The sequence below is a fragment of the Populus nigra genome, chromosome 19 (assembly GCF_951802175.1).
Source record: "Populus nigra chromosome 19, ddPopNigr1.1, whole genome shotgun sequence".
Lineage (NCBI taxonomy): Eukaryota > Viridiplantae > Streptophyta > Magnoliopsida > Malpighiales > Salicaceae > Populus > Populus nigra.
The window spans coordinates 11726133-11795357 of record NC_084870.1 but is presented as its reverse complement, the minus strand read 5'-3'; the positions used below and the strand labels follow the sequence as shown (position 1 = coordinate 11795357).

The 69225-nt window shown below is 34.4% G+C and overlaps 8 protein-coding genes and 1 long non-coding RNA gene across 15 annotated transcripts in view; 6 read left to right on the top strand and 3 right to left on the bottom strand.

Moving 5' to 3' along the window:
• The window catches only part of LOC133680033 (probable protein phosphatase 2C 64), a 4962-nt gene extending 1451 nt beyond the window's left edge, over nt 1-3511 (bottom strand). For both annotated transcript variants that reach the window (XM_062102819.1, XM_062102820.1), the window contains exons 1-4: nt 3193-3511; nt 2134-2574; nt 1424-1791; nt 1-10 (exon numbers count right to left, since the gene is read on the bottom strand). The exon at nt 1-10 is cut by the window's left edge and continues 227 nt beyond it. In XM_062102819.1, coding sequence (XP_061958803.1) covers nt 1-10; nt 1424-1791; nt 2134-2452 — 697 coding nt within the window. In that variant the 5' untranslated portion in view covers nt 2453-2574; nt 3193-3511. The remainder of the gene's footprint in view (nt 11-1423; nt 1792-2133; nt 2575-3192) is intronic.
• Nucleotides 3512-18971: 15460 nt separating this feature from the next.
• LOC133679445 (uncharacterized) lies at nt 18972-27627 on the top strand. Its single transcript, XM_062102050.1, has 14 exons — nt 18972-19133; nt 19573-20221; nt 23669-23750; nt 23863-23919; nt 24352-24407; nt 24888-25116; nt 25418-25501; nt 25796-25870; nt 25990-26073; nt 26383-26447; nt 26531-26759; nt 26841-26929; nt 27190-27304; nt 27387-27627. Exons 2-14 carry the CDS (start codon nt 19629-19631, stop codon nt 27426-27428), a joined length of 1800 nt encoding a protein of 599 aa, XP_061958034.1. The 5' UTR covers nt 18972-19133; nt 19573-19628; the 3' UTR covers nt 27429-27627.
• A 2014-nt stretch (nt 27628-29641) lies between these two features.
• LOC133680360 (translation initiation factor IF3-1, mitochondrial) lies at nt 29642-34020 on the top strand. The gene is made up of 8 exons (XM_062103259.1): nt 29642-30022; nt 30173-30263; nt 30399-30466; nt 30875-30973; nt 31138-31194; nt 31767-31835; nt 32728-32874; nt 32988-34020. The coding sequence occupies exons 1-8, from the start codon at nt 29813-29815 to the stop codon at nt 33846-33848; spliced, it is 1602 nt and encodes a 533-aa protein (XP_061959243.1). The 5' UTR covers nt 29642-29812; the 3' UTR covers nt 33849-34020.
• Nucleotides 34021-34709: 689 nt separating this feature from the next.
• On the top strand, nt 34710-38303 carry LOC133680308 (probable 26S proteasome non-ATPase regulatory subunit 3). The gene is made up of 8 exons (XM_062103169.1): nt 34710-35012; nt 35102-35292; nt 35940-36077; nt 36170-36306; nt 36535-36589; nt 36669-36779; nt 37151-37390; nt 37576-38303. Exons 1-8 carry the CDS (start codon nt 34937-34939, stop codon nt 38086-38088), a joined length of 1461 nt encoding a protein of 486 aa, XP_061959153.1. The 5' UTR covers nt 34710-34936; the 3' UTR covers nt 38089-38303.
• Nucleotides 38304-39764: 1461 nt separating this feature from the next.
• Nucleotides 39765-42104, bottom strand: LOC133679525 (uncharacterized). The gene is made up of 5 exons (XM_062102141.1): nt 41956-42104; nt 41779-41875; nt 41388-41466; nt 41198-41279; nt 39765-40250 (listed from the first exon to the last, which is right to left on the bottom strand). The coding sequence occupies exons 1-5, from the start codon at nt 41986-41988 to the stop codon at nt 40110-40112; spliced, it is 432 nt and encodes a 143-aa protein (XP_061958125.1). The 5' UTR covers nt 41989-42104; the 3' UTR covers nt 39765-40109.
• Nucleotides 42105-43369: 1265 nt separating this feature from the next.
• LOC133680063 (uncharacterized) lies at nt 43370-47303 on the top strand. Of its 2 annotated transcripts, XM_062102868.1 has the most exons (13): nt 43370-43572; nt 43865-44002; nt 44092-44173; nt 44263-44339; nt 44886-44986; nt 45441-45570; nt 45649-45765; nt 45845-45930; nt 46244-46310; nt 46503-46581; nt 46664-46755; nt 46836-46979; nt 47079-47303. In XM_062102868.1, the coding sequence occupies exons 1-13, from the start codon at nt 43462-43464 to the stop codon at nt 47112-47114; spliced, it is 1260 nt and encodes a 419-aa protein (XP_061958852.1). In that variant the 5' UTR covers nt 43370-43461; the 3' UTR covers nt 47115-47303. The 2 variants fall into 2 exon arrangements, 1 of the variants encoding a protein (XP_061958852.1); XR_009836268.1 differs by lacking the exon at nt 47079-47303 and having other exon boundaries at nt 45845-46132; nt 46836-46976.
• An 8466-nt stretch (nt 47304-55769) lies between these two features.
• On the top strand, nt 55770-57433 carry LOC133680064 (probable aquaporin PIP2-8). Its single transcript, XM_062102869.1, has 4 exons — nt 55770-56191; nt 56482-56777; nt 56903-57043; nt 57168-57433. Exons 1-4 carry the CDS (start codon nt 55909-55911, stop codon nt 57285-57287), a joined length of 840 nt encoding a protein of 279 aa, XP_061958853.1. The 5' UTR covers nt 55770-55908; the 3' UTR covers nt 57288-57433.
• A 5860-nt stretch (nt 57434-63293) lies between these two features.
• Nucleotides 63294-64378, top strand: LOC133680297 (uncharacterized). Its single transcript, XR_009836289.1, has 2 exons — nt 63294-63437; nt 63523-64378. It is a non-coding gene; the product is annotated as an uncharacterized LOC133680297 (long non-coding RNA).
• Nucleotides 64379-65076: 698 nt separating this feature from the next.
• On the bottom strand, nt 65077-68817 carry LOC133680296 (uncharacterized). 5 transcript variants are annotated; one of them, XM_062103151.1, is made up of 5 exons: nt 68553-68815; nt 67739-67889; nt 66731-67111; nt 66165-66478; nt 65077-66080 (listed from the first exon to the last, which is right to left on the bottom strand). In XM_062103151.1, the coding sequence occupies exons 2-5, from the start codon at nt 67860-67862 to the stop codon at nt 65274-65276; spliced, it is 1626 nt and encodes a 541-aa protein (XP_061959135.1). In that variant the 5' UTR covers nt 67863-67889; nt 68553-68815; the 3' UTR covers nt 65077-65273. The 5 variants fall into 5 exon arrangements, with proteins under 5 accessions (XP_061959135.1, XP_061959134.1, XP_061959136.1 ...); XM_062103150.1 differs by having other exon boundaries at nt 67739-67874; XM_062103152.1 differs by lacking the exon at nt 68553-68815 and adding an exon at nt 68396-68544 and having other exon boundaries at nt 67739-67874.
• Nucleotides 68818-69225: the final 408 nt, after the last annotated feature.

Genomic DNA, 69225 nt, shown 5'->3' with positions numbered 1-69225 from the left:
ATCTGGAAACCTGAGAGGTCGGACGATTGTGATCATCAGTGAAAAAATTCAAAAGTGAGGTTGTATCAGGTCAAAATCCACAACATATTACCAAATAAATATTTTTTGAACTTCAAGAAAAAATTTAATGGAAATTTTTAACGCCATGACATACTAACCCTATTTGGCATAGCATGTCGAATTTTCTGATTCAAACCAGGGAACATATTCATATTTGCCTAGGACCAGCCAAGTAACTGTAGGTGTATTACATGCTGCTAGCTATCTATGAATTTTCCACTGTTTCTCTTATCTATAGCATTTGAGAATTATTCCCCGTCAATTAATGATGAATTTGATTCCGTTAGAAGCAACACCCCTGATCCTCCAATCCCATTTAAAAATCAACTATCAACTGAACCAGCCTTTAGACCCAGGTCTGACTAAAGCATCAATTTCATGGTGTACCAAAGTTGCAAAATCTGAGAAATGTGCCAAATGTCCAAAAGAGACTCATGCAAGGTGCACGGACTAAACAAACCCTAAAACTATGGGATGCCATTTTGTAGCTTCATCTAAAAAACAAAACCTCATATTGTCTGCAGAGGTCAGATATAAATGAAGAACAAAATGCCATAATGAAGTTGACGGTGAATTATTAACCAAATCTAGAGCCACCAACCTAAAGCTTCATAACATTCTGTACTTCGCATTTATGGCAATCCATTTACCATTGAGCCAGTATATTCCTATCAAATTACTTGACAGAAACTTGTAAACCAGAACAGACTTTTAGCATATCACTTTACGCCCCTTGAACCATCTACAACATAGCCCTCCCAGCAATCCATTTTGTAGTTCTCCATATGATAACTGCACGTTCATTTTATAAAAGCTAATGCAAGAACCTAAAAGGTAATGCGGTCATATGATTAAAACACAACATTTACGAGCACCTAATAGAGCAATGACTGCAAAGCCACTAAAAATAATATCATGTCAGGTGATATCAACCCTAGCTCTTCAAACATTGAGGACCACTTATAAAAAGTCACACCAGCCTACCAGGTTTAAACAAAACCAAGCTAGACAGGGAAAAAATGACTGGCACTGACACTGATACAGAATTTTAAATAGACAGCAAGCTCCATCTGACTCCACCCATTTCCACCATTTGCTGCAAAGTGGAAATCACCAATACTGACACAGAGTGAGGCCCTCTGTTCATGCCAAAGATGACTGGCACTGACATTGATACAGAGTTTTAACATTACCATGTTCATATAACGTGCTTTCAAACTCTAAACACATTTAGACTAAAATAATAGTGTCTAGAACGCAACAAGGCTACAAGGACAGGCAACTGTGACAAGATCCACACCTATTCTTTGTCAAATAAGAAAAAAGAGCATAATAAACAGCTCCTGGATGGTGAACAGCTTACTTGTATAAGACCTTTTACACGCCATACATTGTGTTTTAATACTACAATATGGGGGTCATCAGGATGCAAAGCCTGCAGCTCCTGTCTCACAGACTCTATGCAAGCATTGTGCTCAGCAGATAGCTGAATAGACAGAACTTCCCCCGTTGCCTTCACAACTCTACCCAAAACAGCACGTGAATCACCAAGGCTGGCAATGTAAAGGGTTCCGTTACAGATAACACCGGCCAGGCAGCAGGAACCAACTGCTGCAATTTGTGGTTTCACAGGCCACTGTTTGGTAACGAGAGAGAGAAAACCCTCTTCTGTTGCTTGAAATGCCTTCCTTATCACTTCCACCGACATCGATTGTTGCTCCAAAGTAAACCCTACAGATAAGCATCAAACCTGAAAAATTTAGTGCATAGAACAGGCTTAATATTTAAAAGCCCACCATGAAGATAAATTTATGACAAAATATTAATTATCAAGTTAAACTTATTGGGAAAAAGAAGACAAAAGAAGGAAGACGCGTTCATAACAAGAGACCTCCACATTTTTAAATTATTGATAGGCCTGAGACAGCAGTGGCTGTAAACTCTACTTTAAGTATGTCTACTATTTGGTTAATTGACATAAATTTTTTATTTTTAGAAACAAGGATAGGCAAAACCAGGAAACACAAAGTCACAAATCCATGCCAAAGAGTTCATTAGTTTGAAGTAACTTACTCTTGAGATGCTGGAAGAGGTGATCATTGACATAGCGAGATGTCTCAGGCCCCCCATGTCCATCGTAAACACCAACAAAAGTACCATATGGGCCAGAGTCGTTTAAGCTCAAGCTTCCTGACTCAAGCTGACTCTGATCCTCAAGTAAATTGTTGGCCTGCACCACTGCCATAGAAAATTCACCATTTACGTGCTGCCCGTGATCTTTATACCACAATAGCCCGTCTTGGCGACCACCAGTATCTGAATTTGTGTGAACATATCGATCAGGCCTCGGCCGGAAGCAGGCCCTCAAAAAGTTCATCAACCCAGATAACATCCCTCATCTCATCTAAAAACCCTCCAAATAGTCCACATTTAATAGGTGCCCAAAAGAACTCTGACCCAGGAACTTCAGAATGATTTGCGTCCTCCTCTACTTTACAACACAGTAAGTATGCTCTGCAACAAGATCAGCAGCAAAACAAAATGAACAATCTTACACCTAAGACTTGAAACAATTCAGATACAAAACCCGGCCACTAGACACTCGATGCTCAACAAAACAAGTAGTGACTCAAAAAAACCAATTTTGACCTTGCCATGCTCCGCTTATCAGCAAATTAGTTTTGGACAACAAAAAAAAAAACAAGGAAATCAAAAGTCGCACAGCTGAAGATTAACAGATCAATACAATAATTTAAAAAAGCAGTCGCCTTTTCTGTTAGTTTCTGTCCATGAATTGCAGAATAACATATGAAATCGATGCCTATAGTAACAAAACCGTTATGTTCTCTCTAAACAAAAACCCCAACACCCTAATAATGAAAATATCGGAAAGAAACTTTGAAAAGAAAAGGAATGGTCAAAGCCCACTTTTTTTTCTCACAGTTTGGTCAGCCATTGAAAAAATCCAGGTCTAGCATTTAACAAGGAAGAAATCCAAGACTTGCATTTAACATTGAATCATTAAAACCCGTGATTATACAAATCATCAATGACTCATTAACCAACATAATTCAACTAATCAATATAAAACAAAAAGAATCAAACTTTTTTTTCTTCCTTTTCAAGCTTTACCTTGTTGTAATTTGACTTGTTCTTCCAAGCTACTAACTTTAACAGCCAAACAAAGAAATATTTCTTGTGGGTTTATCAAAGTGTTAGATCTATGGATCCAACAAAATGAAGAAAGCTAAAATACAGATGGGTTTTAGCTGTTTTTGTGTTGGTGTTTTTGTAGATGGTGAAATTGTTTAGTGGAGAAGAATAAGAGAAATGGAGTTGTGAAAAGAGAAGTCTTTGTTAAAAGGTTGAACCCAGCTTCTCTCTCTCTCTAAGTTTGTCTCTCTCTCTAATTTTTTTTTCCCTCTCTTCTCTCTCTATTGTCTTAGCAGACAAGCCCCATAAAAAACCAACAATGGAGAGCTTGAAGCCAGCAAAGCAGGGGTCCAGTTTTGGGCTCCACACACACATGGTAATAGAGGGAGAGAGTCAATGGTGTTTATACTTGTGATTTACTATTTTACATGTCATTTCGGGTCTGAATTTATTGCAAGCTTATGGCAAATAAATAAATAATAATAATAATAGTTTTATAATTAATAAAAAATGAAAATAAGTTTGTTATCTTACCTCTCACGAAACATAGATTGTCTAATCTCCCATAAAATGTTTATTTGTTTAATATAGACACCCGTATCACTTGTGTTTAAAACTAATATAATTAAATAAATTCAATGCTAAATCTAACTTTTATAAAATTATAACTATTAAATAAAATTATATATCTGCTAGTAAGTTATATGGCATGCATGTTGCATTGATCATTTTGGTACTTTACAATTAAATAAATTAAATCAAAGTGTATTTTGACTGTCCAAATTCAACTCGATAAAATATGGATTTATCAAAAGAAGATGCTGATCAACTTAATATAATAAACAAGGGCATTTAAATAAATAGAAATTGAATGTCTTCTCGTATCGAGTTCCCTATCATTTAATAATATAATTATATTTAGAATTTACGAATAATATAATGTCTTGTAACATTTAAGATTTTTAAAAATTGGATATGTATTATCATACCAGGCATTATAAAATATTAAATCCTAAATTTCTTCTCTTAAAGAATTTTAAATGTCAATATTTATATGGATATTTTTATACAGTTTGTATATCAATTACATTTGAATTATTTTTCAATCAAATTTAAATAAGTTAGAGAGTATTTTTTTTATTATTATTATTAATGTGGATATCTGAATTAACTTACATATATTTAAATTAATTTTTTTAATTTTAAAATTAATAATTATATAAATTTTCAATAAATATTATATTAACCATTACAAAACTTCAACCTACCTCCTAGTCTCGTACTTTTATCTTGGGACCGAGTAATTTTATTTTACCTATACCGGACTCATGCGCTGAAAGCCTGAAACTGCTATGAGAACAGGCATCATTCAAACGAAGAAAATTGGATAATGATATCATGTACAGCAATATTTAGGGTGCTGCATGAAATGGGGTTTACGTGAATCCACGTGGAACGTGACATCACACCAAACTATAAATGCAAGCTGTTGTCTTGTTTTGATCTGGTTAACTGATGTTTTGGTTGGATTTATTATGTCACGTGTCAGCAGATGAGAGGGGTGGCACACAATTGGTGGGTAGTCTTGGGTACTAGTTACAAATCATGTTACCAGGAGGGACATAGTCACGCCTTTTAGGCTGGTCAACAAAAGCTATGGACCCACAAACCATATTATAACCACACGTACAAAGTATTTTCCAAAGTTATTAAGACCCAGTCTATTCCATTACACGTTGCAGGGTTCTTGTTGAATTCAAGATTTTTAAAAATAATTATAATGAAATTATTTTTAAAAAATAAAAAAATATAACCAGTTTAATCATGTCAAAACTTAATTGATAAAGTTATTTAAGATTAACTAAATCAATTCTTATTTGATTTTTAAAAAAATATATTTAAGACTAAATCTTGAACAGACTCGTTAAGACATATCAATTTTAATAATTTTAAATTCTTAGATCAATTTTTATATATTAAAAACTTTTAATTTAAGTTTTGATTGAATTATTTATTTTTGAAACGATATAATTATATAAAAAAATTATATTTTCTGTTTTCTAATTCGATTCTAACAGTCATGCATGCTAAAGGTATTTTTTTCATCGAGGTTTTTTTCATTTCAAATAGGGTGAAAAGGGAGATTATTAGTTGGTGAATTATTAAAGTAGATAAGATGTCAAGTGTATTAATGGGTCAGAGCCTAATAATACGAAGAAAATGGTCAGCATTCCTATATAACGACAGCTCATGAGAAAGACTTTTCCGGTGACTGGAGATTTGCGAGACAGCCGACTCTTGATTACCTCTTCAAAATGTCATCTGCTATTGTCCAAACAACACCACACTGTTTTTCGATTTTGCCCATCTCGGACGGTGTTATTCTTTTTTCACTCCTTTCCATTTACGCTGTAGAATAATGAACCAGGAAACAGTCAATACATGCATGCGTGCAAGTAATTAAACCATCTCTGTTAGGTTTGACAAGTAAAAGAAGAAGAAAATAGAGAGAGGATAGACGAGAACGAGCTGTAATCTTTTTTTACTTGCCATTAACGCTACTGTCATTACATCATTTCTACAATGCGGTTGAGGCTGTTGTCGCTAACTCATTCTCCCTCTCGTTAACTACCTTTCAACCAACTAGTAATTACCCTTAACTAACATAGCAGCTCATGATTCACATGTTTAATCTATACCAGCTGCTGCTCTTATAATTATGTACGTTCGTTTCTATTTATTTCATGTGCAGCAGAATGTAACGGTACTCCCATCTTTCAAATGATTCTTTACCTCAAGAATCTAAACAAAACTCTGGAAATTGTTGTTAGATCTTCTCTAATTCTTCATATGCTGTATCCTCAGGAAGAGAATTAGACCATTGGATCAGTCCTCCGACCGCAACTTCATTGTCTTTTTCATGAGCTTCTTGTCCAAAATTGCTACCGGACAAATCCTTATCCTACCACTTTCATCCATTACTAGCAGTGTAGATGAAACCACACCTTCTTCACCAATCTTATTTTTTAAAAGCGAAACACATGAAAGGCAAGGTGTATTGAGCCTCCTTCTGGTAATTTTAGTTTGTAAGCTACAATGCCAACTTTCTCATTGATTTGGTAATTTAAAGAATATCTTTAAATTAATATTCTAATTATTTTTCTAATCAACTTTTAATCAAATTATAATGTATGACAGACTACTCGTGATCTTTAGATCGTGAAATTTGAATTAGACAATAATATGGAAATATATCAATTTATATATCACCTTAATATATATTTAGCATCTATTTGAATCAATATCTCAATATATTTGTTCAGACAATTTAAATTGATGCATGCTAAACAATAAGAAATATACTTTGGAAGATACAATTCAATCAGGTGTCCAGCAACACATCATCTAGATGAAAGATTTATTTTCATGTGATTATAAATTCTTATATTATATTTTGTGTATGTGCCTCACTCGAATAAGAATAATGGGCTTAATTCTTTGTATCTTCTTCATCTCAAGAAAAGAACATCAAAACAACTTACATTACACCAAAACCAAATCAAGGTATTTTCCAATGTAAAATAGCGTTTGATTATTATATTGGAATTAAGAAAAAAAAGCAGGGATTGAAATAGCAAGTTCTAATTTCTTTTTTTATTTTAAAATTATAAAAATTCACTTCAAAATGATTTCAAATACACATTTATTTTTATATCATAATCTTCATTGTTTTCATTAGTTTTACATCTATTTTTTTTAATTCTTGAATATTAACCAAACACAACTTAATTAATTCAAAGAAAAAGGCTAGTACGGCGAATTAAACAGGCCTTCAATCGCATGCAAACTACAAGGTTCAGGGAGGAATTCCACGGGGTTTGGGTTGAAGATGAGGAGAGTAGAAAATATATCTTCTTATTTATAAAAGATATACAGAAGTTCCTTTCACGGGAATAAATGCCCTCGTGTGTGTCAAGATTGTATCTTTCATAATATTTGGACGTGCTTCTTGAGCTTATGCTATCAAAAAGACCTATCGATAATTTGGCATAAAACGAGTGGCTTTGAACAATTCATCCCGGAATCCTACTATATGCTGAAATTATTTTGATTTCATCATTCATTTACCTTCGCCTCCATTTCTACTTCACAAGGGTGAGGTGAGGGGTCCTTCACCCCCTCCTTTGCCAAAACTAACACTCCAACTTGCAACCTTATCCCCACGCGCTACATTGAGCAAAATAACAAGTCAGCTTCTCCATTGAATTAGCTAGCTTGTCAACATAGGCACCTATGCTCAAATCGATCTGATGAGGACCCCTCCCACCAAAATTGGTATAGCTAAAAATAGTGCTGTGATATTACTTTTGACTAGTGTTGAAGGAAAGAATAGATAAAAATATGTTTGATTTGATTTGAGAAATAAAAAAAGAAAAATCATTTTAGAACGAATTTTTATTCTTTTAAAATAAAAGGTAAAAGACAGATATGTCTGTTTATCTCTATTATTTATTTATTTGTGTCTCGAAACAGCAGGCAAATGGTAATTAATATACTGAAATCATGTGAGAAAATGAAGAAAGCTAGAGAAAAATAAAGGGTTATGCAAGATTTGGGCTCTCTTATCTTGTTGACACCCCCAACAAAAGTACGATATTTTTTGTTCGTAACCTACAGTCCATAAATGGTGTCAAAATAGAGAGAGGAGGAGTGGACAGGATGGCACCAGTTCAATAATATTAATGTAATGCTTGGATATAGTGCTTGCTAACATGCGCAAGTGGCCCTGTATATATATATAGTCAATTATAATCGTTTTCAGAGAATTTGATAAGATGACATGATTCATCAACTGTGGATTGTTTGGTATCCAATAGTGGGAATTGTTTGGTCATTATCAAAGGTCGCCCTCCTTCTCAATGGAGAAGAACACGATAATGGGAGCCAACTACAAGAACTAGGAGATGGGCATCTCTATTTTCCTTTAGAATTCACAAATACCATACTCTACATGGTCATTTCCCTTAATCATCAAGCTAACTCCCATTTAAACTTGCTCATGTGGCTAAACCAGGTAATTTAGCTGCCATGGTAATGATGGCTAGCAAGTATACTGCGTCAAGAGTGGTGTTTTTAGGTGACCAGGCAGAAATTATATTGGCTGCTCGTAATGGATTGCTGCAAAACCTAACTCACGCTAGACGATTAAAAACATGTGTCGAGTCATTATAGCAACGACGTTACACCAGTTGGAAATACATTGTAAGTAGATCATATCCAGGCCAAAGAGCCTAGAAAAAATTAAAAAAAGGACCACATTACCAAGAAAAGATTATGCCTTTTCTTCTGCAGAATCATAATCGGTCCTTAATAAGTGGTAGCAGAAGCACATATTTGGCTTCTAAATGTTAATGTGCCTCTATATACCATGTACAGAGATGAATGTTACAGTTAAGTTGAAAGCAACATATTCATTGCATTCGGTGAATTGAATACTTGCCTGAGTGGGGACACATCAGAGTGTCCTATGGCCCTGCTCGGACAAATTGAATTGCCTTTATCATGCTCAGATTTCACCACATTGTTCTCATTGTTCTTGAATCTCGAGTAGCCTGCCATGGATATCTGAGAAGGAGAAGAATCACTGAAAAGGGTGAAATTACTGTGAAGAATGGCCAGTGACATGACATCTTTCTCACCATTTTATGGATCAAGTTGTTGAAATAGGGATCACCTTGTAGTACTACACACTGTTAAATTATGCTATTCCTTTAAAAAGTATATAGGCTAATATATAGGACTGCCAGTTTGCCATTGAACTTGGTCATCAGGTTTCATTGACATGAAGCTCGGGACCACTTTTACATCAAGAGAGCAAGCTTGTCTTTTGCTTTGTTTCTTTTTTCATTGCATTTCGACTTCTTATATAACCTAAAATGGACAATGAATTGACTTAGGACGGTAAGTTGGCCAAAGTAACTATTCTTTTTTCCTCTTCCCATTTTATGGTTTCCACATGACATGCCTTTCCAGTTAAAGCTCGTGGGTCTTGTTTCCTCACCTTGTAGCTAGATGATGCTGGCCTTTTTTTCATAGAAAGAATTAATCTTTTTACTATAGAGACGATAATAATATGGGATACAAACCAAATTATTGGATGATTTGAACATGAAACGGTCGATCTGATGTAACTCTTTTTATAAATAAAAAAATGGGGGGCTCGTGTATTTTGGGATGTGGACTAACAGCACCAAGACGAAGGGAAACATCTTGCCCTGAATGAGTCTTCATTTTCAGTATTAAATCACTGGTTTATTTTGGATGCGATAATATCTGTATGATTGGTATGGAAGATCTGTGTAGATGGAGAAGAGAAGGCAGAAACAGATTTGCCCTTTTACCTAACATCTAAAGTAAATGTGGCGCAACAAGGGACAGTCCAATCTTTTGATTTCATATTATCATTTGTTCAAACTTCGAAGGCTATATCAGGGTTTCCAACTGGGAATTGAGCTCAGATCATAGGAGCATGGAACTGGCTATGCTACCTTCACATTATTGACATCTTGAAGTCTAAAGATTGCCACGTTAGTACGTAGTATAAGAAATCTCTACCATTTGATCGACCACAAATGTAGATAAGATAGCTCTCAATAATGTGAAAAAAAAAAAAACAACAATGATAGAAGGCAAACAGCTTAGAAATAATTAAAGATTCGGCTCAATTGGGCCCAGACTAAGATTTCTTTTCCACAAGACAACAGAGTGCAGTGATCAGGTAAATCTTAACCGTTCTTGGGATAATGAGGAGTTCAATATTATCCTAACTATAGCACCACAGAATCCTGGCTTGAACAGGATAAAAGACAATGCATAGAGGTTTTTTTTCAAAATTGAGGGAGATTTAGGACATGTTTTATTATAAAACATGCTACTTTTATCACGATTTTCAATCTTAATATAGTTAAATCTCTATAGATTAATATCTTTTATATAACCATCAAAATTAATCAATATAATTTAAACTTTAGATTTAAATCAGAGATGAACAAAAATGTTGTTTAACCGAGGCCATTAATTTATCAATTTAATTATTGACGTTATAATTAATTTACATACATCGATACGTGACCACATTATTTTATTAATTGATAGAGGTCTACACTAAGCTTGTTTATTTACATTAATGGATAGTACTGATCTAGGCAGTTCCAAGCTTCCATTAGAATTGCTTCGTGATGGTGATAATTTCGGAAAAGTAAGAATTGTTTGCTATCATTTGTTTCCGTTATTTGTTTCTCAACGTGAATGCAAAATTGATTTGTTTTGAATTTTTTTTCTCAAAAGAAAAGAAAAAAAAAAGAAACCAAATTATCTTTAAAATGTTCTAAAACACTATCCTAGAAGATTAACTCGGAAAATTCAAGATTTTAAGTCTGATTTAGACAAGTCTTTAGTTAAATTAAACAAAAACATCGACTCAACTAATTTTTTAATGTACAAATTAATTAATCTGTTCAAATTCGATCAAACATGTCGGGCCAGTATCAAGAAGAAAAAAACTCTACTTGGCTTATAGTCTTTTACATTTTTTAAAACAAAAACTTTGTTTCTGTTTCCAAAAGTAGAAAACAAAAAACGAGTTCGAACAAAATCTAAATTGTCGATAACCACAATTCTGGAGTAGTCTTTGTGGTGGGTTGGTTGTCATAAATCACTCAATACATGCTGCAAAGGAATGGCAGGGGCTTGAACATTAATAATCATGTATTAGGCTTTATTATTTATTTTAATTTATTTTTTTATGATGTCCTAATCTCATGATTTAAGTTATAAATTTTATAAGTTAGTTTAGGTAAACTTATGTCGTTTTATTATGTTTTTTTTAGAATGAATTTTTTTTAATTTTATCCATTAACAATAGGTTAATCGAAAATCAAGTTTTATAATTTGTTTTAATTTATTTTTTATAAGATTATCTTATTTTTGTAACCCATGTTGTGGATTTAGGGAGGTTAATATGTGTTGACTCAAGTTTTTTTTGTGTCTTTTTCTTGATTGATTTCTGTTCGATTTTATCACTTAATATTGAGTTGAATGAGAACTAAATTTCATGATTTATTTTGATTTACTTTACATGGGGTATCTTGATTTCATGACTCAAGTTGTAGGTTTGATAGGTAGATTGGAGTAGGTTTTTTTTTTATCTTTTTTATAATTTAATTTTTTGATTTTATCCTTCAATATTCAGTTGATTGAGAATTGAATTTCATAATTTGTTTTGACTTGCTTTATATGATGTTATTATGGTCTCATGATTCAGGATATAAATTTGACAAGTTAATCTGGATTGATTCTTGTCAATCTAATATAATATCATTTCAATATTAAAAAAAATATATTATCTTAATTTTTTTAATCAAAAAATATTTTTACCTCTTATTCGAGTTGTCTTTAAATTATAAATCAACCAGGTTACATTGAGTTAAATCCCTTATAATTCAATTTTTTTCACTATAAAAAATATTAGTATTAATAAAAATAAAAATAATTCAATCTATAACATAGTGCTCCTATTGCGCTATCTTTACCACTGCATACCGATCATTCGGGTAATATCGTTCAGATAAAATCTACAGAGAAGTCATGGCCCAAAGAAAACAATATCGTGCTTGGCATAGTCTATGTTCAACTCAATATTTATTATTGTTTAAACTGTTGAGTTTCACATGCATTAATCCAACAAGGGTCAATGAATTATTAAATAATTAATAGTAAAACTTAATACTAATCAGGGTTTAACAATGAGCACAGCTTGGTTAAGGCCTCCCTTGGAACAACGTCCATGAGCTTTTATTAATTTTTACTGGTAATCTTGTGACATTTCCATTGAAAATAATTCTTATTTCATTTATCTTGCTAAGAATAACGAAAAGGACTCCTGAATGGGTCAATGTCCTCACATTAATTACTCGTTCAATAAATTTAGTTTATGCCGGGGTTTTCGCTTCACATCACTTTGACCACTGACTTGGAACGTATATATGGACTCCTCCCAACTCCTTATCACGAGTGTATTTATTTTGACGACTAAAAATTGTTTTTAATTTTTAATTATTTTTTAATGATTTTAAATAATTATGATGCGGTGGTGTTGAAAATAAATTTTAAAAAATAAAAAATATATTATTTTAATATATATATTCAAACAAAAAAATATTTTTAAAAGTGATTACTGCCAAAGTACAAAATACTATTTAATCCTAGTTGAAAGCTACGTTTCCAGCACTTTACATGTGAAAAACCTGAAAATTTCTGGCTGTTTTTCTAGTTTGTGGATGATACTTGTTGCAATCACTACTTCACATGTATGGGAATTTACTCGGGAGAATTATCAACTAAAAATTCTAATTAAGAAATGGTCAATTTGCTTTAATTTAAGCATGGCAACGAATCTCAGCCTGGAAAAAGACCAGGGGACGTAATAAATCCCATAGTTATAGTCCAAATTCAAGGTAATGACTTCGTTTTTTGGAATTCGACATCTCTTTCAATGTCAAGATCAAGATCAAGATCGAGATCAAGGAATTTGTATATTGCACCATTAATTTGGAAAATTAGTAAAGTTGATGCTAGGGGGTGATTAACATTCTATCATTATTGTTAGCTATGTATAGTTTTTTCCTAGCATTTTTTCCGAGCTTCGCAGATTGATGGGTGCCGGATGTCAAAGCTTGCGGTTGGAAGAATGGACTGTCAGTGCAAAAAGGTTGCAGACGTACCCATCCTCTTCCTGCACGTTTCTGTACTGTTTTTATAGAATTAATTAAATTCCCGTTTATTCGATGAGAGAGGATGGCAACTAGGGGAGTATATTGAAAATGACTTGGAAAACAAACATACACAAGCATATAACAGCAAAAATATATAGAATTGCTTGGAAAGTTGAAGTATTGTCCAAGTATATCAAGGTTTTGCATGTATACTGGGGCAGGGTGAGCCTGTTCATGCCTGTTAAAAAAAAAAATTCTCAGGAGAAAGTGTAAAAAAATAGCAGGTGGTTTAATCCGTCCACGTCTTCATGATCAAGATTTGAATGGTTTGTGGTTTTCTGATTATCTCCATTACTAGTTTGTTAATGATAAACAGTTCAGCTTTTTATTTCTTTAATCATGTTCGAGTCAAGGTTAGGTTTAATTAAAGACAAAGATAGAGATTATTCCGACGTAAAAGACAAGGCTCTTGTCCTTCTTGTTTTAAAAAAGAAAAACTCATTTTAAAATTATCTTAAAAATATATTTATATTTATGTGTTATTTCTTTTTTCCAGCTGGTACTTGTTTCTTCAGTCACAATGATTTTTCAAAAATATGTTATAATACATATTAAAAAATAATATAAATTATATTTTAAAATTTTATCTAATAACTTAAATTATTGGATTGAGATGATTCTTTGATATAATATTAAAGTTTTGATGACCAAGCGGTCACGAATTCAAACCTCATCATCCTAAATCATATCTTGAAATCTCATATAACAGTTTAAACTTTTGAGTTAAGATGATTTTTTAAAAATACTCGGTTCAAACTTTACGGGATATTGATGTTACTATTCTCTTCTCAAATGTTATGCACAATGGTTTCGATTTCAAGGATGATATTCTCTTTTTATGATTATTCTTGCGACTATCTTGTTCCTCGCTTGTTCCGGGCACAGGAAATCGCATCGTGATCAGATGCATCGATATTGTTCTAAGGACAAGGTTTATTAGAGCGTGGAAAATATAATACTGAATTATTCGAAACTAGAGGATTTTGACAGAATTAAAAAAAAAAAAGAATTAAAAACTGATCAACTTGCAGAAAAAGGCAAGAGGACAAGTTCTTTTTTGAGCTTATTTGGATTAACTCTTGAAATCATGATTCCTTTGAATTGATATTGGTCTCTGGGGTCAATTAATGCCTTTTCGATTAACTGAGCGGGGGTTAAGGAGGAGGCAGATTAAGGTTGGTGTTTGCATGGTGAGAAGTCATTTTCCAACGAGAAAGATTTAGCAAGATGCTCCCACGAATTAGTCATCGGTTCTTGTGGGCATCATTTTGGACAAGATGTTTCATCCTTCAATTTATTGTCATGATTTCAATAATTAATGGACCAAATTTCAGCTGAAGTCTTGAGAAATTTAGGCCAATTTCACATCACATTAACGTGAAAGAACCTTAATATCTCTACTATATGGAGACTTTTATTCTGCCCCCAAATACATTCAAAACTAGAATATCTTTGACATTACAAGAGTGATTATTTTTTGAATAAAAATATATTAGAATAATATTTTTATATATTTTTAAAATTTTATTTTTAATATTAACATATTAAAATAATTTAAAAATATATAAAAAAAATTAAAAAAAAACAATTTCCATCACAAAAACAAATAGGCTCAAAGCAAGTCTAAAAAATCCACGATTCTTGTTTAGGGCTTAATTCAACCTTGCTTGTTCACTTTCATTTGAGTTAGGTTAAAACTATGCTCGAAGATTTATCAATAATGATAACATATATATTTTATGTTTGAGTAATTTTTTTATATTAAAGATTGATATTTTAAATTTGAAATGGATACGTATACTATATGAAAGTGTTTTTTTAATAAGTATTTAGATTTGAAAAAACTGATAAAAACCTTAAAACAATAATTTTATTTGGCCAGATAAGAGAAAACTTCTTCTCTTTGATTTGTATCATGTTATTTACGTAGTGTGTATAGCAAGGATTAAAAAAAAAAAGGTTATTAAACCTTGAAGGTGCAATCATAACACCACAGATGAATATAAAAAATCCCTGATATTTTATAAAAAAATTGAATAATAATAATAATAAATACTACGAATGTTTATATATAAGTCTTGAGAACAGACCTAGCTAAATAATCGAAAGCCATGTAGGAAAAACAATTAAAATAAAAAATTAACCACTAAAATAACTAAAAATAGGAAAGCAACAACTTAGAGACCTAATGCTGAGGTATCCAACGTCTGATAATCGACAAAGTGATATTCTTTAAGAATTTGATCTATGAAATGATCTGCCTAAATCAAGCCAAAACCACTGGTCGATTCTTCCATATTTTTGTTTTTGTTGGACTTCATATATATGTAGTGCGACAAAACTTATTCTCGTAATTGTTTTTTAGGCCTGACATTGTCCATCAAGTTTATAATAAACGTGTTTGCAGTAAGTTATTATTTGCAAGCAGCAATATATGATTGCGTTTTTCAGCAGGTACTAATCTTTTCCATTGCAAGTTTTTCTTTTTCCAGAACGGTTTAGGATTATAATTGTAGTTATTTTTTAAAATAATTTTTATTTTTAAAAAATTATTTTTGATATTAGCATATTAAAATAATCTAAAAACAACTAAAAAATAATTATTTAAAGCAAAGAAAAAAATAAAATATTTTAATTTTTTTTAAAATACAAAAACAAATATGATTTTAATTTGAATTTTCTTTTGTTTTTTCGTTTATAAACATTTTTTTAACATCTCTCGCTAGTCAAATGACATCATTCAAAAAAATTAGATTTCTTTTAGATCGGGCAGAGGGGATCATCGTCTGAATGGACGAACAATCAAAAAGTATTTCGCATAATTATGACACTAAGAATTAAAAATCGGTTACTATATAAACATTACAACCTTGATGGCGATGGATAACTAATTTACCTATCATATCATTGTTTGTCTAATGACCTGATCAATGCATGTAGGTAACCCTCCCTCTCATCATGGAGGCCGTCCTCTGCTAATTATTTTTTAAAATATTTTTTATTTAGAAACATATTAAATTAATATATTTTTTTTAAAAAATTACTTATACTATTGAAATAATTTAAAAATATTAAAAAAATATTAATTTAATATTAAAAAATAAACTAAAAATTAATTATTTCAAAAATACTTTTAAAATATATAAAAAAGTAAACCTCGGACGAGATCAACATGGTCATAGATTACTTGCAAGAAAGCTGGGAAGCTCCACTTTCTTTATGAGAATACGGCGATCTTGTATTGTGGTAAGTAACCACTACATTATTTTATTTTATTTTAGGATTAATGCCTCGTTGTGGAATTCTTTCCTCCTGTATGTCTTTTTGGTGTTGGGTTGGGGCATAATGGGAGAGAATTAGATTAATTAATTTCGTTTTAGGTGAGTGATTTGCTGGATTATGACCCACGTGGCAAATTTCCCACAAAAAGTAAAAGGATCCAAGGTATGATTCGAATCTTTGCATCTTTTTTTTTTTAATGCATTATATGATGCAATGCGTAGATTCTTTTGGATAAAAAAATAATTTAATTAGTGCACAATTCTTGGACTAGCCTTTTTAATAATGGAGTGGCAGTGATTTTAAAAATAATAATCCCAGACATGATTCATCCGGATACTATCAAGCTTTGAAAAAAAAAAAAAATCCGATAGTCTTTAAACGCTTTTATGCCTCGCGATGAAATCGGTTATGCATATAATCAAAGTATATTTTCCTGGGTTCTGCTGTTATTGAATTTTTTTTTTAAAAAAGAGGTATTATTAAATTTAATTAAACAATTTGATTTTAAAACCTGTCAACTCAGTTCCTTATCCAACTTAAATTTTGAATTAAATCGCGTGAGATCTAACTTAAAATGAATTATTTAATTTAACAGGTTTAAAAGATAATTTGAATTATCAGTAAAAAATTAATATAATTTTTTAAAAAATTTTAAGATGATAATTGTTTTTTAATATTGAGACGATACCGGATTTTATCGACCTCGGTCATCCTGTAACCTGGATCATGAACTTCAATGAGTTTGATAACTTTGTTGTTTTTAAAAATTATTTTTATGATAAAACTAGATGATTAAAAATCAATGACTAATTTTAAAAAAGATGTTTATTTGAGATCATAATGATCCTATAAAAAATAATAAATAAATAAATCATGATTTTTATTTTTCACCTAATTGAACATTGAATAAAAAATAAAAAAATTTAAATAACTAAGAATTAAAAAGACAGAACATATCATGTTTAATGGGTAAACCGTCTAAATCCACGAATCGGACAACCCGATTCAACACGATGAACTCGCATATCAGATAATAAATTTCATTAAAATTAATAACTTGTTTTTTTTTAAATTAATTTTTTATTTAACCATATAATAATAAAAATATAACTCAATTTTGTAAGTTGATTTGGAAAATAACTGACTTATAAACTGGCTCAGAAACAGATTTTAATTTTAACTAATTTTTACCGATCCATTCAGACCCAAATGAGTAGTAATTTCATCTATAACTCGGTTAAATCAATCAAACATACTCCATGTCCGATCAAGGAATTCTTTTACAAAAGAACAAGACAAATCGTTGGCAAATTCACCATTTTACCACGAACACGTGCAATCCCATCTCCAACTGAAACCACGCAACCAATCTTGTCCGTCTTCAAACTGGTAGAAAAGGGAACCACTTCACTTTGTAATAAAGTTGTTAGTTCTTTTGCTTTTTTTTAAGAGAATTCCATGATCGAATTAAAAAAAAAATAGACAAGAATTTTTTTTCTTTTCATTGTAGGAGACCCAGATTGATCTAGCAAAATATGAATTAACCCAAAAACCTAAATTTTTAACCAAGTTAAACCCAGATGGAGTTTAATTATTGTTGCCGTGGTGGTTATATTATAAAAAAGTTTTAATAAATCCAAAACTACTAACTTTTTTCTTCATAACACTTTATTAAATGTTTTTGTAACTCTTAGATCTTTTTGATACTGCGCTAAAATTATATTTTTGAGTTTTTTTTTGTTTTAGTTTTAAATAATTATCTCGAGTATTTTTGGGTATCAAAAATAAATTTTTTAAAAATAAAATAATATTATTTTAATATATATTAAAAAAAACACCTCAAAAATCAACTTATAACACATTCCATTACAGACCCTTACAATACCATTACAGTTGCAGTGGGTTTTTAGCCACAACAATAACAAACGGCAGATAGAATCAAAACAAGGTAGTCTCGATTATTTCAATGAAACCTTTTTTTTAATTTTTTTCAAAAGTAAACTACTGTTTTTTTGTTTTTGTTTTTAAAAGAACCTTGTTTCATGATTGGTTTTTAGAATAGCCCATTTAACCAATGACAACCCAATCCTATTTTGACTAATATATCTCCCTTAGCCCATGCAAACACCATTACATGGGCTAAGTTTTTCAATTCAATAAACAGACCTTCTAGGCCTATACTCTACATTTAAAGCCCGGCCCAATAAAAAATAATACGGTGCCCGGATGGCCGAATTCAAGTGTGATTATATTGTAACCCCATTAGATTCCACAATGTCCATTTCAATATCTGTAATTAAGAATCTCCTAATATCACCCTCAAAGTTTCAATGCGAGTTTGCGGCCAAGTAAAAAATAATATAGGTGGCAAAGTTGAGCATCTCTCTCTCTCTCTCTCTCTCTCTATATATATATATATATATATATATATATATATATATATAGGGTAAGAGTTTTTTTGGATTGGTTATAGAATGAGTATTCATCAAGCTGGGCTTAATCGGCTTAGATACTTTCGGGAAATTATAGGATCCGTATTGGGAAAGATTAAATATAGGTGGCAAAGTTGAGCATCTCTAAATATACAGGGACTGAAGTATAAATATACTCAAAATCACTCTCTCTTGCGCAATAACCCTACCGCGAGAGAGCGAGACAGAAATCCAAAAAATTCTGCGTTTCAAACACACACAGACGCTGAAACGCACTTCACTTCAAGCTCTCAATAAAAATAAAGATAAATCGTCAAGTCTTTTCTTTACTTCACCTCTCTCGCTCCACTTCTTCCCGGCTGCTAATTTGCAGGTAACAGATATTCCTCATTTTTTTAATAATTTCTTTTCCGTCTCTTTTAGAAAACCTAACGGCCTGTTTGGTTTCTGAGAAAAAATGAAGGAAAATTTAGAATAAAACGGCTTTTATGGTATCTGAATGCTAGTAATTGCTTTGCTGTGGCTTCTCTGTAGCCAAGCAGAGCGTTTTTAAGTTAACGTGGGAGTGGAAATTGCGTTGTGTACTGTTACTGTGCTCATTTAGGGTTACGGAGATTTAGATTAGGTTTAATTTGCTTAGTTAATGCAAAGCCTAATATTCTTACGGGAACTAATCTTGTTATTGAAATTTTATTTGTTATTGGAAATTGTGTGATTTTTTTTTTAAATTATCGGCGAGTTGTGCAAATAACGGAAGTTTTTTTTTTAATGAAATGTAATTAATTTAAATTATTGTTTGTTTTCGGTTGCAGTTGTAATAAGGTGTTTTCTGTGAGGTTGTTTGTTTTTTGTTTGGACGATAGTGAAAATGGAGTTTGATGAATATGACTACTTAGAGAAAACAGTTGAGAATCCGGAACAACCAAAGGTGAGGGAAACTGCTAATGGTGAGGGTGATATTGTGAAATCCAGGGAAAAGGATCGACTGCGGAGTTCAAAGCGTAGGAGTGATGATAAGGATGATGGTGATGATGAACGAAGACGTTCGAAGCAATCTAGATCTGGAGATGAGAATAAGGACCATGAACAGAGTAAAGAAAGGGGTTTGTCCCATCATCGGTCACAATCTAGAGATGGAGAGAGGGATCGCCACAGGAGTAGCAGGGAACATAGGGATAGGGACAGAGGTAAGGATAGAGACAGGGAAGAGAGAAATGGGAAAGAAAGGGATCGTGATCGAGATAGGAGGGAACATGACCGCGATGGTGAAAGGGAGAGGGAGAGAGAGAAGGAGAAGGAAAGAGAGCGATCGCGTCGAAGCAGGAGTAGATCAGAAAGGCATAGAAGTGATCAGGATGAAAAGGATAGAGAGAAGAGCCGGGAGAGGGAGCTTAGAGAAAAGGAAAGAGAAAAGGAAAGAGAAAAGGAGAGGGAGTCAAGGGAACGGGACAGAGAAAGCAGGTACGTTGCATTTTTATATTCATCAATCATGTTTTTATCTAGTGCTCTTCCTCGTGTCTTTATATTCATGGCTGATATAACTATGAGTCGGTGGAAACTTTTCTGATGGTTTCTGTGAATCAGTTTAGATTATAACATCTTTTCCAGTGTAATTCTGCCTTGAGTGGCTGTGTTTATTTACTGGTTTTTGAAATGGTTTTCAATGGTTGATATTAAGCACAATAAGGGTGTAGTAGTAGGTGCAAACTGCCTAGTGTAGTTGATAGTCACTCGGCACCATTCCAAGAGACTTGGGATGAAATCTCACTCACTTCTGTGATTAAGATAGACATAAAGTTAACCTGTATTCAACTATTGGACCAAAAAGTTTGATAACTGTGTTTTATCATTTAGAGTTTGGTGGAAAACTAATGTTATTTTCTATTAAAAGTTTATGCGATTTATATAACATGAACTCCTAACGGGGTGGCTTTCACCATAATATAACAATCCATTGCTCCAGAGTTCTGCTCAATTAATCAAAATCTTTATCCTCCTGTATTTTCGAAGTTTGTTTTCTTTTATTGGATCTTATTTTCATCATCTTGTACTTGGTTCCCTCCTTTTCTTTCTCTCTCATTTTTTAAGGATTTCATTCTACCATGTATTTGGATTTCATTCGTGCTGTCTCAACTTGATTTTGGAATGTAAGTGAGGCTCACAACTATTTCCCAATGCTTATCACATTAGGACTGGGTGTAATCGCTGCACCTGTGATGAAGTGTTGTTTATACCATCCATTGGACAATCAATTAGAAGTTTGAAAGGAGAATAAAGACCCACAGTGACAAATAATCTCCAGTAATTTGAAACCCCTATGATGTGATAGCTTTCTGATGGTCTCAAAATTAGAAAATAAATTATATTCTAGACCAATTATAGTTTCTGTCTTTTTTGCAAAATGTAATGTTTTTCTCGATTTTGGAATTTCAGAGCATTCAGTTCGCAGAGTTCTCCATATGTTGAGGTCTCTCTTTCCACGTTGTTTTGGGGCTAATTGTATATTCTTCTTCCAGTTTTCCCTGGAATGCTTGAAATCTGTGGTTCATTTTTACTAAGTTCCCTGTGACGTGTTGGAAAATTCGAGTTTCTAGAGTGACAACTGACAAGCCTTCCCCTTCCCTTTTTTAATTTTTGTGTGGGGGAGGAATCTGTTGTGTGGTGGCTTTTACTTTTTTGAATGTTAGTTTCGACCATGTTTGATGACAGTACAGTAAGGCGGAACAGCAGTTATCTCTCTATCGGGATTTGCTCTGCACTGTTAAGATACCTCTTTCATTGTCTTGAATCTAGATCTATGTGGTGAATAAAGTATTCATGATAGTGCAGTTATTATTTAAATATACTTAACCTTATTCTTGGGGTCCAATGATGCTCACCGATGGCCTTCTTGAATGTTGAGTGATCAACCTCTGTGTGGCTTTATCTGTTGTTGCTTGACTTTTCTGTCCAGATGTCATATTATAAAGATATGCAAGAAAAGCTGGAGATTGGAGACTGTTGCCATTTGATGTCTACAGTTGTCATACGATGGTGACAATTTCATGCTTTTAGACTTGTGGATGGATTCAATATTCACTTAGTGGTTTTAAGAGAAGTGACTTGTCAATCAGAATGTCATGAGAGCTGTGCTGCAAATATTTGCTCTCACACATTCTCTCCTGTTTTTATAAATTCCTCTGCACACCCTCCTTAGTCCCAAGATTGTATTATGCTACATCTCTTTTTTTATGTGTCGAGTCCATGTCCAGCTGTGCTTGATGCAGTCCTCTCTAGGTTGTGCAAATGCAAATGCCATTGGCTTCTTCTTGGTCTGATTTCTTCTTGACAATATTCTTAGCTCTTAATGGGTATTTTATTCCATTGTTTTAATGAGTTCTCTTACTAGTAACTCGTAAGTTTCATGTAGTTACTTGTGCTTTTAACTATCTTGAAAATTCTGAATATTGAACATTAGATTCTGGGACTCGCAGATATGCTAGAGCATTCAGATGGTCTTTCTGGCAATTGGGCCAGGCACAGGAACTCAGGTCATGGGTCTTAAATGTTTCTTCATAGGCTGTCTGGAATCATTTAAAAGCTTGCATTGCAAGATTGGGGGTTTCAGTGTTGGAGGTTTTGACCAGGGTGGTGATGTCATGTTGTGATTTTTGTTATCCTCCGGATTTGAACTTAGTCGCTTAATTATATTTATTCTGTTGCAGAAATGCTGGTGAGGGAGTGATGAGCTTTGCTTAAGAGAAGCACTCCATCTTCTGATGCTTGTGGAAAACTCAGTGTTCCGTGGGCTGCAAGCATTTGTTTTGTTTTATTTTTGCAGGATAGATTATAACTCGAAAAAAGTACCCAATTGCCTATCTTGAAATTCTAGGTTTAAGATGACCAACAGTGCTCTCCCATACTCTTTTGTAAGAGGATTAGATTACTTATTGGCAAATATCTTTGTCATTGTGCTCAAAATTGTTTTGGATGTCACATGCATGCAACTCCTGCACAATTTTGTTAGCCAAAAAAAGTTCTCACTACCTTAACTAAATTTGTTTGCAAGCTTGACATAAATAATTTCTGCACCTTGGAAGCATGGAGATGATTCACAGTTGAATTGTTTCTCAATTTCCCAGTTTTCATTATAGCCAAGCCCCTTTTGTTTTAGTCCTGAGTATCATCTCGTGGGTGGCATTTGTGTGAATTGCTGCTGTTCATATTGTTCGATTTAGCAGAAAAAAAATAAAAAATCTACTTCGATAATCTTAATTTTCTGAGTTTTCAGTTTCCATCTACATTTATTTCTCTGTAATCCATGGGACTGGTAGTAAAACTGTGGTGAATGACATTAACTTCTGAGTGCTTCTTTCCTGCCTTCTGCTGATGGTTTCTTTTTTGGGATATATGAACTTAACTCGATTATTAAAGTTGTTAACTGGTTTCACATTAATGCATATAGGTCCTTTGGTATTGCCAAACTTGATGATGGTGTTTCCATTTAAGATTATGTTTATATCGAAGGTGCAAATTTATTAATCCATCACTTGAAGTTGGATTTCTAGTTCACTTCTCTTAGTTGCAACTTGCAACGTTGTTCCCCAGGTTGGTTCTTGTTAATTTGAAGATGAAGATCACTTAATTTCAACGTGTACATTCACAAGTCCTCTCATGTTAACTTTGTCCAGTTGCTTGCAGGACCGTGTTTTGTGGGTTTGGCGTTTTAACTTGTATTGGAGACATTTTCAATATTGTTTTGGATTATTTTCTACCTCTTTAATGATAAAGCAAACAAAAGAAAAACCTTCTTTCTTTTGAAAGACAAATCATCATTGTGTCTGTATTTGCTTTTTGAATGTTTTCCTCATCAATTTGCTACTGGTTAGAGAATTGAGATCGTTAATGTTGATTTCCACTGTCTTGCAGAAGATATAAAGAAAGGAAGGAAGAAGCGACAGAGCCTGAGGCTGATCCTGAAAGAGACCAGAGGACAGTATTTGCCTATCAGGTTCGATATAGACATGCTTGATATAAATTACGTTGTGTTCCCATGGCTTTAGTTGTAATGTACTCCATTTCACATGGTTTCCATCTTTGATTCTGGTGAAAATGTTTAACAGATATGTTTGAAGGCGGATGAAAGAGATGTCTATGAATTTTTCTCAAGGGCTGGCAAGGTTATTTCTGTAGCAATTACTTACACAACTGTTTTATTTGGAGCTAATACCTTTTGTTCTCTAGTTTTGCTCTTGAAAATCATGCATAATCTATAGAGTGCTTCTATTTTATAGTGTGTGAAGGAGTTGTTGCTGAATGATAAAAGATACATGGTATCTTATATTTGGGAAGGGACTCACCATATAAGCTTTAGTGGGGCTAATTCCTTCTTATTTGGAGGAAAAATATGAATCAAGTTCACATTGTAATATTTTATATATTAGAGCAATTGCTTGTCAATTAACTTTTATGTGCTGTGTACATGACAAACAAACAAAAATTCATTGCAACAAACACAAATTCATTGTTACTTGGATAGGGGATTGCTGTTTGGTCGCTTAGTTAGCATATTTTCTTCCTTTTGTTTCTGATACGCTCTGCACAACTTTCAGGTGCGAGATGTACGACTCATCATGGATCGCAATTCAAGACGATCAAAAGGAGTTGGGTAAGTTATATTTAAAATGCTCCCTTAATCTTACAGATTGACTTATTTTTGGTTTCATGAAGGTTCCAACTATTAGGCTGTGTTGTGCATTCTCATCTCTGACTTTTGTAAAGTGTTTCTCTTGCTTTATCTTTATTTGGCTAGCTAGTAGCCATGCTTCTCTTTTGGCTTTTTAATCACCAAGGTCCATCAATTTGAAAGGAATTGAAAACTTGGAGTTTTTGGTGTTTATTATTGTTAAGTAAATAAAAAATTACAATTTACCAGTGATTATACTAGTTGTTTGAGGTCTCACTTGAGTGAACAGTGGTCACAAAAACAATTGTGGTTTTGAAGTTATTTGTGAACAGCCTAGAGTTAGTATGGTGATGCTAGTCTCCTTTGTTGCATTTGTTTTACTTAAGTGCAATATTACTCCTGTTTTTAGGTATATTTAGCTCTATGAGGTGATTTGCAATATTGCTCATTTCTTTTTTCTAGCTATATCGAGTTCTATGATGCGATGTCCGTGCCCATGGCGATAGCACTCTCTGGACAGCCCCTTCTTAGTCAACCAGTGATGGTGAAACCTTCTGAAGCTGAAAAGAATCTTGTTCAGTCAACTACAGCTGTGGCATCGGGTGGGCTTATAGGCCCCTACACAGGAGGGGCTAGAAGGTTGTATATCGGCAACCTGCACTTCAACATAACCGAAGATCAACTTCGTCAGGTAAACACTTTTTATGTTACTGTTTATTTTGGCACTGATCTATCTAGAACGTGTTCACCACATCAAATTCTCAGTTTTTTTGTTTCTAGATCGGCTCAATATATAAAATTATCAAGGGAATTGTATGTTAACATAGAGAAACTTTTTGTCTGCATTCCAGTTTTCATGAATTTGTGTTTATGATAGCTGACTATCATTATCATGTGATTTTTTCCCTTCCTGTTAGGATTGTACTTTTGTTCTTGCTTGGTGACATCGGTATTCAGATATGTTTCACTGGACTTATTTTCTTGCTGCACAGGTGTTTGAGCCGTTTGGTGCTGTGGAATTGGTGCAATTGCCTCACGATGAAAGTGGGCATTGCAAAGGTTTTGGTTTTGTCCAGGTGAGTTTTGTCAGCAATAAAAATGAATTCGAAAAAAATAATTAATGAAATTTTGCAAGTTGAGTTCCAAATGCATGTCTATATTAAGAAGGAAACCGTGACCAAGGCCTTAAAATTGATGTAACAATTGTTGATGAAGCTCCTTTAGTCCTTTATATTTCAACGGTATCTTAAACAATTCCCGAATACTCTTTTCGTGGCTGCACCAAGCTCTTCCTTCCAATTGGCCTTGAAATAGGCTTAACTAGAATCCTCTTGGAAATTGGAGATTAATTGCTTTAACTTTTGCTTCAGTTTGCACGTCTAGAAGATGCTAGAAATGCACTAAACTTGAATGGACAAGTGGAGATTGCAGGAAGGCCAATCAAGGTAATCTCATGCTTCTTCTAAATTGCACTTTTCCCTTCTTGTGCTCTCTGCATTGATGGTGGATCTCATACGGTCATTTAAGTGCATTAGATATTTATACGTTCTTGCTTACTGTTCAGGTGTCAGCTGTTACTGATCAAGCTGGAGCACAAGATGGTGGGACAAATGTTGGTGATTTTGATGATGATGAAGGTGGTGGCTTGGTTAGTAATTGTACTCGTCTCTCTTGATAAGTGGTGAAGATATTTTTTTTTGGCTGACGAAGAGAGGGCTTTATTGGATCAAGAATGCACTCTTGATATTGGCCTGCTTCTCTGAATGGACCAGCAAGTGCTTAGTTTCTTGATGTGACAAATAGAAGATGGAAAAGAAACAGTTATTGCAAATGGAAAATGAAACCAAAAAAATTGTTACTGTTTACAGTCCATTTTATGTTGCTAACTATTTATATTTCTAGTACATAGTTACCAACAATTATGTTGAAGCATACTTAATCTTGCTTCAAATTTCAGGCGCTGAATGCACGTTCTCGGGCAATTTTGATGCAGAAGTTAGATCGCACTGGCACTGCCTCAAGGTTAGCCTCTGTCAAACCTTTTGCTTTTGGATTGGATTGTCTGATGATTTGATTGATTTGACAACAACTTCCTTTATTTGCAGTATTACTGGTTCACTAGGCACCCCTACTCTACCAACAGCACCTATCCTTGGGGCTGCACCTGCGGTGTCTCCTGCTGTTGCTCCTCTTTTATCAGGTTCTGTTCTGGCTATACCTGGACTTCCAGTTGCAGGTCTTCAACTTCCTGCTACTACAATTCCAACCGTGGAGACAATTGGAGTCCCAAGTGATTGCATACTCTTGAAAAACATGTTTGATCCAAAAACAGAGGTTTGTGGACTCTCATATTTTAGACTTCATGATTTTTCAGCGTTTGTTTTGTTTTGCTTAGGCTATGTCTTGTTTTGGCAGACTGAACCAGATTTTGATTTGGATATTAAAGAAGATGTTCAAGAGGAATGCTCAAGGTTTGGAAATGTGAAGCATATACATGTCGACAAGTAAGTACTGTTTAGGTGTGCTGTGTGATTTCTTCTCTTTGACTGGTCAGGACTTGAGTATGTCCTCTTCGAACAGTCAGTTATTTTAAAGTATGTCCATTCTTCTGTTATATCAAAGAATCTTCCTCTCGATGAGGTCGTTGTGACTCAACATGTTATTTCTTGCTGTTTGTGATAACTCATTCAAGCTGATAAATCCTGTCGATTTTGTTTCCATCATGTTTCTTTCTCACAACTGCCTTTTTTTCTTGGAGAAACAGGAACAGTGCCGGTTTTGTTTACATGCGTTTTGAGAACATGCAAGGTGCTGTAAATGCACAGCGAGCTCTCCATGGAAGATGGTTTGCTGGGAAGATGATCACTGCAACATTCATGGTAATCATTCAATTTCTTACAATAGTAGTTATTTCATTTGTCGATGCAACTAATGCTGCAAACAAATTCTACTGACTTGCAGGTTCCCCAGACCTACGAGGCCAAGTTTCCTGACAGCACATAGGATTAGGAGTGTCTGATTTTGGGTGATCAAATTCACCATCTCGTCTGTTAATCCTGGCTTTGTCCTGTTGCACTGTTGTTTAGATTAGACGAGATAGATGTTGGAAGAAATATGTACATGATATTGTTATGAAGTTTCATATTTGAAAAATTCAGACCTGTTTGTATTTTGTACGTATTGTATGCCTCTTTGAAGACCAGGTAAGATCTTTCGAGTCCTTTTTTTTCTTTCCCTATGCCCTGCCTAGAAACAAATTTATAAATCTATGGGAGCCAATCCAATTCAGCCCACAACGAGCTTGCAGCCCTGTAGGAGGATGCGAGAAAACTGTCACCCCCATTGTGCAGTGATCCAAATGGTCGCGGATGAACCCTCTGCAAGAGCCTCGTACGGATGCTCTCGGCTGGTGCAGCATCACGGTGTAGACTGTTGAGTATGGAGGCGGAGGGGCAAACCAGCTCGATGGTCTGGATTCCATCACTGTTTAGCTTCACCCAATCCTTCAAAAGTCATTAAAAAACACAATTTATGTTTTCTTCTTATGGAATATTGAATATTAAGGAATTTAACAATTTTAGAAATCACATTCCTTCAAAACTGGACAACGTGATTCATTTATAAAATAAAGGAATCTATCATTTCCCAATGGTTGAAGATGTTATTTTTTTTTTAATTCCCCCTGATCTCATTTTAAGTAGACTTCATGCTCTTACTTATTTGTTAATAATAGCATAACTTTTTAATAACTTATTGTAGGCTTATAACTCTTTTATAAGAACTGCAGGCTTATAAATCTAGTATGTATTTTAATGACTTTATTATGCTACCAAATTTATTATTTTTCTTGGCAGTTTTAACTTTATAAGATTAAATTTAATATTATTTTCGACAATCATATTCCAATAGACTATCTAGAAATCTGTACACTAAACACTTGTTTCAACTCACTGCATCACATCTTCCTCCCTCAACCACACTGCTTTGATTTTGATGTTTTCCGATCAATCCTTTCTTGTACCTCTTTATGCCTAGCATTAGTGTAATTCCTTGTGTCTAGCATACTTTAACCCTAGACATTAAAATTGTCAGAGCAAAATAATGGTACTGCTTTGGATAATATATCCGAAGAGGAAGAGGGCAACGGCATAATTTATTTAGGTAGCATCATATCAGCTCCTTCAAGGTTTAGGCATCCATGGGAGGTTCTATGGCGAAATACAAGCAAAGGCAATGCTTGTGTAGCTGGCGATGCTCTCCATCCCATGACACCAGATATTGGCCAAGGTTGGTGTTTAGATGACCTCTCTTTATCAAGTTTAGGAGTCTCAATCAAGTCCAACTATGAGTTAACCTCTCTAAGATATTTGGCTGAAGAGCATAAACCCACCACTAACACCACTCGTGACAGAATAGTAGCTGATCAGCGCTAGAAGGAGAGAGGCACAGAGCACTTTCTTGTTATTGCATATAACAATGGCATAATGTGGGAAATATACTTGGTATATATGAAGGGTTCACCCATTCTTGAATCTGAAGATCCTCAATAAGTTGCAAATGAAAAAACACAAAGATCTCCTGACTTCAAAATCTTTATGAAAAAGCGATGATATGGATTTGATGTGACGAAACCAGCATAAAGAGTGTCTTCTAAAACCAAAAGATTTGATGCTATAGTCTTAGGATCTTTAGGCCACCATTTGATTCGGTAATTTCCATACATGTCAGAGTATTAAGAATATGTATGTTTTTTATTTTAAAAATAAATTAATCTTTTTAAAAAATTAATATATTTTTTGATATATTTAGATCATTTTAATATGCATGATAAGATAAAAAATATTTTTTTATAAAAATATTATTTTAATATATTTTTAAATAAAAAATACTTTTAAAAATAATTATTACCAACCTTTCAAACAGGCTCTAACTCTATTATTAAATCAGCTTTACGACATTTTCTTTACGAAGAACAAAATTGAAAAAGTATTAAACTTTTTTTTGTATCTTTTTTATTTTTATTAAGGGTCTTGAACTGATGGGTCTTCTATGACATAATATTATTCAACAAATTTTGTATTTTTGGTTAGATATGGTTGCATTATTTCCCAAAACTTTTCCTGTGTCCAATAAAATTGGGTCTCAAATTGGGCCATAAATATTTGTAAAATCAGCCCAAGCTGTAATTTCAGACCATACATAAATTCATTACTATTTACTGCATAACCCTAGTTTCTGATAGACCACAAAAAAATCCGATTTGAATCAGCCCTGGGCTCATAAATTCGTTACTAGTATTTCTTTTGTTGCAATTTTTAGTGTTAATTCACGACACAAAGTCTCCATCACTCCAAAAAGTTGCAAACTTGCAACTCTTTTGAAGAAAAATGGCTTTCTGGATTAGAACTAATCAGTCAAAGCTCATTTTTTTGTCAAAACAGTTGAAGATATACTACCTTCAAATCCCATATGATTCTTCACTTAAATACACTGCTACTAGCTCAAGATCACGTGTTTTAGAGAATCCAGTTTGGGATTTTATTAAAAAGCACTCTGAATTTTGCAACAATGTCAGGTTTTTTGCTGCCCCAGTTCAGGTAATTTCTGGGTTCTTAAGGTTCTTGCTTTTTCTTTCTGGTTTCTCTGTAATTGAACAGTTCTAATCTTTATGTTTGGACAGCTTGGCTTCAGTTTTCAGTGCTTACACGCGTGTTGTTAGTAGACTCTGATATGTTGTTGAATTGCAGGCCAAAGTGAACAAGGAAGAGAAGACTTTGAGTGGGCCAAGATTAAATGAGAAAATCACTGCGCCGGTTGTTAGGCTTGTGGGTGATGAAGGTATAATTTGTTCACTTGATATATGAATGTTTTGGACATGTTATGAATGATTTTGCTTTGATGGTATGATCAAGTTTTCCAAAGTTTAAAGAAATCTTGGATATAGAAATCAGTTAAAGTTATGGATGTTTGCAGGGCATAGTGTTCTCTCATTGCGTGAAGCACTAGAACGAGCAAAAAGACTTGAACTTGATTTAGTTGAGGTAAGCTTTTGCAATTTATCACCATTCTATTCATTCTGAATATCGGTTGATGCTTGAAGACATTGTTAAGCGAAAACCAGAAAAAAAATGGATCACTACAAGTAGATCCTTGTTTTAATGGAAAGTTTTTTTTTTTTGTGTGTGAAATAGCTTCAATTTTTCATGCTTGCCTTATGATGTGCTTGAGCTTTCGTTGGGTTATATATACAACTGTATCAGTTTTCATTTTGTTTAATGTTGACTTTTGTGAAGAGATATAGATGGTGATATCTGTTCTCAATTAGGAAAGTAAGAAGTACCCAACAGAAGTCCCATTCAACAAAAATTAGCAAAAATCTCTTTTGATTTCTTCCATTGTGCCTTCTACGAGGCTCATCTCCTTGTTTTCCCTTTTTGAATTTTATATAGGTTCAAAGAAATGCCAATCCACCTGTCTGTAAACTCTTGAACTTTAACCGAGAGAAGTACAAAAAAGAACTGAAGGAAAAGGAACGTTCTAAAAGCAAGGTATGGTGTATTTTTAAATTATTTCTTCATTTTCAGTCTTGTTGGAATGAGGTCATTGGAAATGCTCTTACTTTGAGGATAGCTCTGCTATGTTTGTGCCATCCAATTTCTGCTTGAGTGTTCACTGAATAGCTATAGCTTTGTGCCATTCAATTACTTTGCAGGCAGGGGAAACTCTGCGCAAAGGAGATCACAAGGAAGTTCGATTTGCTGCAAAAACTGTAAGTTTGTTGCTTCATGGACAAATCATTTGTTAACACACAAACCAACCTTGAGACAGTTCTCAGCAAGTTCCGAACTAGGGTCATTGCCTAGTTATCTTTCATTCGAGGCAGTGGCCTATTTGGAAAATTTTTACATTTTCCAACCATTCAACATTTTTTTAATGACTGAGTGCTGCTTAAAAGATTCAAACCTGCATCCCTGTAGTTTCAACCCTAAGATGTTCATCATTGCACCGAGTGATCCTAATATATACAAATGGATATTTAGTAATTTATATTAATGGTTTGAATTTTGGCCTGATCGATTTTAGATTATATTATGTTTTATGTTGTTAGCTCTGTATGTTTACCTGTTATCTGAAAGATACAGGATGTTTGGTCAAGACAAATTTCTACTTGTCATACTGCAACTTTTGGATACCAAGAAGTTTCAGGTGCATGTGCTAATGATTTCTAAGAGTTGGCAAGGCCATATTACAAACTGAATAAATGGACAAACTCTTGCAATGCAATGTAGCGGATAAAGCAAAAATTGTATTTCACCTTTGAGCTTATACTGCTCTTTTCAGGAACAAAGAGACTTGGAAATGAAAGCTGATATGGCCAAACGACTGATGGAACGTGGCTATAGGGTGAAGGTATTTTCCCCCTGTTCCGATTAAATTGTCTGTTTTTTATTAATTTCTTGTCATACTAAACTTTTTAGGCAATTTGGTGCATTCAGTGTTGCTTGATGATAATTTTGTTTTCTTCCATATATCAAAGAAGAAGAAAAGAACAAAACTGAACAGGCATTTCAAACCCTTACACCATGTTTTGTTTTTATCCTTGCCTTTTTTTTTCTTAAGTATAGTTTGTGAAGAATGTCTTCTTTGTATATTTTTGTAAAATACTAGGTTTCTACCTAGACTGCAAGAGGATATGCTGCCATGTTCCACTTTGAGTCGGTCACCAGCATCAGGTGAAGAGGGTAAAGCTTTGTAAATCTTGCACAACTGTTGTCATTAGATAACATTGTCCTCTCACCACATGTTTTAGAGAAATTTTGTGCTTTCAATTTAGAAGTTTACTTGTCGCCATAAAGTTTGTAGATAAATCTTCAATGGTAGTTTTAAAGGTTGCTTAAAAAGAAATTTTAATGGAAAGAATCAGTTGCCCTGAAGTTTGGAAGAATTATGTTCCAGCTTTATGCTTCATTTGGCTGCTTGGCTGGGAAACTCTTTTTTAACATGAACCGAATTCTGCAAATATTTTCAACAGTGATCCAGTATTAGATTTGGTAAGAGAGAGCTCCAAAGAGCTGTTGTCTCATGCAGCAATGTACACATAAATGTTCAATTATTTACCCAATGCCCACGGATCTTGGATGCATGAATGGATAAATACCTACATGAACAACCAGAGGCTTCTCAAATTTATAGAATTGCAAAAATGCTTGTTTCACCAAATGGCATATGTTCTGCCCTATGTGTCTTGGATTTTTAAGATTTGTTTTCATAATAATTGTCTTCTTTTATGATTTTGAAACAGTGTTTGGTAATTGGTAGTCGAAAAAAGCGTTCAATGCCAAAAGTTCCTAGAGATGAGGATCCAGAGACGGACTTTGATTATGAAGAGTTTGAGAGAAAGAAAGAAGAGGAGGAGTTGCTAGCACTGTTGTCCCGCTTCATTTCATTGGTATGCCTGCATATCTTTCATCTTTCTCTAGTTTTTGCTATCCAGGCTACTCCTGTTAGTTATGCAATGCATTTGATGTGCTCCTTTGTCTTTCTCTTTAAAAAACCCTGTAGATTGAAGATGTGTCTATTGTGGATAGTGGACCAAAGGCAGGAAGAAAAATGGCATATGCGATAGTTAGGCATGTCAAGTTCGGCTCATCGAAGAAAGGTGGTGGTAAAAAGGACGAGTTAGCCAATGCGCGGCCAACAGACAGTCGATCTGCTCCTCCCAAGAGCCCTGCGATGTCTAAGGAAGAGCCTGCAGAATTTTACATGGAAACTGAAGATGAGTCAGTCGATGATTTTGACAATGTGTTTGATTTCAGCAATGATGCAAAGAGTCCTAGTATAAATCATTCAGAGGGAAGTAATTCTGTTACAGAACCAGCTACCTCCAATGTAGAGTTTAATGTTCCGAAGTTCTCTCATCCAAGATCAGCACATGATGTAAGGAATGCAAGACTTCCTTCGGCCCTACCAGAGCCTTCCCCGGGGAAGGAAAATAGGTATAGAAGAAGTGAACCGGGGAATCAGTTCCTACAAACATCAATGGATAATAAAGGCCCAGGTAAGCAGGACTCATTCAAGTTTGAACCACAGCTGTTGAACCAAAGAAGGCAACCACAACCACAGATGAATGCCACTCCATCAATGGGAGAAAGGAAGCAGGTTAGCCCTGATTTTTCTGCTTCTAGAAACTCAAAGCCTCCTCATGAAACACCCAAGCAAGTTGCTTCTTCTCCAGAGACTGCAAAACCTGCATCTAGCTATGGAATATTTAGCTCTGCAAAAGCTGTTATTCCCGGGAAACAAGGCTCTGTAGCAGACGATTCAGCTGGAAATTCTAGCCTCCCAGGTTCAAAATCAGATGGTGGCGTTGATCAGGGTGGACAGAAGGGATTTGGGATTTTCAGTCGAGGCAGGCCAAATTGAATATCTAAGCCAAACTAGGCTGCAGAAATGACCGCATGCTACCAACCATTTTTGTGAAAACATCAACCCATTTGCCTTGAGGACTGCAAAATTTTTCATGTATTTTCGGAACTGTTACATAAACCTTACCAGAGAGAATAATGCAAGGCGACATTGATTTTTCTTTCCCGAATACGATGTTAAGTTTCCCATCCCCTTCTCTGTTTCAATCTAAATTTATCCGATAAGGATGATTAGCATTCAGACATAACTTGTCTCCTTGAATTTATTAACATCGAAACCACTGTTGTAAAACCTGGATTGGGTGGTCATAAGACATGGCTTGCCTAGGTCTTGGACGATCATGTTTAAAAAAATATAGAAAAAAAATGTCTAACCAAAGGTTAACTTTTTCATCTAGTAGACTTGTTGACCTATTAATTTTTTTCAAAAAAATAAGTTATATTATTTTAAATAAATAAAAGATCAGCTCAAGTTAATTTATGTAATCTAAATACTAGATAAATTATTGGTTCATGTTTTACACAATAATAAAAATAGTAGGTGCACTTTGATACGTATTTTGTATCAATCTAAATTTAACCATTAAATGGTTTGTTTTCTAAAGGTCACCAGTTAGAGTTTTACAAATCTCAAAGCTACTGGAAGTTTATATAATCGTTAACTTTAAAATTTATAAAATTAGTCGAGATACATACAAATTAACTCATACTTGTGTTAACCTAAAAAATAATTATACACTAAGGTAAGATATTATGTAATATTAGTTGATGCTAAATTTGTTATTACCGGGTGGGTTGAGGAATGGGCTGGAAAGTATCTAATCAGTTTCCGGGTCAAAGTCGGGTTTCTGTCTCAGCCCTTTTTCCAAAGCAGCACCGTCTCAGCGAATGATATCCTCCTCTTCCTCTCTCTTCACTCCACTTTGTTAGAGACTTGTAGTGAAAGAAAAGGTCTAAATAACCTCCACCTCCACCTGCATCTCCATCTCCATCCCAGTTTCTCCCAAGTCAAATTGTGCTCTTTCAGAAACCCTAATTTCACCCCAAAAAAGTACCTCATTTCTCTCTCTGTCTCTCTCTTCAATCATGACTCAAGATGTTGAGATGAAAGAGCAGCATCAACCTTCCAATTCCACCACCTCCTCTCCATCCACACTCCACCGTACGTATTTTTATACGTATATGTATAAACATGCTCGGATTTTTGGTTATTTAGTTATAAAGTTTTAATATTTTTGAGATTTTTTTTAGATTTGAAGGAGATTGCGTCGTTAATTGAGACTGGAGCGTATGCGAAGGAAACGAGGAGGATTCAGAGAGCCGTGAGACTGACTAATACTTTAAGGAGAAAGTTGAAAGCTTCTGTGCTTTATGCTTTTCTTAATTTTGCTCTTTCGGCGGGATCCGAGTCGTTTAATCGTTTAATCTCTTATCTTCCTAAGGTAATTTGGTGAAATTTGTGTATAGATCGTGTACTTCTAGTGTTTCGACTGTTGATTTAATTGGTTTTGGTCGATGGGAATGTGAGAGTAGTGGTGGGTTTTGATTGTTGAGTAGTTTGGAGGGGAAAGATAGGATTTTTATGTCCTAGCATTGGCGGGTTATACGTGTTTATACGTGTTTGGTCTGTTTTGAGTTCGTTTTTTCGCGGTCGAGTTGGAATGACTAGCGGGCATTTAGGTTGTGAAGAAAAGTCAGTACTTGGATAGTGCTGTGAGGAGGATTTGCTTTTCTTGATGCCAGGGGAGGCTGAGTTGAGACTACAGTGGTTAATCTTATGAATGAACTAAATGGAGGGTTTGGTTATTGGATGGACAGTTAATCACTCAATTGGAAAAGTTTTTCTGTTCGGGGCAGGTCAAAGATGGACTTTTATCTCTTAGCATTGATGGGCAGTAGCGTGTTTTGTCTGTTTTCAGTTCTCCTTGTTATGTTTATGCTGTGAGTAATAGTGTTTTGGTAGTGGTTGTGTGTGTGTGTGTATTTGGTGCTTAGGTAGTGAAGTAAAGTTTGATGCTTGGATAATGGATAATGTTGTGGGGAGTTTGCAATTTTTGGAAGTTTGGTTGTTTAATATTTGTTGTGACAGGAAGATGAGTATGAAATGGAGGTTGATACTGCGACATCTGTGACTCAAGCACCTGCAAAACATCCCTTGCCAGAGCTGGAGATATATTGCTACTTGTTGGTGCTGATTTTTCTGATTGATCAGAAGAAACACAATGAGGTAAAGCAGCATATGATTACAGAAGGGTTGTACCTTTTTCTTTTCTTTTCTTCCAGTGAAATAACAATATCAAGTTATCAACTGGATTGCAGGCTAAAGCTTGCTCATCGGCAAGCATTGCTCGCCTGAAGAATCTGAATAGGAGGACTGTTGATGTTCTGGCATCAAGGCTGTATTCCTACTACTCACTTAGCTATGAACTCACTGGTGATCTTGCTGAAATCAGAGGGTAAATTGTCTATTCTATTCAATGCATAACCTTTCTTTCTTAAAACATGAGTTTGGGTGCATGACTGTCTACATGGGTCTGTTTGCTAATCTATTTGATGTCTTGGTGTTTCTTATGCATTAGTTGATGCATTCACAAAAAACTATAACAAGTCTTGATGCTGTTAATCTTACTCACACATAAGAATACTATTTGTTAACTAAGTTGAGTTTTTTTTCCCACTAACAGTAGCCTCCTTGCTCTTCATCGGATTGCAACACTGCGCCATGACGAGCTGGGCCAGGTAATTTTTTTTCATTGATACGGAACATTTTGTGGGTACATTGCTGGGTCCTTATACTTCTAATGATGTTGCGATGCAGGAAACACTTCTCAACCTGCTACTCCGCAATTACCTCCATTACAATTTATATGATCAGGCAGAGAAGCTGAGGTCGAAGGCCCCTCGATTTGAGGCTCACTCAAATCAGCAGGTAACACTCACTAGACTTGATGACATTTATCCTGATATGCTGAATAGTTAAAGCCTACAATATAGTTGATTTTGATTGAAGAATTTAGTCTCACATCAGCTTTTTAAGCAATTCCATTGTTGGTCTTGATTTTAGGATTTTAATTATAGGCAAGTCATGTAACACATGGTATCTTTCTTGCTTGTATTAGATGCCAAATTGGTGAAATATTGTATCTCATGGGATTAGGTGTAATTGAACTTCATTAATGTGAACTAGACATGTTTTAAAAAATATCTAATATTGAAAAGAAAGTGATTTTATGGTTGTCATTTAAAAAAAATGATTGGTTGTAAACTCACTTTTTGGCACTATACTGTTTTATCTTGCAGTTCTGTCGGTATCTCTTTTACTTGGGAAAGATTAGGACAATTCAGTTGGAGTATACTGATGCAAAAGAATCTCTCCTTCAAGCTGCACGAAAAGCCCCTGCTGCAGCCCTTGCTTTTCGAATTCAATGCAACAAGTGGGCAGTTATTGTCAGATTGCTGCTAGGAGAAATCCCTGAGAGGACTGTTTTTATGCAAAAAGGCATGGAGAGTGCTTTGAGGCCATACTTTGAGCTCACAAATGTAAGTCTAGGACTATGGAACTCGAGTCTTCTTGATTTTCTATCTAAATCTGGACATCCATCTAGTTTTTACAAGTATAAAGTTTGATTACTTCTACCCAAGATGCCTATGGTGTGTCAAGCCACCGTCCAGATGCTTGAGGTTTATTTGCTGGATTTAATGGGGACAGTGTTTGTTGTTTTCAGGCTGTGCGAATAGGGGACTTGGAGCTCTTTAAGTCCGTTGCTGAGAAGTTCTCATCTACTTTCAGCACAGATAGGACCCACAACTTAATTGTTAGACTGCGGCACAATGTCATAAGGACTGGACTTCGCAACATCAGTATCTCTTATTCTCGTATTTCACTGGCTGATGTAGCCAAGAAGCTGAGGTTGGACTCTGCAAACCCTGTTGCTGATGCTGAGAGTATTGTGGCTAAGGCAATACGAGATGGTGCTATTGATGCTACTTTAGATCGCGCAAATGGGTGGATGGTATCCAAGGAAACAGGGGACATATACTCCACAAATGAGCCTCAGCTGGCATTTAACTCTAGGATTGCCTTCTGCCTTAACATGCATAATGAGGCAGTACGTGCCCTTAGGTTTCCACCTAATTCCCACAAGGAGAAAGAAAGTGCTGAGAAAAGGAGGGAGAGACAACAGCAGGAGCAAGAGCTTGCAAAGCACATAGCTGAGGAGGATGATGATGAGTTTTGATCTAGTGTCTGCAAAGATACTTGTCTGTTTTCCTGATGGAATTCTCTCCAGCTCCGTGATTCTCTATATGAACTCCCCAGCAGAAATGAGGACCTTTATGTTGTGATTTAGGATTCTGTCTTGTAATCGAGCTACCTCCGTTCAACTATTTTGATTTGAATTGTTGGGTTGCTCCTTTCTTCCCCTTGAACTTATCTTATTTCCCTTTTCTATCATTTGATTTTGCTGCATTATTATCAAATTGATGAATCTGTGATGAGTGTGCCTATTGATTTCATTTCATAACAGATGGATATATTAGTGATAATAAAGTAAATATCCATTATTAAATTGCAAGATATTTCAGCTATAGAAGGTGCTTCGTTGCTGTGCAGGCCATTAGTTTTGCTGTTTTTCTTTGTCACTGAGTATGCAACTATAAGATTTTTATTTTGGCATCAGATGCACTTCTACCACCATATGATATCTCATTTTCTTGACTGCAATGTGAAAATTTAAAGGGGCTCCTCGGAATCTAGGGAATGCAGTGGTAACATGTTAATCACAGGTTTATTGTAATATTGTATAGCATCAACAGATTGGAAAATTAGAATAATTTTAATCACAATGCTTTCCAGGTAACCCAAAAAAAAAAAAACATTAGCAGCTTGTATTTTGACGGGTATTGCATTAAAAGCAAGGGGCAAAATATTTTGGAATTGTGTTTCAAATGTTTTTTTGATTTAAAATTATTTTATTTGTATTTTTAAATTATTTTAATGTATTGATATTAAAAATAATTTTTAAAAATAAAAAAAAAATTATTTTAATATATTTCTAAAAAAGAATACTTTAAAAATTAACTCAGATTCTTAAATATCCCCTCAAAATCATAGCTATAATGAGACAGCGGGATTTGGATATTGTATAATATGAAGAACACACTGGGAACTAAAAATATAAGATTTTACAAGGCAATCTTTGCAACCAAGTGATTTCATGAGGCTGAAAAGGTGATGGAAAATCAATGAGCATTAAGAAAGCAAGCAAGCTATGGTCTTATTCTGTTTGCCCTTCTCCCCAGTAGGTGGGCAGGTTTTGGCCTTCCCATACGAGGTTCTCCACCTCTCTACACTCCCTCATGGTTTACAAACCATCGAGGTTAGGGGTTCTGTTTAATGAATTATGAAACTTGTGATATTAGTTTTCTTGTCAATTCAAGAAAATGTTTAAATCTTGATTCGGTTAGGTTCTTTCAGCCCAAGTACCTACGTCAGGATACCCAAGACATGGAGACAGGAACGAGATATAAAAGCAAGCACGCAAATTGATGTGTCCTGCCTAGTGATATCATTTCCTAGCTCCCGTTGTGATCTCGGAGGTCGGGTTAGTGCCCAATTTTGTGTGGTTCCTTCCCAATTCAGTTTGTCTAGTGAACTTTCAGTTTGTCAAAAAAGGAATATTCATTTTGGGTTTCGATGAACCTCATCAAGCTCTCAAGCCATTCCCTTTTTCAGGGACGAATAAATTTTCTTTAGCTGAGTGCTTCCGGATTCTGAATGAAATGCTTATCAATGAAGCTACGACTTGAAACATAATAAGCCAAAAAGAAGATAGACTGAGGAATGCTTCCCTATTGTCCAGCACGGCTGCGACTGTATTGTCTGATTGGCAAATATATAGATGCAAGAGTTGGATGGGAGCCAGTCAACTAATCGTTTAACATAATTGCAAATAATGTCATAGTAAATATAGCATACATCAAAATATAGAACGAAAAGATAACACATGAAGATACATTTGTGATTTTTGTCAAGTTTTTTCAAGAATAATACGCACAAAAATAAAAATGAACCATCTCTAACTAAGAGGTAAAATCACTTGTTTTTTCTTAGCTGCAACTCAGATTCCAATTTAGTACAATATATTTGTTCACTTACTAGCCGAAGCAGAGAGCATGAAAAGGGTATTGAAAAGAAAATGGCAATATCCAATGGTTGCATGAAGGAATCCAGCAGGTTTAGAAGTGGAAGTGGCTAAATTTAGCCTGCTGAGCTCAAACCAAATGACTTGACGATGTTGCTTACTCTCTCTGCAAAAGTTCTGGACGTGATCTTTTTACCCGGGACGTGAAAAGGGTTTGAAACTGCATCCACATATGCAGCATGGAATCTCCGAAAAAACTACAAAAGCACCAAGAAAATATTGAAACAGAAACAATCAGGCACGACTCATACCAAGCAAGTAGTTATGCACTTATGCTATCATTTTGATGATTAATTGGCAGATAAGTGACAGCCACATTGACACAAAAATCAGTGGGATATCTCAGGGTCTCCATAGACTGGTTTGAGTCTTTTGGTAACAGAGAAACCTTGTTTCATAGAACGACCCATCACATGCACTTTCTATTAGTATCTAGTTCACACAATATAAACACTTCTACTTTTCCACTATGATGCTCCTATTGCATACAATGGCTGGAATGGTCAAATAAATGACTTCAAAATTAATTCAAAGCCCGGAAGAGAGGCCAAACAATCAGCAAAACAAACAAAAATTTCCATGCAAAGTACAGCAGAATTATTGATGGAAACTTGGTGGACAACCCCCACCACCTCCAACTGCTTCAAGAGAGAACAGATAATTTAAGGAGCTTGCAGCCCTTGTAGGCAGATTATTAGAATCTGTCCCCCATCACCATACCTCCAATATTTGAGATATACTATGTGCAATGTTGTTCCAGTTATGACACGTGAAGAAAAAAACAAGTTGTAAGATCTCCAGAAAGACTCTCTTAAGTAGATAAGCTGTGAGATCTCAAAATTACCACAAGACCCAACAACCATTGCCACGCCAGACATGGATAGAAAAGTTAACTGGATTTTAGCTGTCTAAGCAAATTTGAAATAACATCTACTTTTGTGCAAAGAACCCTGCACTGCTATTAAGAAAATCACATCTACAATATCCAGTGGAGCTTGATGCACAATGTGTTGGCACACCTTAGCAATGCCACATCTAAGCTTCTAACAAATAGAGCATAGTCATGGGATAGAATTGTGATAGAAAGTGAATTCTAATCTGGATCCTACAAGTAAATTAAGACTACACGCAGAGAAATGATTACATTTCTGACGTCTGCATCTCTGACATCTAAATCAGTTGTGACCAAGATGAATTTCACCTTCGTGTTGGTCAAATAACCATACCTGAAGACAACAGCAACAACAACAAATTATATCAGGACACCAACCTCGCCATAAACTACACTATGCTGAAGCAATTTCAACCATCGAACAACCAAAAAAACTTCTTACACTTTATAATTCTCGGTTGGATAAAGCAATCCAAGAAATGTCTCATTCAATGTCAGCCCAGATTTCTTTGGATTATTCACTACACAAATTCAGTCACAATCAGTTACCAAACAAACCAAAAAGTATATTAAAATGCATCTGACAATTATGAACCCTGAAGCTCAAATCTCCAAATTTGTTAACAACTTGCAATAATGTCATAAACCAACTAGAAAAAATATGAACCCAGAAGCTCAAATCTTGAAAAAAATCTCAAACAAGCCAAACCCAGTTCACGGAAACAATAAATCTTACAATTTGTTTTTATTAAGCCACATCCCAGTTCATAAAAATAATAAATCTACACACATATGGGTCAATTAGAACCAAATTAAGCATAAATAAGGCCAACCTCGCTCATCAACAACGTCAAGGGAGCAGTGAACTATGTGGTGGAGCTTGAGTGCATCATCTGCTTCAGTAAAACTCTGTATGTACAGTGGATTGTTCTGTTCGACAGACAGTCATCGGATTTCATCAAAAGATTAGATAATCACAGAATGAATGTGGGAGATGGGAGGCGGTGTACCTGATGACCGACGACCGCGACACACACGATCATCTTCTCCGGTCACTGCTTCTTTCAGGGTACTGAATCTCTCAGACTTCAGGCTTTGGAATGATTTTTCTCCTACTCCTTTCCTTCTTTGAAAAATACAGGAAAGCTTACATTGATAAGACCATGCCAAAGGCTTGATTACAAGATATGGGCTCAAGGCCTGCTCTTGGCATCGGTATTAAAGGAGGCCCAACAATGAAAAAATTATCTCAACGGTTAAAAATAATATATATTATGGTGTTTGATAAGGATAATTTATATCTTGATAATTTTGTTTGTTTAAAAATAGGTTTTCATGTGATTACGTTGAAATATTTAATAGATATTGTTAAAATACGATCAATTCATCCATTCATATAGATATATAAAAATTGTTTTTAATTATTTAGGAGATATTTAAGAGAATAGTAACAATTACTTTTCAAAATGTTTTTTTATTTAAACATATGTTAAAATAATATATTTTTATTTTTTAAAATTTATTTTTTATATCAGCACAAAAAAATCAAACAAAAAAATAAATAAATTTTAGCAAATCTCTATTTAAGCCATAATACCAAACAAGGCCGAGTATCACATTGTTATTATAATTTTTAAAATAGTGCATTACAAATGGGTTTGATTTTGGTTTGATTTTATATTTACTCAATTTATCATTTGAATGCCGACATGATCCTGAATACATCTATATAGTATGATAAGTATAATTTTTATAAAGTTTTCTCATGGATGATATTATATATATATATATATATATATATATATATAATAAGAAAGAAAGAAAATGTCAATTGAACATGTTAGTAGGGAATGATGGAGCCCGTGGATCCTTTCTAGTGGTTGAAGGGCCGTCGCTTAGGCCCAAAATCTCTATAAATGAGCTCAAGATAGGTCCTGAATTCTTTTTCCAATGTATTTATAAATTTTATATTGATTGAGAACATGGTGCATAATTAAGAGAGAATTGAACCGAGAAGAAGAAAATTGCGAGTCTGTAATTAGTAGAGTTTTGTTACTGTTTTGATATAAAAATAAATAAATACAATGATCATAGAGTAACATATCTTCTGATATTATGTTTTAAAAACACGTAAATTTATTTTAAAATATATTTATTTTTTATTTTTTAATCAAATATTATCTTGTTTTTTTTAATCTTAAAACAATAAATAAACGGTATCTAATTAATTTAGTTTTTTTTCTAGTTCAATTCTTCTTCTTTTTCCTTTTTTTTAGTCCTAATTTATAATATGAAAAAACAATCCGAAGAGATATAAACATCTGTGGACTTGTAATAATAAATCTATATTTTTTTTAAACCAAAATAACGACTTCTATTAATGTCGCCTATGGCATTCTTATGTAACCAATCACCCTATGCCACGTCAGGTTTTGTCCTCCCCTAGGCCACCTTCCTCTTCACTTTACTTGTCTGCTCTGTAAATTAACATGGTCTTTTGATCTTCACTGAAAATAATGGCAGACTTATTACACAAGCCATTGCTAGACATTGAAGAACAACTACATACCAGTAAGAAACCCCCACGTGCTGCCTCTCTCGATGTATTTCGTGGTCTCTGCGTCTTTGTAAGCTCTTAGCTCCCTGTCTTCTTCTTTTATATATATATATATAAATCAATCTTGGTTTAGTTTAAAAGCTCTGAACTGTGTTTTATTTTCCTGAACTGGCTTGACTTTCTGGGGTCGCTCTGTTTGTTTTCTGAGAAAAATTTGGCAAAGTCTACTCTCTTGAAATCAAGAATTGAAAAGCTTGCCTTAACCTGAACTTTTCGTTAATTTGGTTCATAAGTCGAAGCATGCAAGCTTCATGAATAACTAAGCTTGATTGTGATTTGCATTGGATATTGGTTGCTTTCAGCTAATGATGCTAGTTGATTATGGTGGGGCGATTATTCCCATTATTGCTCATTCTCCTTGGAATGGACTTCACTTGGCAGATTCTGTGATGCCCTTCTTTCTTTTTATTGCTGGAGTTTCTCTTGCACTTGTTTACAAGGTAATATCACTCACTCTTAATTTAAGAAAAGACATTTGTGCTTCCTGGTTCGCTTGAATCGAAAGCTTTCTGTCTATATACGTTTTCAGAAAGTACCAAACAGAATCGAAGCCACATGGAAGGCAGTGCTAAAGGCAATAAAACTATTTTTGCTAGGTGTGGTTATTCAAGGTAATCTTATCAATAATTTCCATGCACTCGGGTAGTGAATCTTACAATGAGTTCTGTATGTAATATGGCACACACCCTTTTGAATTCAGGTGGCTACTTTCATGGAATAAATTCCTTGACGTATGGTGTTGACATGAAAAGAATACGCTGGCTTGGAATTTTGCAGGTGCATTGATTTTTCAATCGATGACACTGAACTACTGGAGAGTTTTCCAGTGAGAAATAATCTGTTCATGGTTCTTTGCTTTTGGGATTTTTTTCCTTCATTAGCATATATTTCGTTTTGACACACACATATATTGCTAGTACTGATTTTAATTTGACTCCTCACATGGACAAGTATAGAGAGTAGTATAGAGGAGTGTCAATTTTATGAGGAAATACTGGGAAACTTCACTCTGCCTTGAGATGTTGCTAAAGAAGTGATTGCATACAAGCAGCCACATCAGTTTCCTGATCAACTGAAGTGGATGGGCAGGGTAATTAGCCACGCTGATATGTATCTACTACATTACAAACATACTGTTCTACTTTTTGTCGTTGTCATTCTGGTCAGGTGCAAGGACATACACCTTAGCAGTACCCGCATGATACTCAAAGCACTGCACATGACTATTATGGCTTTTGTTTGATTCCTTTAACGAGTTGCATGTTTCATTCTGTAGATAATGCTCGCAATTTCTTAACTTGTGTTAGTTGTCTTTCAAGCCAGAAAATATCTGTTGGATACATGGTTGCTGCTTTATGTGAGATTTGGCTTTCATGTCGAACACGGAGAGAAGTAAGCTTTCTCAAGAGTTATTACTGGCATTGGTGAGCTTAACATTTGAAATTGAGTTTCGCTCTAAAACTTCAAATATAAACAGTATGTAATAACAGCATCTTTTCACTTTGATAATCTCATTCTAATGTTGATGCTAAGTATCAGACCTTGTTACCTTTCGCTCTCTTACTTTCATGAGCTTGTAAGTGGGATTTATTTGAATTGAATAACTCATGTTCAAGAAAACCATGTACATGGAAGAAAGACCATGCCACTGGCATGCGGATTCGTGTTTCATAATATGAGGAGCACTGAGTGGAAGATGGACAGATATGAGTAGATCAAGAGACTCGATGGATTATTTCCTTTACAACCTAGATCATTTTTTGATATGATGATTGCTGATTCTTTGTTTCCTTTAATTTAGTAGGCAGAATGAACTACTATAGCCAACAACTTGCATTCCTTTCCTGTTTCATTGACTAAAAGATTTCTGTTTTCTAGGTGTGTGGCATTTTCACTATCTGCAATATACCTGGGGTTATTGTATGGTTTATATGTTCCAGATTGGCAATTTGAAATGTCCAATGCAACTTCTTCTGTGTTTCTGACAAATCACAGCTACGTTTACATGGTGAGGACCCTAAAATTTTATCACTTGATGTCCAGTTCATGAGATTGCATGCGTCCCTACTTACCCAAACTGACACAGGTAAAATGTTCTCTAAGAGGCGATCTTGGACCTGCTTGTAATTCAGCTGGAATGATTGATCGCTATATACTTGGCATTGATCACCTATATAAAAAACCTGTTTACAGAAACCTGAAGGTATCCTAAGCTGTTCACTTTATATGGTGTCTATTCGTTCACGTAATCCATTGACTATAATGAAATTTCACTTTATAAGGAGTGCAATATGTCCACCGATGGCCAAGTTCCTGACAATTCAGCTTCCTGGTGTCATGCTCCTTTTGATCCTGAGGGTGTTTTAAGGTGGGCAATCAAATTCTTTTATGCTTTTCTTCCTCGAACTCAGTTCTTCTGCATTTTATTGTACTCACCTGAATATTCGTGCTTAAACTACCCCCTATCAGTTTGGTGCCTGTTTAGTAGGGCTACGTCCTGGGTCTTAGTGGCAGTTTTGTCTCATGGCATCCTGACAGCTTACACAGTTCAAGGGTTTCTATCTTTCCTTGTAATTCTCTTCATACACATAAGAAGGATATCTTCTTGGTGCAAATAACCCTTTGATATGGAAGTGTGACTCAAATTCTCTTTGACCTTCTAACAACGATTGTATCCACAGCTCCTTAACAGCTGCAGTGACCTGCATAATTGGACTTCAATATGGACATCTTCTTGCTCACTTACAGGTGGAATGTAGTTGTCTTCTTCATTCTCTTTTTAGTTCTTATAATAATTGTTCTTAATCATTTAATGGGAGTTACAAGATTTAAATAGAAACATAAGTACCAAAACCGTTTTATTTGCATATGTTGCTTCTTTGAGTACCTTGAACAGTACTATTAACAGATTACATATGATGTTGCACAAATGCCTTTCAGGACCACAACGGACGCATGGAGAACTGGACCCTATTATCATTTTCACTTCTTGTAGTTGGGTTGCTCCTTGCTGTTATAGGTATGAACTTTAACGACTCATAATCGAAACCATTTTGCACCATAGGATTGAATCTTCGACTCTGTTCCTCTTTTCTTTTCAGGCGATCCTGTGAACAAATCTTTATACACTTTTAGTTATATGCTGATCACTTCTGCTTCAGCAGGAATCACATATTCTGCTTTATACTTGTTGGTAAGTTCTCAAAAACAAGTGTATCATTTCTATTTTCGAAACATGGACAATGATGAAAACATTGGTTTTGCTCTTTACAGGTAGATGTATATGATTACAGATGCTTGACATTTGTATTGGAGTGGATGGGAAAGCATTCTTTGAGTATTTTCGTTCTCGTATCTTCTAACTTAGCTGTTATTACAATACAAGGATTCTGCTGGGCAGCTCCTGAAAATAACATGGTAAGCATCTCGGATCAGTAAGCAAGTTTTTCGCTTGTTACTTCATAGGAAGTTCATAGATGGTTAAACATTTTGTTGTTATGCTCATTTGATCAACAGATTCACTGGATTGTTAGTCGGTTCGTGCGCAGATGATTGAAGTGGTTGGGATCTTAGTTGGGATTTTTGCCATGCTTTTTTCTCCTTTCCATGTATGTTTTTCAGTTTTTGTGATGTTCATGCTGATAGTTTCATGGCCGCGCGAAGTACAATACAGATTATCATATCAGAATATTTGTGGATGATTGAAATTGTGAATTACTATATTAGCTGTTTCCAGGGCCATCGATGAGAGAGAATTTTTTAGTGAATGTGCCCAAGGACATAGTTATTAAACTTGGTGCGCCCCAATGGATCGATCCAATGACCTGACCACCTGGAGCTTCACCTGGGCATTTTTTTAACATTGTCCTGCCGAACAAGAATGATCCAATAAGTAAACTCCGTCAAATTTGAGCGAGACCCACCAGACAACATCAACTTCAAGAAATTAAAAAGAAATGAAATGATCATGTTTCGAACAAAATAATTGACCCGGTGATGGGCGGGCTAACCCATAGGTTAAACCAACAGCCGATCTCAAGCCGGATCTGACAAATCTACTCAATACGGGCGCATATTCTTCTTCCAATGTGCTCAAATTAGAGAATCCGAGTCATAAAGAGGAAAATTCCAAGAAGAAAAGAGATCCTTCTCGGGAGGAAATCTGTAGTCAAACGATCATGATTTCAATACCTGAACTTTGCAAGACTTTTTATTTCGAGTTTTTTAACATTGCTTTTAGAGAAAAAGTAATTTGAAATTCAATACCGATCGCACACTAAGACTGGGAATGTAGGAAATGAAAACCTTTTGTTATCTTTTACAAATAAATCGTTGATTGTTGCAGAAGATAAGGAAAGGAGGCAGCCATTTTCAGTCTCCCGCGAAAAGATATCAGCATTATTCTGGCTTGTTCTTATCCTTCACGAACAGCGACACTATATTATTAGAAGATGAAAACAGCCAAGCCAACCAGGGAACCGCTGTGGTCACCTTCACCAATCCCACTTTTAAGATTCAGGTTCCGTTTATCATTGTCGTGCTTATAAATTATGTAATTTTTTAAACTTTTAAAAGTATAATTTATCAGAAAAAAAAATGTTTTTATAAAAGTATATATATGTCTTCTTATAAAAATAAATAAAAACTGATTATTATATAATGCTTTTCAATTTCAATTATAATCAACTTAGGGGTGTTTGAAGAGTGATCTTGGTTAATTTTTAAAGTATTTTTTGTTTGGAAATGTATTAAAATAATATTTTTTTATTTTTAAAATTTAATTTTAAAATTAATTCATCAGAATAATCTAAAAACACTAAAAAATTGATTTGAAGTAAAGAAAATAATAATAAAATTTTATTTTTTCAAAAATATTTTTGAAACATGAAAATAAATGGGCTTAAAAAAATACAATGAAAACCATAAAAACATCTAGAATATTTACATGTGATTATTTTTAAAATTAACTCGGCAAGAGTCAAACTCTGAACCGGTGGGCTCCCAAATCAATACAACAAGTAAGCCGGGCCGAGTTTAATATCGAATGAATTATTCCATGGGTTATCTTGATCCACAGTTTAAGACAGTAATGTTGCCTTCGAGCTGAAGCATTTTTCTAGCCACCCCGTGACAGCTATTTTCCACTCGTTCTGCTTCTGAGTCATCATTGATTAAGTGGCCCCACCTTCATTGATTTTCCTCGGCCAACATAAACGCGGATAAGGTTGGGGCCGTTAATAAAAATTGTCTCAAATAAAATAAAATAAAATATGTTTAATTTCTGATTTAAAAAACTCTCACGTAAACAGGAGGGTGTCGTTTAATGAATCTTTAAATAATTCAAAATAGAGTTGTTCAACCGGACATGTCGTTTTTTAATTGAAAAAATCACTATCAAAAATATGATTTGAGTTGAATTTTAAAGTGAAATAAAAAAATATATTAATTTGATAAGAACTAATTTATTAATTAATTGATTAACATATTTTAACTTGATCAAATCAATATAAATTAACAACATTAATTTAATAAAATAATTAATTTATATTGATTTAATTACCGTTCTAAGTAATCCTTTGCTTCAAAATTTAGAAGAAAATTCTTACACAGGAACTTGTGTACATTAGTGTTTGGCATGGTAGCATTGCGGTTAGAAAGTGTTTTTGAAAAAAATATAAAAATATTTTATTTTATATTTTGTTTTAGATTAATATATTTTTGATATTTTTAGATTATTTTGATATGTTAATATTAAAAATAATTTTTTAAAAATAAAAAAATATTATTAAAAATAACGGCTACCAAATTTCCATGTGCCTTTATTATTTTCCCTGTGAACATGTATTTTTGCCTCGCTAGCAACAAGTATAAGGTCCAAAACCCACTATTTTAAACCCGCCCTTTATAATTTTCAGCGGATGACTAGTTTGAGGGACCGTGTAAATCACCTTCAGAATACTCTTGATTGAGATTTGATTGACGCCACTGCATTTACAAGTCCACAGATTATGATAAAACTCCCAGAATTCCATCAAATCTTCAAGGGGCGTGAGTGGCTTGTCAGTGTTTCAACTGTAGGACCCGTCTATGATATGCCAAGAAAAAAAATGAAATAAATGACAAAATATAGAAAATCAAAAGGATCCATCCAATATTCTTTGTGTGACTTTAATAAGGTGGATGATGAGATGAGTCTGCTTGAGATTGCTGTGGAGATTATTTTTTATTTCAAAATAATATTTTTTATTTTTTATATTGATAAATAAAAAAATATTACCTTAAATATTTTCAATAAAATAAATTTAAAATTTTGAAAAAACACGGTCAACCGCATTTTCAAGCGTGCTCAGAAGACTTTCTGTGTTTTGTGAGAGGGCAGAATTATTTATACTTTTGTTTTTATAAAAAAAACGTTGCATAGGCAATCATCCTCGTATATGACGTTGGCTTGTTGGATTTATGTATGGACTAAAAACTGCCGCAAGTGCAATCAATATACTGTTGATGTGTATAACTCCATTCAGAAAATAACCAGCTTCATGGAGAATTATTGTTTGCATGACCCAAAAAAATTGACAATATTTCTCTAGATATTACTTCTTTCATGTCACAGCCCTGTTTATTTCTATATTTTAAAAAAAAATTAAAAATTTTATTTTTTTTACTTCAAATCTATATATTTTTAGTGTTTTAAATTATTTTGATGCGCTGATATTAAAAATAATTTTTTAAAAAATAAAAAAATATATTACTTTAATATATTTATAAATAAACAATACTTTAAAAAAACAATCAAAACCATATTTTGAAACAGAATATCGGAGCTGCATTGTGCTACCCTTGTCTCATTAATGACATTTATCCAAGAAATTCTTTATCAGACTTAATTTTTTTTTTCTTCTTTGGAAAAAAAGAGAGCCGTGATTTGAAGCGTGTTCCGGATTAAATAAGTAGCATTTCACCTTTAAAAAGATATAAATAATACGTTCTAGATTATTGTGAGGACTTATTTCGTGTAAATGCATTACTGTGATAACGTAGAAGCTCGGACTCAAAAACTCTTAGAGCCGTAAAATGTGAATTCTAATTGAGCTGCAAGCTAATTTACATATCATTTACACTATTGTTTTTATTATATAATGAAAAACGCGCACATTGAAGGGCATCGAATTTAAAAGAAATGAGAAGGTGGTAGGGTATCCAGCTATTGCTAACATGCAATATTTAGTAAATCGTTTCTGGTTCAGATTGTTGTGTCCAAACCCATAGGAAGTTCTAACGAATCAAACTTTTGTGTGATTGATGTATATAAATAAAATGTACCCGAAAAACTTTTTAAAATAAACCAAAATAATTCTTTTAAAATAGATCTAACCTCTTAGGCTCAAGCTTAATATCCCGACCCCAAAGAACAACAAGGGTCCAAGCCGAACTCCCTGAATAGCATGGACTCGAGCAAGAAGCCCAAGTCCATGTTGGGCGCCTAGCACCCACGTGCGCATCTAGATCCATTTCTCATCTCTAATAGATCTGGGCTCAACACTCATTAAAGATTTTTTCAATACCTCACACTGGTTCTTTAGTATTTTATATTAATTTAAAAAGGTGTTATTTTAAGTAAAATATAACTTAATATATCACAAAGTTAAAATTACACTTCAACCTCTCCTCTTCACAAAAAGATAAGACTCATGAGCTATAAATATATCACAAGACCTTCATAACAAAACTTCACAATCTCTTCATTCTTCACTGCGTATATATTTTCAAAGCATCTCTTTTTATAAACTATTGCACTCTTTTTCTCTTAAAGTTACTGATTTTATTACTATAGAGTCCTTATCTCTACCAAAATAGAAATTTTACAAGTACCAACCACAAACAATCTTGGCCCCTTCAACATCAAGTATAAGTTGTCAGCTATCTTGACTAGTGAGAATGAATGAAACTACCAGGATTAATCAATTAACTGATTATCCATCTCGAGAACCCTATTTTCAGACTATTTAGATTTTTTAAAACATCATCAATAATAAAAATAAATATAATTTTTAATTGAATTATTAGATCAAACTTAGATTTTCTCAGCATATTCTATATGCCTAAATTTTAACGGGGTCTTGCTAACATCATGCCATACCAGACCATGTCCAAATTGGGTCTAAAAATTGTTATTTTGATATTTTTTTGTAGTTGTCTTTTTTTTTTCCTCATTAAATTTAAGATTTTTATTTGGTTTGGGTTCTCATTAGTCAGGTCTATTTTAGTTACTATTTAAACATTTTTTATGTTATTTTTTTAATATAAAGGTTAAGAACAATTAGCATTCAAAGTTTATTGAACTAGGATTGTCTCTAAGCTGTAATTTTAGGATTTTTGAAACCCATTTTTTTTATACAACATGTAATTGTAAATTATTAACCTATAATAAAAGAAAAATTTAAAAAAAATAACTATTTACTCCATCTCATAACATGTATAAATTACACATGACAAACATATATATCTGTGTCTGGTATTGTGATATATATTTGCTTTTACTTTGAAAAATATACTTGTTTTAAATATTTTAACACATTAAAATTATCAAAAAATATTAAAAAATTAATTTAATATTTTTTACGGTAAACATACTTCTAAAATATATTCCAACGCATTTGTGAACGCAATACCAAAAAGCAAATAATAGACGCCCAAAACTCCTGTTTTCCTTCTCAAAAGTAACAACCAAACAAACTAGAATCACTTACGTATAATCTAAAAACAGAATCAAATAATATCCCACAAATGAACAAAGTGAAGCAGCGGATGGTCGCCCGGTATGCAAAAGGTCACTTTCCTCGCCTATAAAAATCAATATCTTGTTTCCTCCGCTGCAAAAACCACCATTGCACGAAAGCAACCACATCTATGATCATGACACAATCAAGCTAATCACAACCACCCCTCCCTTCCTCGTTGCTTTTCATTGGCCACGTGGCCCACCAGCTTACGGGTGCCCGGGGGCTGAAAAGGCCACGAAAATTCAGAAAAATAACATATATATATATATATATATATATATATATATATATATATATATCAACAACAAGAAGAGGTGACCGTTGGGGGCATCGAGTTCTTAAGAAAAGTAGACTAGTCTTTCTCTTTCACATTCTCCTTGTAGAAATAAAATAGTGTAGTTTAATGGATGAGTTTTTATATTTATTTTTTAAAATTTATTAATTTGAGTTTTATAAAATTTAGTGCTACTAGATATTTATATAGTTATTAATTTTAAAATTTATAAAATTAATTAAAATATACATGAGCTGATATGAATAATCACACTAATAAAAAAATAAAAAATAAGAAGGCACTGGAACAATCTAGCGGTTTAAGGAAACAGGACACGTGTCATGGTCAAAGAGGTCACTTGAATCGAGTAGTACAATTAATTTGGCCCCCCCTCGTTTGCCATCCGTTTATTTGGTCTTCTGAGGGATATTACATTAGCATCTTGTTTTCGTAGGTAAATGTTTGGGACAGTCAATGTAATTTTTTTATGGTCAAGGTAATTCTACTAAAGTCAACAAGTAAGTGGAAGTTAGTCCAATAATATCTTATGAAAAAATATTTAACCTGAAATCCATTTCAAAATCCAAATTATTAATTGATCATCAATTAAATATAGAATTTTTGAGTGCTCGTGGAGTCACTTGAAAAGAAAGTAATATTTAACTTGAAATCCATTTTAAAATCCAAAATGCTAATTGATCATCGATTAAACAGTATTTCTTAGTGCTCATGGAGTCACTTATAAAAAAAAGTTAGCCATGATAAATAAAGAGATAAACATGATTAATTAGTGTAATAATTAGTACAGGAAGAACATAAAATCTATATATAAAAGAGTCAAGATAAACATGTTTTTTTTTTAATTATAAAACGATAGCTAAATACTATCTTAATCACCATTATCTAGTCGTTGATATTTTTTAATTTACAGTGAATATAATTTTTTTAATTTTTTTAACTAGTTATAATACTGCCATCGATAATTATCTTAATTTTCAACAAATATTCCAAGACATGTGCTAGAAAGAGTAGGATGGTTTAATTTTCTCAAGAATGAACATTGATTGATGAGATGGCATGATCAAAGCGAGAGGGTGACATGAATAGGCTCAGGATAGCTACGAGAACTGCCACGGGACCTCTCAAATCTGCCACACCATCAACATTGATATATCTTGCCAACTGGTACCGCATGATTCTTGATCAGATCAAACATTCAATTTAATCACGGCACTCTTCGTAGCCCAATGAAAAGTAATAAGGATTAATTCATAATTAATCATGTAATATAAAGGATTAAAACGTCAAATGTCGGGAGAATAACATTACAGTCTATTCATGCAGAGTGAATATCACTGTTTCTATAGAATATAAAAATTTAAATTTTATAAAGAAAATATAAAGCAATCATTGTAGAGTAAAGTTGAATTATACTAGGAGATGAAATTTACAAACCGAATTATGACGACCCTTCGCCGAACTGAAAACAAAATGAAGCGATGGAGGGAGGAACGGCCAGTCCTTTGATAGACAAGGACAAGCCAATCAATTACACTAACAGCAAAAACATGAAATATAACAGTCAAGTTTTAGAATTTATTTTCTAATAATTATAAATTTAAATTACCGAAATCTTACTCGAATTAATCAAAGATACATGTAAGTTAATTTAAATATTGATATTAATTTAAATAAAAAAACACCCGATTAAAAACACTTGGCAATGATTCTTCCTCGTAAAGACCACCCTTTACATTTTCTTTATTTTTTATAGGCAAAAAACACACTTGTACAATTTACAAATTAAATTTAAAAATAAAATAAAAAAATTGCACTAATGTGTTCGATGATTATTCATCGAATAAATTTAAAACAAATTATTTATTTATTTATTTATTATCAGCCTCTTCCAAGACAATGACGTGCAAATAAATTTCATGTACTGCTGCTCGAGCCAAAGCCTCGAAGGCGAAATTAAGGTTGTGTGATGGATATTTCACACTGAGCATTGTACTAATTTCATCAACTCCACTCATTACCATGCTTCGAATTTGTAGATAGATGCGAATCAATGTCACAAGCTATAAATCCAATGGACCTTATAAGAGGACACGTGTTTTCTTCTCCATATAACATGGAGCCACGTGCCTTCCTATTTCTTCAAGTACACTTCACAAGTGTTCTGTAGCCTAGTATTTCACGAACCGCATCGCGCTTTCCTAGCGTTTCAATGGCTGCAAATTTATACTTTCTTTAATTATCATCATGGTTATAAAATTCAATGCAGACGGATTCTATCGATGTGACACTTAGGTTATAGATCATGGGGTTAATAAATCTTTTTTTTTAAATGATAATAAATTAAAATGACATATTCTTGATTAAACTTTTTTATAAGAAAATAACAGATCAAGAATCGAGTTTTAATTAAATTCTATACTGAATTTTTAATTGAATCAAACTGAGTTAATGTTGTATATTATGAGTTGCGCAAATCCAAAACGACTGTAGGGCTGGTCCATATTTTAGAACTGGACTGCACCTAAGGCAAACCAAACAACGAATTAATACAAATATAATTCCCCCCAAAACTTGAGACTACAAAAAATGGAGTCCGCATTTGAGGGTCTAGCTGCTGTGGTCAACCGTGTGACTTGTTCCGTCCCCGTCCCGGGTTCGACTCTCTATGTGCACGCCTGTCACCCCCGCGGTGTCTTACATGCTCTTGGGCTTGCAGGATGTCCAGTGAGCCATGAAGAATAGTCGTGGTGCGCGCAAGCTGACCCAGACACCCCACGTAAAAAAAAAAAAGATCCAAAACATTATAACGTGACTTGGTAAGAATGGGGTCCAAAAGGTGACCCAAAATGAAATAAAAAATTCGGGAGAAAAAAAAGGAAAGAAATAAAGAAGACCGGAAATAACCGTTGTGGGCTTGACTTTGGGTTGATGCCAGGCTGACCCCTTGAGTCCTACCCTACACGATAGCTAACCCCTCAACCATAGAAAAGAGAAGATGATTAGCCATCACATGGCCTATCTGCACACCTGGTCCCACCCCCATTTTCTCTCTCTAGGCTCTCCCAGGCACAGCAGTAAACACCCTAAAATACCCCTGTCTTATCCAAGATATGCAACCCTCCTCTCCCTGCTTTAAAATGACTGACCACCTAAAGGCACTTACAGAGACACCGTCGCAAACCAGTAGCTAGAGAGATTGAGAGAGGAGGAAAGGCTTGTGGCAAGAGAGCTAATTAACTGTAAAGACAGAGAAACTCCTTGGATCAAAATGTCAAAGGACGTGATTGAAGAAGGGCAAACTCATACGAAAGATTATGTTGATCCACCTCCAGCACCGCTTTTTGATGTGGGTGAACTCAAGCTCTGGTCTTTCTTTAGAGCTCTCATAGCTGAGTTCATTGCTACACTTCTCTTCCTTTATGTCACTGTGGCTACTGTTATTGGCCACAAGAAAAACCAAGACGCTTGTGGTGGAGTTGGGTTGCTTGGTATTGCATGGGCTTTTGGTGGCATGATTTTTGTCCTTGTTTACTGCACCGCTGGTATCTCTGGTAAGAACAAGAACCCATCTCTCTCTTTTTTTCTTTTTTCCACTCTTGTATTGAGTTTCTAAAATGGAACCTGACATACTGTGTTAGTTATGTAACACTTGCCAAGAGTTTTGGTTCTTTTATTTCAACTAACTTAAAAAATGTTACCTTTTTGTGTAACTTGGTAACTGTTAGTGTTCATTTTTGTATGTAAGGCACTCTCTTTTAGTAAAACTAAGAAGCATGTTCTTCAAAATGAGGTCTTTTGTGTGGTTTGTTAATGGGGTTTGGTTTTTTTTTTTTGAAAAAAGGTGGGCATATTAACCCAGCGGTCACTTTTGGCCTGTTACTGGCTAGGAAAGTGTCCCTAATCAGGGCTGTGGGCTACATGGTGGCTCAATGCTTGGGCGCAGTCTGTGGGGTTGGCTTGGTCAAGGCCTTCATGAAGCCATACTACAACTCTCTTGGTGGTGGTGCTAACACGGTGGCTCCCGGGTACAGCACAGGCACAGCTTTGGGTGCTGAGATCATTGGCACTTTTGTGCTTGTTTACACTGTCTTCTCTGCAACTGACCCCAAGAGAAGTGCACGTGACTCTCACATCCCTGTAAGTACCAGTAAATAGCAGTAATCTTCTCATATGTTAAAAGTTTTAGTAACTCCATTAGGGCATGTAGTTAAGTTCAGATAACCAAGTAGGATTTAGTTTTGATAACATGTGTTCGGGTACAGGTTTTGGCTCCACTTCCAATTGGGTTTGCTGTGTTCATGGTCCACCTGGCCACAATCCCTATTACTGGTACTGGCATCAACCCTGCTAGGAGCTTTGGTGCTGCTGTCATCATCAACGATAAGAAAGCCTGGGATGATCATGTAAGAAGCCCTTCAAATATTGAATCAAAGTTTATATATATATTTTGATGCTGTTCTTGATTTTTTGTGTATTTGAAGTTAAATATTAGTAATTAACACGGGGTGTGATTTGATGGACATGCAGTGGATTTTCTGGGTTGGGCCATTTGTTGGAGCACTAGCAGCAGCTGCATACCACCAGTACATTCTGAGAGCTGCAGCCATTAAGGCTTTGGGATCTTTCCGTAGCCACCCCTCAAATTAAATGAAAAGAGCTTGTCTTGATCCACCCCCCCTGTCTCTATTTGTTTGTTTGTGTGTAAGAGAGATCGGATTATGATGGACCTTTCTTTTTCTTCCTTTTGTCCTCTTATTTATAATTTAATATATCTTCGTTAGTTTTGCTGTGTATCATTGTCGCGGGTAGTTTTTGTGTTTTATTTAATATACCTCTTCTATTACGTTTTGCGCACTGAAAACGTTCCCTTCTCGACCACATTTCTCCTTTATCTTTCTAGTGCAAAATCTACTAAACGAGTACCCTTGATCGGAAGTTTAAAAGTAAATGGCTAATGGGTTTGGTGCATAATTTAGTAGTATCCAAAATGAGACTACTAATGAGACAGAGAGAGAGAGAGAGAGGAATATTTTTATTAATTGTTTTTCTTTATGAATTTTTAGATGTTTTTATTTTTTTTCTTGTTTAATAGGCAAAAAGTTTTTTTTATAAGCAAAAAGTTTAAAACTAATCTGAATAGAATTTAAATTTTACCTAATGAAGGAGGTAATTCTATTTTTACTGTTGACTGATTTATTTAATCTAACCAATTAATTGGTTCCCAATTGCTGATCGATTTCCTTGTTATTCAGAAAAAACAAAAATCGAGTATAATTTTTAACATCTCTTTTTAAACTTGATTTCTTTATAACTCTCAATATATCTCTCATTTTAATAAAAACATCATTTTAAGTAGTTTTGTTAAGATATCCGTGACTTGGTCTTGTGTCTTCATATCTCTTAGGTAATGAAATATTGTATCGACATGAAAAATAGAATTTTTAGCTAAAACAATGACTGATGATTTGTTCACATAAATCTCTGTAGGTCTTTCTTGTGACATTCATATTTTTTTTTAATAATTTTTTTAACCACGTGGAATGACAAACACAAGATGCAATAGCTATATATTCAACTTCATAGGTTAATAAAATGACTATAGATTGCTTCTTTGAACTTCATGTAAATGTTGTGTCTCCTATCGAGAAAACAACACTCGTAGTGCCTCTTTCTATCATCTATATCTCAAGCCCAATCACTATCATTATAACCTATAAGATTAAAACTATTAGCATATCTATAAAATAAACCAAAATCAACAGTATATTTGATATACCGAAGAATTCGCTTCAAAGCTTTGAAGTGTTATAATTGGTTGTTGTCTTCATTGTATAAATACTACATGTTCTCTTTGTCTTATATTCTCTCATCATTGCACTAGTAATGAAGTGGCTTCGTTCTCCTATTTTATCACTAGATTTGCATTTTTCTTAATCTTTTTGGTTGGACTCCAACAATCCTTAGCATAATGACCTATCTTTTGATAATTATAGCATTTAACTTTTGATTTGTCAAACATGGATTTTTGATTGCCACTGTTAATGTAACCTGTTGAACGGTTTGCTTCATGTGATTAACCAGCTGACCTGTTGAGGCTGCCATAATTTTATTTTCTGAATCTGTCTCTTCCTTCTTTTCCTTTGCTTTATCCACGTCCTCAATCCCCTAAGAAATATCTGGAACCATCATGCTTTGAAAAAAATGAGTGTGCACCCATATCTTCTTGAATCTTATTGACTTTTTCTTTATGAGCTTGTAATTTTTCTATGAGACCTTGGATTGAAAAAACATCCATATTCTGCGACTCCTCTATTGCGACCATCATATAATGAAACTTCTTTTGCAATAAGCATAAGATCTTCTCGGCCACACATGTCTCTTCCATCTTATCATCATATTTCTTCATTTGATTGTATATGGCTAATACTATTATAAAGTATTCTGAAAATATTCTCCAATTCAAGAATATGTAACTTTTCAAGGTCTCCACGTAGATTTTGTAGACATATCTTTCTCACATTGTCAGCTCTTTGGTTTGATTCTTGTAAAACTTTTCATGCTTGTTTGGTAGTGGTTGCGTTGGGTACTATCTCAAAAGTAGCATCATTCAGACATTGATAGATGATTGTTAGTGCTTGTTGATCCTTCATTTATGCCTTTTGCATGTCCTTCCTTTGAATTGAAGTCAATGTTCTCCAATTATAACCTCCTTAAAGCCCTTTTGAATCATTTCTCATACATCTTAAGAATCTAACCAAGCTTTTATTCAAATACATCAAGTTTCATAGTTGTCCTTTATCAACCTAGGACATTAAAGTGAGAAGTTTGGATTAACCATATTAAATAATCAAACATAAGCTTTGATACCACTTGTTGAAAGAAAATAAATAGGTGTTATATAAACTAATCTAAAAAAACAAAGCTTAAGAACAAGATGCTAAATTACAAGTCTTTTTATAGGCATAAAGCCCTAATCAATAAAAGAATTGAAGTAATACCAGAAAATCCTAATATGAACTTGAATTGTATTATATTGACTAAACATGTCGATCGTTTTTAATCAGTCAATTAATTTATTTAATCTAATTGGTAGATCAGTTCCCTATTCTTTAAAAAAACCCAGAAAATAAAGTTTAATTTTCAACCTAAACTTTGGTCGTGTCCTGGGCATGAGTTGGTATGGTGATCCATCAAAGAACCTTAGCCAAATTGTACCGGACGATGAATGAAACCAGGAAGAGCCATAGATTCTTTATCTGGGTATGGGTCCCAGAGATGAGATGTCTCTCATTTTGCTCGTTAACCTCTGGAAAGGTCTCCTTGAAAGACTGGCAAGTGACTTGCTTTTGGGCTAAGGTCCAACTAAAAGAGCCTAAAGTAGGAAATGAAAGGAACTGGCGATGTCATCTGATTAGAAGGTTGCATTTTAGGATACCACATGGTGGGCTAAGGGAGTAGAGGTCCTCTCTTTATCATTATAGAAATACAGTAACCCACCTGCACAGAAACCAAGAGGAGAAAGGGGGTAGTTTCGTGCTCATGGGGTATTTTTCTTTTTTGCTTTTGGGAGAGGTTGAAAGAGAAGGAATCATGGGGTCACGTCTTTTTACAAAGTTTTTAAATCTATCTTCGCCACGTTCCGGTCCCTTGAGCCTGGTGTGAGGTAAGAAGAGTGCTTGGGTGGTCCTCAGGCGATCAAAATACCAGGCTGACACCCCGATCCACCAAATATGAGCTCTTGGGGTCCTTGATCGACCCCCAGGGTGCCTTGGAAGACATCTCATGTAAACAACCTCCTTGAAGATGGTGCTTAGTAAAGCAAACGAAAGCAATATATAATCAAGGAAAAGAGAGGAGAGCTGGGATAAAAAGTTTAGACTGTTCAAAACATAATAGAATAACACTTTAATCTTGTAAAAAACTGGAGTCAGAACAAGGAAAATTAGAATTTATTTATTTAAATGCAATGTTTTTTCATTTAGAAAACTAGAAGGATATTGATTTTGAAAAACACATTCTAGAGATTTTTCATAGTTTTTCAGTATAAGTTTCTCACTTTCTTTTTCAAGATGAAGAAAAAACAAGAACAACTCATTTTTTTCTTTTACATATAATCAATTTTTTAGCAATGTAAAATATCAAGATTAGTTTTTTATTTATTTTATATTTAGTTAGTATCATAAATAATTTTTTTTATTATAAATCTAATGTACAGATTTTCTTGATTTAATAATATTATTTTTCATGATCATCTTTAATTTAAATAAAATAAAATAAAATCAATATTCTACAATTAAATTATCACAAGGATATGATTATTATAAATCATGGTTTTGATTTTTTAAATAAAAAGTAGTTGTAATCTTGATGTATTTTTTTTCTTTTTTTTTGGAAAAAAATGTTTTCATTTTCATCAAATAAACATGTTTTTCTTTTAATTTTTCATTGGAAAAAGAAAACTGAAAAGGGAAAAAGACTTTAAAAAGAAAAGAAAAAACTACTTTCTGCTAACATACCCCACCCTAGTTATTTTATTATCATGCTTAAAGTTTGTCTTCAATTAGGCTACAAGACTCCTTGTATAAGAGGTTAGGTGACATTGATGTTGGAATTAATTTTAAAGTCTAAATTTAATGTATTTTTTTAGTTTTTTAAGTGTATATATAATCTATTAATTAATGATATAGTAATTCTTTAAATCTGTAGAATCATCTCGACACGACACTTGTTTATGATACACTGAAGCGTTGATCACAATGCATTGATACTCATTTTGTGATGTACTGAAACCCATTGTTGTTCCCACTTCTCTTACCATCCCCCCCCCGCTGTCGAAAAAGAGAGGGCGCCGGCTGCCAGGTTTCTATTCGTAATCGGATATGGTAGCTGAAAACTCCATGTCGGAGGCTTCATGATTGTTTTTTTTTTAGTTTAATGTGAATGTTAGGGTTAATTTGCGTGCACCTCAATTAATTTCATGGTTCTAAAGTTAACGATCATGTAAACTTCTAGTGGTAATCATAGGATTCAAACCTAAAACCACAGAGAAAACAAATCTTTTAATCCCAAACTCTTACTACTAAAATACTACCTAGATAGTTAGATTGTCCTTTTATCAGGGACAGTGGTGAAATCAAATTCTAAATTAGAAAGCTCATCAAGCCATGTCTGATCTTCTTCGATGTAATGCTGAGCAAGGTAGTCACGCAAGTAGGTGAAATAAGAGCGAGGATACTTGCCGGAGTAAATCCTAGCTCTCGTCCAGTCTCGATCGTAGAAGTTCAGCGGGTCAGACAAAACCTCTGAGATAATTGATGAGTTGACGTCGTTGATGGAGCACATTGTCCTTCTAGCATATATCTATCTGCCTTGATTGGTATGTGGATTGATTAATGGATACTCCTTGTAGCTTGAAATTCTATTCATGATTGGCTTAATTTCAACTCCTGTTCGGCCGTGATATATCACATGGGATGTTTCCCTTGAGATGAAACTGACAGAAGGTACTGTGAACTTGAAAAGTCGATGAGAAAGTCATCTAATTTTCAGTAAGAAGGAATGTCGTTAGCCATCTCTTCATGCGGACACTAACTGTGGGTGGTGGTGAGATAGGCATATGCGTAAGCTTTATTCGATAAGATAGTTGATAAATCCAAATAAAATCAACTTTAAAAACTCTTAAAAATAAATCAAAAAAAATAAAATAAACTTAACAAAAACGCTTATGAGTGCCGGGCTTGATATCCCGAGCCTGAAATACAACAAGAGATCCAAGAAAAGTAGACTCGGGTTTGGTAGTATAATCCCAACATCTAAAGATTCTTTATTCTCTAAGTAATATTTAAAGGCCTCTTAGTAATTTGATTTGTTAGGGGTTAATCCAAGATTTTCTATTCTTCAAATGCTGCCTAGGGACTTTTTATAAATTCGTTAGGGGTTAATTTGAAATTTTTATTCTCCAGGTAATGCCTAGAAACATTTCACAAATTTTAGGAGTTGATCAGTATCACCAATCTCTCACCAATTCCCGGGATGAACCTGGAATGCGTATCTTTTAGGTCTTCTTCATTAATGCTATCAGTTCCTGGAAATTCTTTGCGTTTTGCAAAATTCTCTGAATTTCAATTTGAATGTAACGATAATCTTAATAATAAATGGAAAAAGCAAACGATCCAAGCTTGTTCCCCCGGTTTAGTTTATAATAACAGTCTATAGATGCAGATGGAAAATGATCCAAACTTATTCTAGCAACTCAATTACCGTGGTTTATTGTGATTCCCAGGATTGATGTGCTGCAGTATTTTGCTCACGTGTCCATTTTTTTTTCAAAAAAAATAAAAAAACAGAACGTTCCTCCATTTGTCAATTGTATCACTTCATAAGAATTAGCCATCGTTTTCTTTCTGATGGATGCTACATGTGGTATATATTCATGAATTGCTCACCATCTTCTTCTTTCTTCTGTTTAATACTCGCCACCATGCTCTAAAGTATTCTTATGCATAGTTTCTTTGATTTTTTGTAGGAAGACCCCTTGTATTCTTATTATAACCGGCTACATTATGAATTGACTCCAGTTGAGGTTCATTCTGAGGAATCTGCAATGGTATTCTCAGTAGCAGAATTTTAGAATTCAAGCAACATAAGCTCTTCTATTTTTTATTTAGCTTTTTCTTCTCTCTCTCTCTTTTTATGGAAATTGAGTTTTTATTTTGGAGAATGATGGGTAGGGAGGAAGAGATGAATGAGGTGCAGTGGTGGCATTTGGAGATGTTTTCAACCCCCGTTTTGATACAAGTATTACATGATGCCTTCTCTCTCGGTTTTTTTTTTTGTTCACTGGCATTTTGCTTTGATACTGACACATCCTATCTGTGGCAAGATTGCCATGTATTTGCAGAATAAACATGCAGCAACACGTTCACAGTCCTGCTGATATTGATCAAGCATTCAGGGTCTCAAGAGAGGGTGAAAATGAACGTAACAGTGCGTTTTCTATTTAGATAAGTCGTTGCTATCTGTAAGGCTAGTCAAATTTACAATTAAAACTTCTATGATCCCTGTTCTGTCTGCATTTATTTCTTTAGAATAATTGAATTCTCTCATAAAACTGTTGGATCATGTACTTTTAGGTTGATCTTGGAGACATGGCTGAGCTATTATATGCAAAAAAAAGATGTTGATAAGTTACCACCCGGGAAGCTAAGGTCTGGTCTGCTTTTGAAAGTTTTCTTCAGGCTCACCTGGTTGCTCCAATGAGCCTGAATTTGAAGATCATGCTTTTTACCCTTCAAGATCTGCCAGCATGAATTTGAAGTTGCATTTTGTATGATAGCACGTGAAGAGACATTGCCGTTTATAATTTGTATCATTCTCGTCCTTTTACAGCAGAGTTCTATTGCAATCAACTAGAGCATGGTTGATGATATTGTTTTCTTCCCTAATGCAAGGTTAATACAGCTCAATCTAATTATTGCAGCACGAAAGGAGTTGGTGGAACTGCTCCAAATCTTTCAGATGCCAAGACACTTGATGATGGTGCTGTTGTTCCCCTTGGGAAGCCCGAAGAGCAACAAGGCTCAAAGGTAGAACAAACAAAGTATGACTCTGTGCATTCGAAGAACACACTGACTCTGCACATGTCAACTCATATGACTGCTAATAACCTCTATGATATTGTATCACCGTGCGCTATTTTCATAATTTATTGTTGAAATGTGATTTGAATCCTTTTTGCAGAGTGATTTGCGGTGCAATCAGTAACATAGTCTACAACGTGGATCAGATTCGGATGCGATACGTGGTCCAAGTGAATTTAAAATTCGATCATTTGATTCCATTATTGCAGGATAAAAAATACAGAAACAACTTGAACTAAGAAGAGTCAACATGGTGGATGCTTTAATAATAAAATAATCATATGTCAAATAAAATATTTATATTAACATAAAACAAAATCTAACATGATTAAAAATACAAGATAATAATTTTATAAATCCATATTATATATATATATATATATATATATATATTAAGATCTAAAGCACTTGGGTTAATATCCCATAGCCACAAATTCTACTGACCACACCAAATACAAGCCTGAAGTAGTACGTAGGTCTATCGGAAGTGGCAAGTCCTATCTGAATCTGTAGAGCTCCCAGAAACAAGGGCATCATGTCTTGCCAGAACTTTCTGTAGCCGCTCATTCAATCCAATAGCTCGAGAGACCAACTTTGGAGACCAGAGAGAGATAGAGAATCAATTCAAGTTCCTAATATACAAAATAATTTATAGATTAAAATGAGATCTTTCCATGTTCATTGCTTCGGAGCAGAGATCAGCTCCGCTGTTATTCTCTTTGATTAATTAATTGAATTCATTCATCAAGAAAGAGAGAGGCCAGCAGTTCCCAAAAATGCTAAAAGAACTTGCATCGTCACTCAAACCAATCACATCTTCCATATCATAGAACTTACACTATAAACATAAAACCTTAGAACATACCATAGTAAATCTCTAGTATCACCTACATGTTTTTGTAATTTGTATCATACAATTAGATTATGTAAATATCGAACACTGTAAAACACATTAAGTATTAGGTGGTGGTGGTAGTTTTGCCTGGTAGTTGCATTACAGGATCTCATCTGCCAAGGGTTTTTCATGAAACTTTTTGACCCTCGATTGGATGGATGAAATAGTCTCACCTAACTTGGAAGATTCGAGTTCTAGATTACTCAGGTGAGTTCTTGTTTCAGTGATTTGTGCCTTGGCATCAGCAACTGCTTTCTCTTTGAGAGCTAGATCCTCCATCATGGATTCTAGTTCTTTCTTTTTTGACTCTATAAGATCATCGCAGTTGGATTTTGATTCCTCCGCAGCTTGATGCTGATTACTGAGCTCCATGCCTTCAGCCAGATCATTTAGTATATCACGTAGCCAACTAACATCAATTTGTGCGGATTCAACGTCCTTCAGAACAGCCAACATTTCTCTAACTTTGGATTTTGTCAACTGCTTGAAAGGAGTGCACTGCAACTCCTGAACCACAAAGCACAGGCACTCTAGATAATAAGCTCGCATGGAAGCTGATTCCAATCGACTGCCTGTGGCTATATCTCCATACTTTTCAAAGATTAACTGTAGAATAGAGGCAACATTTGCTCTCACGTGATATTTTCCTACTGACACACAGGAATCAGAAACAACAGATTGAACCTCTTCCCCGTCACTCCCTTCTGAGGCACGAGAAATGCCTGAAAAGCTGAAGTTCAAGTACTCGGTAATGGGACCATTAGTGACTCTTCCCTCATGGTTAGCAGAAGGATATGGGGCAGCCTTTGGCGAACCATGGAGCTTTCCATTCTGTTGTGGTTCAGCTGGTGTTGGAATTTTATAGCAGGCCAAACTAATCTTTGAAGGGCTTTTCGGAGGATCAGGCTGTTGGAGAAAGAAAAAAGTGAGGCAATGCAAAGCCGATATTGAAAAATAAATTTAGTGAGAGGGAGAGGCATGAAAAACTACCGTGATTTTCCCAGACACATGCATTGGTCCAGGGGATTGAACTGGCACCTTGTCAAGAGCATGGTCTTCGGAGTAACTTTCATCAGAATGTGGTTGAGATGAGGAAAAAGATCGACTATTCTTTGGTTCCTCATCCTTTTTGGTAGGAAGAATCAATGGAGATGGTGGAGCACGGCGAACTGCTTTTACAGCAGGGGCATTGTTAACGGCTCCTTTTACAGCAGGGGCATTGTTAACTGCTCGAGGAGAGTTCTGCTGAGATTCAGATTCCTTCTTTTTTCTACCAAAGCTTAAAGCAGTATCAAGAAAGGAACCTGCAACAACAACGTGCTGTAATGAGGAACTGAGCATCAAAGAGGAATTTCAAATTGGAGAAAGATATTCTTGTAGGATTTCAATTTTTTAATGGAGTTAAAAAGCTTTCTTCCATCTCCAATGGCTTGAGCCCAAAGGTTGGCAGGTCCCAGACATCACCCCCACCCCCCCAAAAAAAAAAAAAAAAAAAAAAAAAACAAAAGTGAGAATCCAACTTGCAACAATGTGTTAGTATTTGAAAAGGGGGAAACCTGATTCTTTTTCAACCCCCTGAGGATTGGCCTCCAGAGTTCTGTTAGAACAAAATTCGTCACATTTATGGGAAGGGTTAGATGCTCTGGGGCATGGCTGTGCTCTTTCTGATTGTTTTTTAACCCCACGAGGATTGGCATCAGCTGTTCTGTTAGAACAAAATTCTTCACATTTATGGTAAGGATTAGATGCTTTTGGGCATGGCTTGGCTCCTCCTGTTTCTTTTTTAACCCCCCCTGGTTTAGGCTCAGCAGTTCTATTAGAACAAAATTCCTCACATTTATGGTAAGGATTAGAGGCTTTGGGGCAAGTTGGCTGTGCTCTTCTTTCTCCATCCATGTTTTTGCTAAGCCAACTCCCATTTACACCATTATGATAATCTAAAACACGAAAAATAAATAAATTACAACTGTATTTGGAAATGTTCAGTGCTACCCTTAAGTCAAAAACTCCCTGGTCCAAAACCTGTATTTAGAAGTGTGAAGTCCTACATAATTTCATACGTTGCAAGAAAACAGCCATGACTTACCGCTGGAAAATTAAAAATCTTTAGATTTACCTTTTCAAAGTCATCAGAGCCCTGATTAAAAAATTCTCCTCTACGGAGTTGGATAGGTAGGTGAATTTAAATTAACAGAAAGCGGTCCGGTGCTTCTCAACTCACCATTTTCAAATGATAATTCTCTGATGGCTACAAATTCACCTCTATGAAGGTTGATAGGAAGATTCTGATAGTATTATCTTTACTTTCTTCATCAAATAGATCAAGGCTTTTCACAAAATCATGGCTATGAATGGATTGATTTGCAACAGAATTAAGATACAAAAATTACTATACGGATATGATTTTAAGGCACATAGCACTTCCTGTAAAACCCAACTGATTACCAACTAAAGTTTTGTGGTGGTGAGGAGATAGATATTAATTGGTAAAGTGAACATGTCAAAGTCATAAAACTCTCAACTTTAAGAAGAGTGGCAAAGATATCAGTAATAATAGTGATTACCTGACTTTTTCTTCTCCTTCCTTCCCTGGCCTTGAGAAATCTTTTCAAGGCAAGCTACACCACATTCATGGTAAGGATTGGCAGCATTAACACAATCTGGATGTACCCTTCCATTCTCAGCCATCTCTTTCTCCACCTTTAACACCACAGACTAAGAATTTTTAATAACAATCAGTTATATTGAACACAAAACATTCTTACCCAGATCACCACAAAGGAAAAAGGAAACAACTTTTGTTTGTACAGGAACTTTAAGAACATTGAAAAACAAGATCTTTTACTTGGCATCTAGACATAGAGTTCCAAAACAATCCTTGTAGGAAGGAAAAAAATATATATTTACATGAGAAATTAACATCCCTTAGAACAACCCAAGATTCCATGCCACCAAATAAGCAAAAGAAAACAGCTTCGAGGAATACAAAACTTTAAGGTCATTGAGAAACAGGATCTTTTTCTTGGCATCCAACCAGAGAATTCCAGAGGGTAAAAGGACACCTGGTTAGAGTGATAGTCATAATTAAGAACAATCCTCTTAAAAAAGAAAAACTTATTTCCATGAGAAATTAGCATCCTTAAGAACAACCCAAGATTCCGTTCTTGCATACCTTATCAAAAAGACAAGTTCTTTACAATAATCCCCTCTACTTTCCTTACCTTCTCCAATCTTTCTCATCTTTTTTCTCAGAAACCAAACACAAAACACCATCAAACAAGAAAAAACAAACCAACCCAAGAACCAAGAACCATACAAACTGATACTACCACTAAAAGAAAATGAACACAGAGATAGAGAGAAAGAGTGAAGCTTTACCAAAGAAACAGAGGCCTTTGCACCTTCAATAATAATATTGTTAGTGGTCTTTGTAAGACCTATATTTCTCGTATTATTTTCCAGCTTTTGAATGTCAACTTATCTGACCAAATGAGAGAACAGAATTTCCCCGTTTTTCTACAACTTTGACAAACACGCAAAGCTACAAACACACAATCCCATAAAGAAAATTAGGAGTTGAAATTTCGCATTTATAAATACAGCATAAACACATGTAGCCAACCAGCCCGCCCGCCCGCCCTCCCTCGACACAGACAACCGCTTTCCTAACTTTTTTATCTAGTGACGACGATTTATTGTACACACAAGCATAACACACGTGCCCTTGTTAGAATCATCATCAACTTCAACTTTTTATTTAACCTTGGGATGCCTTTTTTCATGTCCGAAATACAGATTGTGTTTTGAGTTAATTATAAAATAGTCCCTCTAGTTTAGTGAAAAAAATCAATTAGTCCCTTGTTTCTTTTTTGCTTTAATTGTAATGCAGTAGTGTCGAAAATGAGTTTCCATTCTTAAATGGAAGGCAACGATACAGGAGATTGAGTTTCCCATTGCAATCCCTTTACTTTCAACTTGATCGGTTCTTTTCTTAAAATAAATGGGAAAAAAAAGGATACTTGGGTATTTTATGTTTCAATTATACTGGTAA

Excerpts from the sequence above, each read along its gene's own strand:
- LOC133679445 (XM_062102050.1), top strand. The coding sequence starts at position 19,629 with ATGGAGTTTGATGAATATGACTACTTAGAGAAAACAGTTGAGAATCCG. Across the intron at positions 20,222-23,668 it reads GAACGGGACAGAGAAAGCAG|AAGATATAAAGAAAGGAAGG; the intron begins GTACGTTGCATT and ends ACTGTCTTGCAG. Across the intron at positions 25,117-25,417 it reads CCGAAGATCAACTTCGTCAG|GTGTTTGAGCCGTTTGGTGC; the intron begins GTAAACACTTTT and ends CTTGCTGCACAG.
- LOC133680360 (XM_062103259.1), top strand. The coding sequence starts at position 29,813 with ATGGCTTTCTGGATTAGAACTAATCAGTCAAAGCTCATTTTTTTGTCA. Across the intron at positions 30,264-30,398 it reads TAGGCTTGTGGGTGATGAAG|GGCATAGTGTTCTCTCATTG; the intron begins GTATAATTTGTT and ends GGATGTTTGCAG. Across the intron at positions 31,195-31,766 it reads TTCGATTTGCTGCAAAAACT|GAACAAAGAGACTTGGAAAT; the intron begins GTAAGTTTGTTG and ends TGCTCTTTTCAG.
- LOC133680308 (XM_062103169.1), top strand. The coding sequence starts at position 34,937 with ATGACTCAAGATGTTGAGATGAAAGAGCAGCATCAACCTTCCAATTCC. Across the intron at positions 36,078-36,169 it reads ATCAGAAGAAACACAATGAG|GCTAAAGCTTGCTCATCGGC; the intron begins GTAAAGCAGCAT and ends ACTGGATTGCAG. Across the intron at positions 36,307-36,534 it reads GATCTTGCTGAAATCAGAGG|TAGCCTCCTTGCTCTTCATC; the intron begins GTAAATTGTCTA and ends TCCCACTAACAG.
- LOC133679525 (XM_062102141.1), bottom strand. The coding sequence starts at position 41,988 with ATGATCGTGTGTGTCGCGGTCGTCGGTCATCAG. Across the intron at positions 41,467-41,778 it reads TGACGTTGTTGATGAGCGAG|TGAATAATCCAAAGAAATCT; the intron begins GTTGGCCTTATT and ends GAATTTGTGTAG. Across the intron at positions 41,280-41,387 it reads CCAACCGAGAATTATAAAGT|GTATGGTTATTTGACCAACA; the intron begins GTAAGAAGTTTT and ends TGTTGTCTTCAG.
- LOC133680063 (XM_062102868.1), top strand. The coding sequence starts at position 43,462 with ATGGCAGACTTATTACACAAGCCATTGCTAGACATTGAAGAACAACTA. Across the intron at positions 45,766-45,844 it reads CTGTTTACAGAAACCTGAAG|GAGTGCAATATGTCCACCGA; the intron begins GTATCCTAAGCT and ends TCACTTTATAAG. Across the intron at positions 46,311-46,502 it reads ATCTTCTTGCTCACTTACAG|GACCACAACGGACGCATGGA; the intron begins GTGGAATGTAGT and ends AATGCCTTTCAG.
- LOC133680064 (XM_062102869.1), top strand. The coding sequence starts at position 55,909 with ATGTCAAAGGACGTGATTGAAGAAGGGCAAACTCATACGAAAGATTAT. Across the intron at positions 56,192-56,481 it reads CTGCACCGCTGGTATCTCTG|GTGGGCATATTAACCCAGCG; the intron begins GTAAGAACAAGA and ends TTTTGAAAAAAG. Across the intron at positions 57,044-57,167 it reads AGAAAGCCTGGGATGATCAT|TGGATTTTCTGGGTTGGGCC; the intron begins GTAAGAAGCCCT and ends ATGGACATGCAG.
- LOC133680296 (XM_062103151.1), bottom strand. The coding sequence starts at position 67,862 with ATGGCTGAGAATGGAAGGGTACATCCAGATTGTGTTAATGCTGCCAAT. Across the intron at positions 67,112-67,738 it reads GAAGGAGAAGAAAAAGTCAG|ATTATCATAATGGTGTAAAT; the intron begins GTAATCACTATT and ends TTCGTGTTTTAG. Across the intron at positions 66,479-66,730 it reads GGGGGTTGAAAAAGAATCAG|GTTCCTTTCTTGATACTGCT; the intron begins GTTTCCCCCTTT and ends TTGTTGTTGCAG.